Source organism: Pelophylax lessonae (assembly GCF_965119305.1).
Source record: "Pelophylax lessonae genome assembly, chromosome: 4".
Classification (NCBI taxonomy): Eukaryota; Metazoa; Chordata; class Amphibia; order Anura; family Ranidae; genus Pelophylax; species Pelophylax lessonae.
Window position 1 is genome coordinate 582,544,183 of NC_138771.1, and position 72,089 is coordinate 582,616,271.

Here is a 72,089-nt window from a genome sequence, read left to right on the forward strand (position 1 = left end):
AGGGATGCTGCTTAATTGGGCAAAGGTTTGGAATATTTGTGTTAGGGAAGACTGTGGGTTTGCCACAAGTAGAATAATGTTGTCCACAAAGAGATTAATCTTGTGGACCAAATTATTAAATTGGAAGCCTGTGATGCCTGGGTGGGAGCTGATCGCTTCTGCCAGGAGTTTGATCGTTAAATTGAAAAATGACGGGGATAAAGGGCATCCTTGTCTAGTCCCATTAGAAATTGGAAAGGGTTTGGAAAGAAGGCCAGATACGTTAACCTGTGCTGAAGGCGTGGAGTATAGTGCCATAATGGCGGACAGTATGTTGCTTTGGAAACTAAATTTTTTCCAGTGCTTTTGACATGTAGAGCCAGTGTACCTACTAATGGCATGGCTGTGATTGGCAAGTGCAGCATGTGACCCAGACTCTATATAAGCTGGAGTCACATAGCGTCGTGCGTCACTCTGCTCTAACTGCTGTAAGGATAGGTTCCTGATGCTGCTGAGGGAGAGATAAGAGATTATTGTAGGAGCGGGCTGGAGATTGCTTTCAGGGAAAGAATAGGAAGAATCTTCTTTAATCATACAGCGATCTACATTGATTTTATTGTGTGGGGGGTGCAGTGCACAGTCTTTTTGCCTTGAGGGAGAGATAGGAGATTATTGTAGGGGCAGGCTGGAGATTGCTTTCAGGGAAAGAATAGGAAGAATCTTCTTTAATCAGACAGCGATCTACATTGATTGTATTGTGTGGGGGTGCAATGCACGATCTTTATGCCCTGACCTGAGCCCAGTGAGGAGGAGGAGGGTGAAAAAAAAATTATTAGTCTCAGTCTGTTAGGTGGGCGGCGTGCGGTGTGTAGCGGCCATGTAAGGCAAGCTCAGTGCATATGTGTCTGCTTAATCTGCATTTAAAAAAGAAAAAAAAGTTCCTTCATATTTTACTTTGACATTGTCTAGACATTGCTTTTTCTAATCTGCTCTTCAAAAAGCACCAATGTAAGGGAAAAACAAATTATTTTTCAGTATTTAGGGAAAAAAATTATTTTTCAGTTTTTCATTCATACTTTACTGCGACACTGTCATACAGCGTTTAGACACTGCTGTTCAAATCTGCTCTTCAAAAATCACCAATTAAAGGGAAAAATAGAAATGTTTCATTCATACGTTTCAGTGAGATACACCCATTGGATACTCTTGTTGTATTCCGCTTATCAATAAAAACCCATTTAGGAGGAAAAAAATAAATTGTGGCCTAGTCTGCATATGTTACAGCACAACAAGGCACACAGGTCTTGCATGGAGGCCCAGTTATTGGTGGTGAAGTGGTGCTGTTCCGCAGAGCGACTCATGCGTGCGTGCTGCAGCTGAAACTCCACTATGGCCTGCTGCTGCTCGCACAGTCTGGCCGGCATGTGCAAGGTGGAGTTCCACCTTGTGGGCACGTCAAATATGAGGCAGTGAGCGGGAAGGCCGAAGTTACGCTGCAGCGCTGACAGGCGAGCAGCAGCAGGGTGAGAACACCGAAAGTGCGCACAGACGGCCCGCACTCTCTGCAGCAGCTCTGACATATCGGGGTAATTTCTAAGGAACCTCTGCACCACCAAATTCAGCACATGCGCCAGGCAAGGGATGTGTGTCAAACCGGCTAGGCCCAGAGCTGCTACGAGATTTCGCCCATTATCGCACACCACCAGGCTGGGCTTGAGGCTCACTGGCAGCAACCACTCATCGCTCTGCGGTTAAATGCCCCTCCACAACTCTTGCGCGGTGTGTGGTTTTTCCCCCAAACAGGCAAGTTTTAAAACTGCCTGCTGTTGTTTACTCCTGGTTGTGCTGAAGTTGGTGGTGAAGGTGTTATGCTGACTGGATGAGGAGGCAGTAGAGGATGAGGAAGTGGAGTAGGAGGAGTTAGGAACAGGAGGCAAACTGAAGCGCACTGCAATACTTGGTGGTTGAAGGACATGCGCCAAACTGCTATCCGCCTCAGGCCCAGCCGCCACTGCATTTACCCAGTGTGCTGTTAGGGAGATATAACGTCCCTGACTGTGCTTACTGGTCCACGTATCCATAGTTAGGTGGACCTTGCCACATATGGCGTTGCGCAGTGCACACCTGATTTTGTCACCCACTTGGTTGTGCAGGGAAGGGATGGCTTGCCTGAAAAAGTAGTGGCGGCTGGGCACAACGTACTGTGGGACAGCCACCGCCATAAGGCTTTTAAAACTCTGCGTCTCCACCAGACAGAATGACAGCATTTCAAAGGCCAGGGATTTTGAAATGCTGGCATTCAGGGCCAGGGATCGCGTTTGTGTAGGGGGGGTACTTCCTCTTCCACTCCAGTGTTTGGGAGATTGAAAGCTGAACGCTTCCACGGGACATTGTGGAGATGGTTGTTGTTGACCCAGGTGGTGGTGTTGCTGGCAGAACCTCTGTTTGCGGGGAGGCAGGTGCCGATCTCACTATAGAGGTGGATGAAGAGGCCGAGACTGCAGCAGAAGAGGAAGCAGGAGGAGCCAGAGACCTTTCTTGGTTTTTGAGGTGTCTACTCCACTGCAGCTCGTGCTTTGCACTTAGATGCCTGGTCATGCAGGTTGTGCTCAGGTTGAGAAGGTTTATGCCTTGCTTCAGGCTCTGATTGCAAAGCGTGCAAACCACTCGTGTCCTGTCATCAGCACATTGTCTGAAGAACTGCCACGCTAGGGAACTCCTTCGAGCTGGATTTGGTGTGCTCGGCCCCTTGCTGCGTTGGGCAGTAGCAGGCATAGTGTCTAGGGCACGGTCGCTCCGCTTTTGCATCCTGCTCCCTCTTCTGCTGTGCTGGTAGCTCTGAGCGACCACCGCCTCTTCCTCCAAACTACTCAGGTCACCTGCATGACGCTCATTCCATGTGGGGTCGAGGACCTCATCGTCCTCCACATCATCTTCCACCCAGTCTTCACCCCTGACCTCCTTGTCGGTCTCCACAATTCGGAATTCCGCAGCAGTTGGCACCTGTGTTTCGTCATCTTCCGAGACGTGCTGCGATGGTCCTCCCATGTACTCATCTTGAGACATAAGTGTTTGGGCATCGGTGCACTCGATCTCTTCCACTTCTGGGGCAGGGCTAGGTGGATGGCCCTGGGAAACCATGCTAACAGAGTCATCAAAAAAAAGAGACTGCTGCATGACTTGGGGCTCAGACTGCTTGGCTGATTTGCAAGGGGGTGAGGTGGAAGATTGATGGACATCGGCTGCAGGTGCCAACTCTGACCTTTCAGCAGAAGACTGGGTGGGAGACAATGTGAAGGAACTGGAAGCACTGTCAGCAACCCAATCTACTATCGTCTGTACTTGTTCTTGCCTCAATATTTGTAGAGGCGCTTTAGGCCCTGCCAAATAGGGATGATCGAACTTTTGAAAAGTTCGGTTCGGCCAGAACATCCGAACTTCCCGAAAGTTCGGCCCGGATTTCAGAACCCCATTGAAATCAATGGGACCCGAACTTCGGTAATCAAAAAACACAATTTTTAAGCCCTAAAACCCAATAAACGCCCCTAAAAAGTGCCCAGGGTTCTGGGTCATGCCCCATTAACTATTAATCACACAAAAAAAAGTTCTTAAAAATTGTAATTTTTGATAAAAAAAAAGCCAATTATTGAAAAAATTAAAAAAAAAAAAAAAGAGAGAATTTTTTATTTTGGTTTTAGTATCTGGGGGGTCTAAAAGGTGTGCATGTGAAGTTTCAGCTCTGTAGCATGTCCAGAACCATGAAAAAAATATATAATTTTTCAGTAGAACAGGGATGTGGGACCCTCCTTTTACACCTATATGATCTTTTTTTTCTGGTTCTGGACATGGAACAGAGCTGAAACTTCACAGGTACACCTTTTAGACCCCCCAGACACAAAATCACACAAAAAAAGTTCTTTAAAATTGTCATTTTTGATAAAAAAGCCAATTATTGAAAAAAATTAAAAAAAAAAAAGAGAGATTTTTTGATTACTGTGCACAAGTTCTGATGTTTTGCCTGCCTCCAAAAACCCCCAAAAAATGCCAGCAAAAACACACCTGGGCATTTTTTTTTTTTTTGACGCTAGCGTTTTTTTTGGCATTTTTTTGTGTTTTTTTGAGGCAGGCAAAACATCTGAACTTGTGTATAGTGGTGTATATACACACATACATATATTTATACACACACCTAGACATATATAGGTGTGATAGTAGCAGAAATATATGCTTGCGCTAATGAAATCATTTACACTAATATATTTCTGCTACTATCACACCTATATATGTCTAGGTGTGTATAAACATATAAGTATGCATGTATATATACCACTATAGACAAGTTCAGATGTTTTGCCTGCCTCAAAAGAACCCAAAAAAATGCCAAAAAAAACGCTAGCGTCAAAAAAAAAATGCCCAGGTGTGTTTTTGCTGGCATTTTTAGGGGGTTTTTGGAGGCAGGCAAAACATCTGAACTTGTGCACAGTACCACTATACACAAGTTCAGATGTTTTTCCTGACTGCAAAGAACCCAAAAAATGCCAAAACAAACACCAGCGTCAAAAAAAAAATGCCCAGGTGTGTTTTTGCTGCCATTTTTTGGGGGGTTTTGGAGGCAGGCAAAACATCTGAACTTGTGCACAGTACCACTATACACAAGTTCAGATGTTTTTCCTGACTGCAAAGAACCCCAAAAAATGCCTGCTATTAAACCGGCAAGGTGTTACAGCAGCGAAGCCAACCTCCTGTGCTGAAAGTGTTCTAATACAAACAATCTTTTTTTTATGGTTCTGGACATGCTACAGAGCTGAAACTTCACATGTACACTTTTTAGACCCCCCAGATACGAAATCCAAAGTAAAAATCAAAAAATCTTTTTATTTTTTTTATTTTTTCAATAATTGGCTTTTTTTATCAAAAATGACAATTTTTAAGAACTTTTTTTGTGTGATTTTGTGTCTGGGGGGTCTAAAAGGTGTACCTGTGAAGTTTCAGCTCTGTAGCATGTCCAGAACCATAAAAAAAAAGGATTGTTTGTATTAGAACACTTTCAGCACAGGAGGTTGGCTTCGCTGCTGTAACACCTTGCCGGTTTAATAGCAGGCATTTTTTGGGGTTCTTTGCAGTCAGGAAAAACATCTGAACTTGTGTATAGTGGTACTGTGCACAAGTTCAGATGTTTTGCCTGCCTCCAAAACCCCCCTAAAAATGCCAGCAAAAACACACCTGGGCATTTTTTTTTTGACGCTAGCGTTTTTTTGGCATTTTTTGGGGTTTTTTTGAGGCAGGCAAAACATCTGAACTTGTGTATAGTGGTATATATACACACATAATTATATGTATATAGACACCTAGCCATATATAGGTGTGATAGTAGCAGAAATATATTACTGTAAATGATTTCATTAGCGCAAGCATATATTTCTGCTACTATCACACCTATATATGTCTAGGTGTGTATATAAATATATGTATGTGTGTATATACACCACTCTACACAAGTTCAGATGTTTTGCCTGCCTCCAAAACCCCCCAAAAAATGCCAGCAAAAACACACCTGGGCATTTTTTTTTTTGACGCTAGCATTTTTTTGGGTTCTTTTGAGGCAGGCAAAACATCTGAACTTGTGTATAGTGGTATATATACACACATAATTATATGTATATAGACACCTAGCCATATATAGGTGTGATAGTAGCAGAAATATATCTGTGTAAATGATTTAATTAGCGCAAGCATATATTTCTGCTACTATCACACCTATATATGTCTAGGGGTATATATACAGACATATATGTGTATATATACCCCCTATACACATGTTCAGATGTCATGTCTGACATCAAACATGTCCTCAAAAAAGCACTGGCAGTGGCAGCCCCTGCAGCATAAAAAATGCTTGGCTGGTGAGAAGCCATATGCCTGTGCCGAAGCAATTCAGAGAAATGATAATTTCTCTATAGTGGTCACCCTGCTATGGAGGGGTTTTGTCACCCTTCCATAGCAGTCACTGTCAGTTAACCCTACACTACACTATGGTCCCCTGACACTTCATACTTTCCCTACAGAAACTAAATTTTTGAAGCTAACTTAAGTGTAAAGGAGCACTCTAACTACACTAGATATCCCTTTCCTCACACTAATAAATGCTAAATGACACTTTTAAAGTAAAATTAACAGAACTGCTTCCACTCTCTTCCATGTCCAGTATAACAATGCTAGGAATATGGCGGGGGCGATCTTATATACTGGGGGGCATATTCACTAATGATTGGTCTAGGGACTCCCTAGTCACTCCAATCACATTCCTAGCATTCTCCTGCCCCCTCAATTGGCTTTTGCTAATGGTTCTGGTCCAATCACGGGCTTTTAAAGCCCATTTCCTGAAGCATTGCATTTTGGGCGGTTCTGGTTGCCGAATTCCGAACTTTTTGGGCAAAAAGTTCTAAATTCGGCCGAACCTCGAACACCCAATGTTCGGGCCGAACCGATGGTCGACCCGAACCGTTCGATCATCCCTACTGCCAAATACTGCTGTAAGGTTCTGTCGCCTACTCGCAGCTGAGAAAGGTGTTTCACTTGTGCGTGTAGCTGGCACAGATCGAATACGTCCTCTCCTTGCAACAGGGACTCCACCAGCAGCACCACGACCCAGCACTAACATGGGGGGACAGTATGTGTGCACACGCCTAGACGTACTGAATGACGGGTCTGCCCCCTTCAACTTCTGGGTCTCCAAATTGGGCACATGGCCTGATCTTGCCCTTTACGCCTTTGGGGTGCTGGCCTGCCCTGCAGCCAGTGTATTATCTGAACGTGTATTTAGCACTGCTGGGGGCGTTATCACAGACAAGCGCAGCAGCCTGTCCAGAGTAAATGTGGACAAGCTCACGTTCATTAAAACGAACCAGGCATGGATCCCACAGGACTTTTCTGTACCTTGTGCAGAATAGACATGTATACTGGCCTTACCCAGCCATTGTTGTATTTGATCTTTCTAACTCTTTTGGGGTGTACCCTAATTTAAAAAGAAATAAAATTAAAAACAAAAACCAGTGTTGGCTACCTCGTCCTCCTCCACTGCCGCTTCCACCTACACCACCACATCCACCACCACTTCAACCTCCTACTCCATATGGGCCTCGTCCTCCTCCTCCACCGCCGCCGCCACTTCCACCTACACCGCCATATCCACCGCCACCTCAACCTCCTACTCCATATGGGCCTCGTCCTCCTCCTACATCATTCAAGAATATAATTTTTTATTTTTCTGTTTTTTACGTTATTTTAAGTTATTTACCTATCCACGTTTGTTTGCAGAGCATTTGCCATGCTCTTTAAGATGATTTTGCTTCCATTTGCTCTCTAGCCCTTTCCATGTTTGTTTTAGAGCCATTTTAGTGCTCAAAAGTTCGGGTCACCATTGACTTCAATGGGGTTCGGGATCGGGGTAAAGTTCGGGTTAAGTCCGGGTCACAAACCCAAACTTTTTTTTCAAGTTCGTCCGGACCCGCCGAACCCGGACATCCAGGTGTTCGATCAACTCTAGCCAAGAGTTTAGCATAGACCTATACGTCCCTATTCAGCAATGAGATTGGACAGAAGTTTGCGAGTGTCATGGGGTTTTTCCCTGGTTTGGGTATAGTGATTACTTGCGCTCTCAGCATCTCCGGGGGGAAGGAGTAAGTGTGCATGGCTTTGTTGAACACAGGGGTAAGGTTGAGGACTAAGATGTGGGCAAAAAACTTTTAGTATTCATTTGGAAGGCCAAGACTCGATGGCTCTAGAGATTTCAAGATTAGATATGGGGGCATTAGGGTTTCCAAGTTGATCTTCAGTAAGTAGAGGAAGATTAAGTTTGTCTAAGAATTTTTGGATGTCAGATAGTGAGGGTTGGGGAGTAGTGGGATCGTCTTTAAGGTTGTCCGCTATATGGGTTAACTATTTTAGATTTGGAGGTAGGGTGAGTCAGGTGGAAAATCCTGGTTTCTTGCCTGGGTCATTTTAAGTCTAATAGCTAAGTATTTTCCAGCTTTGTTGGCGATGGCGTAATGGTTGAGCTTGAGATATCTGAGGTGGCGGTCATAATTGTTTGCTAGGCGTGACCTAAGTTTACCTCTAATTTTGGAAAGGGCAGATGAGAATGCATGGGTAGGGGATGCTTTGTTCTGGGATTCCAGAGAGAGTATATCTAACAAGAGCTTAGAGTGCTTTGCATTAAATTGTTTTTCATCTCTAGCCCCTTGTAGGATACAGATACCTCGGATGCAAGCCTTATTTGAATTCCACAGAACATAGGGGTCAGCTATAGATTGGGCGTTGGTGGAAAAAAATCCCGGAGATGCTGAGAAAGCCCTTTGTTTGTACCATAATCTTGCAAAAGCTTAACATTACATTGCCAGATTTGGGTTCTGGCAAGGGTTACCTGGTCCTCTATCGAAATGGAGATGGTTGTGTGGTCTGACCACATAATGTCCTGGATAGAGGATGGGCAGACCCTTTGAAGAAGCCATTGATCAGTAATAAACATATCTATTCATGAATAAGAGTGTTTGCTGAAGGAAAAGAAATTGCGTTTGTTAGCATGCTGGCACCTCCAGACATCGTACGCACCCTCATTGTGAAAAAGAGAACGTAGACCTAGGGACCTTCCCTTGACGGGTGACCTAGAGTCTAGATATGGATCTACTGTCATGTTAAAGTCTCTGCACATCAGTAGCTGTCCATACTTGACAGAGGAGATTTGTTTGAATAATTTACGGAGGAATCTCAACTGGTGAGTATTGGGGGCATAAACCAAGATAATTGTGTACGGCCTAGAATTAAGCTCACCAGTGAAAATTATATAACGCCCTTCGTCATCCAGGAGAAAATCTTTGGGTAGGAAGGAGATGGATTTCCCAATCGCCAGGAGTACTCCCCTTTTCTTCTCTGGGGCGTTGGCAGTGTAGATAAGTGGATAGACCTTGTGCGAACATCCCCTTTCTTGAAGTGAGTCTCTTGGATGCAAATTATATCGGCTTTAGCCTTTGAAGCTCCTTTCCATAGGGAGAACCTCTTGGCAGGGTAGTTTAGGCCCTTGGCGTTGAGAGATAAACAGTTCAGTGGCATGATGGAAATGAATCAGGAGGACGGCAGTACGCTGATAAGACCTCGAGTGTTTGGGCAGGTGTTTGAGAATTTGGATCTGTACTGTGGAACCATGCAACCGTTGTGAACATAATGTGACAAGTAACGAATAAACATAAAATGTCTAAAAAGGGGCCCACAAAAGGGGCTGTGTGCAGATGAAACAAACTGCGTAACTGACAATGATCAGAGAAGCTAAAAGAGGGTAAAAGCGAGGACTGGTCTAGGGCCAGGGAATGTTTATCTGGTGTGAGTGACTAGGCTCAAGAGCCTCCGATGGAATCTTTTTTTGAGGATCTTTTGCGGGAGACCACTTGCCATTCTGGTTGTAGAATGCTGGGTGCCACATGATGAGGATTCAGTGGAGGCGGATCCATAAGGATACCCCATTGGCGGAGAGCCCTTACACCTTTCATTGTAGTGATTTGGGAGGTCACCCCATTGTGGGTGATAGAGAGGATCGCAGGATATTTCCATTTGTGAGGGATCTTGTGGTTGCGGAGAGCTTCGGTTCTTGTCGCTAGCTTCTTGTGGCGCTAAATAGTGTTTAGCGAACACGGACTGTATTATTCGTGTTCGTACTGAATAATTGGATTTTTGTTACCCAAACACGGACCCGAAAACTTTACTGTATGTTCGGGTTTAAAATCCGTGTTCGGTCATTTTATTTCCTGTTTTGTATGTAATGGCGCACTTTTAATGGCGGGCTTTCAACAGCCAATCAACAAGCGTTTAACTGGTGGGCCTTAAGCCATCCTAGCCATGCCTACTAATGTATTAGTAGCTGTGATTGGCCATCTGAAGCATGTGACCATGTCTTTATAAGTTCGAGAGCCCCCAGCGCGCCGCACCATTCTGCTGTAGTTTAGGGACAGAGCACACATCATATGCGCTGGCTGCTGATTAGGGACAGACAGTGATTCTGTGAAAAATTGTGTCCGAAAAGAATGCAGGGACAGGTCGGAGTGCAGGCAGGGAAAGTTATTAGAGCATTTTAGGGCCAGGTTAGAGATTAGGCAGGGTCAGTCTTCTACATCGATTTTGCTGTGTGGGGGGTGGTGCAGTGAACGATCTTATTTAGCATATTAGGGACAGGCTGGAGATTAGGCAGGGACAGTATACATCGATTTTGCTGTGTGGGGGGTAGTGCAGTGAACAATCTTTTTGCCCTCACTTGAGCCCACTGAGGAGGAGGAGGAGGAGGAGGAGGAGGGAGAAAAAAAATCTATTTTTATCAGTCAGTTGTGTGCAGCGTTCATCTTAGATCTTTTTTACTACAAGTTAAAAGGAATTGTTTTTCCCCCTTCATAGCCTTTTTGCAGAAGTGCTGACTGTGACATAAGACACTGCTGTGTTCACATGTGCTATTGAGTGATTTTCAATTTTATACACTTTTTTCTATTCCACTATTCAATATACACCCTTTGGGGTAAAAAGAATTAAATTGCGGCATAGTCTGTATCGGTACGTGTGAGATACACCTTTCTAATTTTTGGGGCTCATCTTCCACCGCCGAGGATTGCAGGGTGCTTCAGTTTGCCTACTGCCTGTTCCGAACTCCTCCTACTCCTCATCCTGCCTTTAGGGTACAAAAATAGTAATCGGGGCCTAGTCTGGGTCTGTACGTGTGAGATAGATACACCTTTTGATATCAAATTTTCTATTCCACTATTCAATCTACACCCTTGGGGTAAAAAGAATTAAATTGCGGCATAGTCTGTATCGGTACGTGTGAGATACACCTTTCCAATTTTTGGGGCGCATCTTCCACCGCCGAGGATTGCAGGGTGCTTCAGTTTGCCTCCTGCCTGTTCCGAACTCCTCCTACTCCTCATCCTCCCTTTAGGGTACAAAAAATTGTAATCGGGGCCTAGTCTGTGTTTGTACGTGTGAGATACACCGTTTTATAAAAAATTTTCCTATTCCGCTATTCAATATACACCCTTTTGGAGTGTAAAAAATTAAATTACGGCATAGTCTGTATCGGTACGTGTGAGATACACCTTTTAAATTTGTTTGGCGCATCTCCTTTAACCGCCGAGGATTGCAGGGCGCTTCAGTTTGCCTCCTGTTCCGAACTCCTCCTACTCCTCTTCCTCATCCTCCCTTTAGGGTACAAAAATTTGTAATCGGGGCCTAGTCTGTGTTTGTACGTGTGAGATACACCGTTTTATAAAAAAATTTATATTCCGCTATTCAATATACACCCTTTTGGGGTGAAAAAAATTTAATTACGGCATAGTCTGTATCGGTACGTGTGAGATACACCTTTTAAATTTGTTTGGCACATCTCCTTCCACCGCCAAGGATTGCAGGGTGCTTCAGTTTGCCTCCTGCCTGTTCCGAACTCCTCCTACTCCTCATCCTGCTTTTAGGGTACAAAAAATAGTAATCGGGGCCTAGTCTGGGTCTGTACGTGTGAGATAGATACACCTTTTGATATCATATTTTCTATTCCGCTATTCAATCTACACCCTTGGAGTAAAAAGAATTAAATTGCGGCATAGTCTGTATCGGTACGTGTGAGATACACCTTTCCAATTTTTGGGGCGCATCTTCCACCGCCGAGGATTGCAGGGTGCTTCAGTTTGCCTCCTGCCTGTTCCGAACTCCTCCTACTCCTCATCCTGCCTTTAGTAAATCGGGGCCTAGTCTGGGTCTGTACTAGGGATGATCGAACTTTTGAAAAGTTCGGTTCGAGCAGAACACCCGAACTTCACGAAAGTTCGGCCCGGATTTCAGAACCCCATTGAAATCAATGGGACCCGAACTTCTGTAATCAAAAAACACCATTTTTAAGCCCTAAAACCCAATAAATGCCCCTAAAAAGTGCCTAGGGTTCTGGGTCATGCCCCATTAACTATTAATCACACAAAAAAAAGTTCTTAAAAATTGTCATTTTTGATAAAAAAGCCAATTATTGAAAAATTAAAAAAAAAAAAAAAAAGAGATTTTTTTGATTTTTACTTTGGATTTAGTATCTGGGGGGTCTAAAAGGTGTGCATGTGAAGTTTCAGCTCTGTAGCATGTCCAGAACCATGAAAAAAAAAAGATAATTTTTCAGTAGAACAGGGATGTGGGTCGGGACCCTCCTTTAACTTTAACACCTATATGATCTTTTTTTCTGGTTCTGGACATGCTACAGAGCTGAAACTTCACAGGTACACCTTTTAGACCCCCCAGACACAAAATCACACAAAAAAAGTTCTTAAAAATTGTCATTTTTGATAAAAAAAGCCAATTATTGAAAAATTAAAAAAAAAAAAAAAAAAGAGATTTTTTGATTTTTACTTTGGATTTAGTATCTGGGGGGTCTAAAAAGTGTACATGTGAAGTTTCAGGTCTGTAGCATGTCCAGAACCAGAAAAAAAAAAGATCGTTTGTATTAGAAAACTTTAAGCACAGGAATATGGCTTCTCTGCTGTAACACCTTGCCGGTTTAATAGCAGGCATTTTTTTGGGTTCTTTGCAGTCAGGAAAAACATCTGAACTTGTGTATAGTGGTACTGTGCACAAGTTCTGATGTTTTGCCTGCCTCCAAAACCCTCCAAAAAATGCCAGCAAAAACACACCTGGGCATTTTTTTTTTTGACGCTAGCGTTTTTTTGGCATTTTTTGGGGTTCTTTTGAGGCAGGCAAAACATCTGAACATGTGTATAGGGGGGATATATAGACATATATGTCTGAATATATACCCCTAGACATATATAGGTGTGATAGTAGCAGAAATAAATGCTTGCGCTAATGAAATCATTTACAGTAATATATTTCTGCTACTATCACACCTATATATGTCTAGGGGTATATATTCAGACATATATGCCTATATATACACCCTATACACATGTTCAGATGTTTTGCCTGCCTCAAAAGAACCCCAAAAAATGCCAAAAAAAACGCTAGCGTCAAAAAAAAAAATGCCCAGGTGTGTTTTTGCTGGCATTTTTTGGGGAATTTTGGAGGCAGGCAAAACATCAGAACTTGTGCACAGTACTACTATACACAAGTTCAGATGTTTTTCCTGACTGCAAAGAACCCAAAAAAATGCCTGCTATTAAACCGGCAAGGTGTTACAGCAGAGAAGCCATATTCCTGTGCTTAAAGTTTTCTAATACAAACGATCTTTTTTTTATGGTTCTGGACATGCTACAGAGCTGAAACTTCACATGTACACTTTTTAGACCCCCCAGATACTAAATCCAAAGTAAAAATCAAAAAATCTTTTTTTTTTTTTTTTTTTTTTTTTTAATTTTTCAATAATTGGCTTTTTTATCAAAAATGACAATTTTTAAGAACTTTTTTTGTGTGATTTTGTGTCTGGGGGGTCTAAAAGGTGTACCTGTGAAGTTTCAGCTCTGTAGCATGTCCAGAACCCCAAAAAAAGATCATATAAGTGTAAAAGAGGGGTCCCACCATCCCTGCTCTACTGAAAAATTATCTTTTTTCTGGTTCTGGACATGCTACAGAGCTGAAACTTCACAGGTACACTTTTTAGACCTCCCAGACACTAAATCCAAAAAAAGTCATGCCTGCCTCCAAAAATGCCCGATAAATGCAAGAAAAAGCGCCGTAGAGAAGCCGTATTCCTGTTCTAATAAAAATTATAAGAAAATGCTAATTTTTGGGGGGTTCTGGACATGCTACAGAGCTGAAACTTCACATGTACACTTTTTAGACCCCCCAGATACTAAATCCAAAGTAAAAATCAAAAAATCTCTTTCTTTTTTTTTTTTTTTTTTTTTTTAATTTTTCAATAATTGGCTTTTTTATCAAAAATGACAATTTTTAAGAACTTTTTTTTTGTTTGATTTTGTGTCTGGGGGGTCTAAAAGGTGTACCTGTGAAGTTTCAGCTCTGTAGCATGTCCAGAACCATAAAAAAAAAGATCGTTTGTATTAGAAAACTTTAAGCACAGGAATATGGCTTCTCTGCTGTAACACCTTGCCGGTTTAATAGCAGGCATTTTTTTGGGTTCTTTGCAGTCAGGAAAAACATCTGAACTTGTGTATAGTGGTACTGTGCACAAGTTCTGATGTTTTGCCTGCCTCCAAAACCCCCCAAAAAATGCCAGCAAAAACACACCTGGGCATTTTTTTTTGACGCTAGCGTTTTTTTTGGCATTTTTTGGGGTTCTTTTGAGGCAGGCAAAACATCTGAACTTGTGTATAGTGGTACTGTGCACAAGTTCTGATGTTTTGCCTGCCTCCAAAACCCCCCAAAAAATGCCAGCAAAAACACACCTGGGCATTTTTTTTTTTTGACGCTAGCGTTTTTTTGGCATTTTTTGGGGTTCTTTTGAGGCAGGCAAAACATCTGAACATGTGTATAGGGGGTATATATAGGCATATATGTCTGAATATATACCCCTAGACATATATAGGTGTGATAGTAGCAGAAATATATTACTGTAAATTATTTCATTAGCGCAAGCATTTATTTCTGCTACTATCACACCTATATATGTCTAGGGGTATATATTCAGACATATATGTCTATATATTCCCCCTATACACATATTCAGATGTCATGTCTGACATCAAACATGTCCTCAAAAAAGCACTGGCAGTGGCAGCCCCTGCAGCATTAAAAAATGCTTGCTGGTGAGAAGCCACATGCCTGTCCCGAAGCAACACAGAGAAATGATCATTTCTCTATAGCGGTCACCCTGCTATGGAAGGGTTTTGTCACCCTGCCATAGCAGTCACTGTCAGTTAACCCTACACTACACTACGGTCCCCTGACACTTAACACTTTCCCTACAGAAACTAAATTTTTGAAGCTAACTTAAGTGTAAAGGAGCACTCTAACTACACTAGATATCCCTTTCCTCACACTAAAAATAGCTAAATGACACTTTTAAAGTAAAATTAACAGAACTGCTTCCACTCTCTTCCATGTCCAGTATAACAATGCTGGGAATATGGCGGGGGCGATCTTATATACTGGGGGGCGTATTCACTAATGATTGGTCTAGGGACCCCCTAGTCACTCCAATCACATTCCTAGCATTCTCCTGCCCCCTCAATTGGCTTTTGCTAATGGTTCTGGTCCAATCACGGGCTTTTAAAGCCCATTTCCTGAAGCATTGCATTTTGGGCGGTTCTGGTTGCCGAATTCCGAACTTTTTGGGCAAAAAGTTCTAAATTCGGCCGAACCTCGAACACCCAATGTTCGGGCCGAACCGATGGTGGACCCGAACCGTTCGATCATCCCTAGTCTGTACGTGTGAGATAGATACACCTTTTGATATCATATTTTCTATTCCGCTATTCAATCTACACCCTTTGGGGTAAAAAGAATTAAATTGCGGCATAGTCTGTACCGGTACGTGTGAGATACACCCCCCCAATTTTTGGGGCGCATCTTCCACCGCCGAGGATTGCAGGGTGCTTCAGTTTGCCTCCTGTTCCGAACTCCTCCTACTCCTCATCCTGCCTATAGGGTACAAAAAAATAGTAATCGGGGCCTAGTCTGGGTTTGTACGTGTGAGATACACCGTTTTATAAAAAATTTTCTATTCCGCTATTCAATATACACCCTTTTGGAGTGTAAAAAATTACGGCATAGTCTGTATCGGTACGTGTGAGATACACCTTTTTAAATTTGTTTGGCGCATCTCCTTCCACCGCCGAGGATTGCAGGGCGCTTTAGTTTGCCTCCTGTTCCGAACTCCTCCTACTCCTCTTCCTCATCCTCATCCTCCCTTTAGGGTACAAAAAATTGTAATCGGGGCCTAGTCTGTGTTTGTATGTGTGAGATACACCGTTTTATAAAAATTTTCCTATTCCGCTATTTAATATACACCCTTTTGGAGTGTAAAAAATTAAATTACGGCATAGTGTGTATCGGTACGTGTGAGATACACCTTTTAAATTTGTTTGGCGCATCTCCTTCCACCGCCGAGGATTGCAGGGCGCTTCAGTTTGCCTCCTGTTCCGAACTCCTCCTACTCCTCTTCCTCATCCTCATCCTCCCTTTAGGGTACAAAAAATTGTAATCGGGGCCTAGTCTGTGTTTGTACATGTGAGATACACCGTTTTATAAAAAAATTTCTATTCCGCTATTCAATATACACCCTTTTGGGGTGAAAAAAATTAAATTACGACATAGTCTGTATCGGTATGTGTGAGATACACCTTTTAAATTTGTTTGGCGCATCTCCTTCCACCACCAAGGATTGCAGGGCACTTCAGTTTGCCTCCTGTTCCGAACTCCTCCTACTCCTCTTCCTCATCCTCATCCTCCCTTTAGGGTACAAAAAATTGTAATCGGGGCCTAGTCTGTGTTTGTACGTGTGAGATAAACCGTTTTATATCCTTTTTTCTATTCCGCTATTCAATATACACCCTTTTGGGGTGAAAACAATTAAATTTGCGGCATACTTTGCATATTTGACTGTGAGATACACCCGTTGTATTTGTATACTGTTTTTCTATTCCGCTATTTAATAAACACCCTTTTGGGGTAAAAAAAATTAAATTGCGGCATAGTTTGCATATTTGACTGTGAGATACACCCGTGCGATACTGTTGTTGTTTTGTTCCGCTATTCAATAAACACCTTTCTAGGGCAAGATCATAAATTACAGAAATATGAGGAGACCGTCAAATAGGGGCCGTGGCCTGGGTCGTGGTGCTGCTGGTAGAGCTCCTGTTGCAAGGAGAGGACGTGGTCAATCTGTTCCAGCTACACACACAAGTGAAACACCTTCCTCAAGTGTGAGTAGGCGACAGAACCTGCAGCAGTATTTGGTAGGGTATCATGCGCCTCTACAAGTGATGAGGCCAGAACAAGTAGAGGCGATAGTAGATTGGTTTGCTGCTGACAGCGCCTCCAGTTCCTTCACATTGTCTCCCACCCAGTCTACTGCAGAAAGGTCAGAGTTGGCACCTGCAGCCAATGTCCAACCGTCTTTCACCTCACCCCCTTGCAAATCAGGCAAGCAGTCTGAGCCCCAAGTCATGCAGCAGTCTCTTCTTTTTGATGACTCTGTCAGCAGGGTTTCCCAGGGCCATCCACCTAGCCCTGCCCCAGAGGTGGAAGAGATTGAGTGCAGCGATGCCCAACCACTTATTTCTCAAGATGAGTACATGCAAGGACCATCGCAGCACGTCTCCGATGATGACGAAACGCAGGTGCCAACTGCTGCAGCACTCAGAATTGTGGAGACCGACAAGGAGGGCAGGGGTGAAGACTGGGTGGAAGATGATGTGGAGGACGATGAGGTCCTCGACCCCACATGGAATGAAGGTCATGCAGGTGACCTCAGTAGTTTGGAGGAAGAGGCGGTGGTCACACAGAGCCACCAGCACAGCAGAAGAGGGAGAAGGGTGCAGAAGCGGAGCGGCCGTGCCCTAGACACTACGCCTGCTACTGCCCAACGCAGCAAGGGACGGAGCGCACCAAAGCCAGCTCAAAGGAGTTCTCTAGCGTGGAAGCTCTTCAGAAAATGTGCTGATGACAGGACACGAGTGGTTTGCACCCTGTGCAGTCAGAGCCTGAAGCGAGGCATAAACCTTCTCAACCTGAGCACAACCTGCATGATCAGGCATCTAAGTGCAAAGCACGAGCTGCAGTGGAGTAGACACCTTCAAAACCAAGAAAGGTCTCTGGCTCCTCCTGCTTCCTCTTCTGCTGCAGTCTCGGCCTCTTCATCCACCTCTGTAGTGATACCGGCACCTGCCACCCCGCAAACAGACAATCTGTCAGCAACACCACCACCTGGGTCACCAACCATCTCCACAATGTCCCATGGAAGCGTTCAGCTTTCCATCTCCCAAACATTTCAGAAGAAGAGGAAGTACCCCCCTACCCACCCACGATCCCTGGCCCTGAATGCCAGCATTTCAAAATTCTTGGCCTTTGAAATGCTGTCATTCCGTCTGGTGGAGACGCACAGTTTTAAAAGCCTTATGTCGGTGGCTGTCCCACAGTACGTCGTGCCCAGCTGCCACTACTTTTCCAGGCAAGCCATCCCTTCCCTGCACAACCAAGTGGGGGAAAAAATCCGGTGTGCACTGCGCAATGCCATCTGTGCCAAGGTCCACCTAACTACCGATACGTGGACCAGTAAGCACGGTCAGGGGCGTTATATCTCTCTAACGGCACACTGGGTAAATGCAGTGGCGGATGGGCCTGAGGCGGATAGCAATTTGGCGCATGTCCTTCCACCACCGAGGATTGCAGGGCGCTTCAGTTTGCCTCTTGTTCCTAACTCCTCCTACTCCACTTCCTCATCCTCTACCGCCTCCTCATCCGGTCAGCGTAACACCTTCACCACCAACTTCAGCACAGCCAGGGGTAAACGACAGCAGGCAGTTTTAAAACTTGCCTGTTTGGGGGAAAAAACCACACACCGCACAGGAGTAGTGGAGGAGCATGGAACAGCAGACAAATGAGTGGTTGCTGCCAGCGAGCCTCAAGCCCGGCCTGGTGGTGTGCGATAACGGGCGAAATCTCATAACAGCTCTGGGCCTAGCCGGTTTGACGCACATCCCTTGCCTGGCGCATGTGCTGAATTTGGTGGTGCAAATGTTCCTTAAAAATTACCCCGATATGTCAGAGCTGCTGCAGAAAGTTCGGGCCGTCTGTGCGCACTTTCGGCGTTCTCACCCTGCTGCTGCTCGCCTGTCAGCACTGCAGCGTAACTTCGGCCTTCCCGCTCACCGCCTCATATGTGACGTGCCCACAAGGTGGAACTCCACCTTGCACATGCTGCAAAGACTGTGCGAGCAGCAGCAGGCCATAGTGGAGTTTCAGCTGTAGCACGCATGCGTGAGTCGCTCTGCAGAACAGCACCACTTCACCACCAATAACTGGGCCTCCATGCGAGACCTGTGTGCCTTGTTGCGCTGTTTTGAGTACTCCACCAACATGGCCAGTGCCGATGACGCCGTTGTCAGCTTAACTATCCCACTTCTATGCCTCCTTCAAAAAACGATTCGGGCGATGATGGAAGAGGATGTGGCACAGGATGAGGAGGAGGATGAAGAGGTAACATTTCCAAGGCTTTCAGGGCAGTCATTCGCAAGTGGCTCAGAGGGTGGGTTCCTGCACCCACAAACGCCAGGGACACAATTGTCCAGCAGGGGCACAGTTCTGGAGGATGAGGAGGAGGAGATGGAGGAGGAGATGGAACCATGTTCACAGCAGGGTGGCACCCAGGCCAGCTCATGGCCATCACTGGTGCGTGGCTGGGGGGATACAGAGGACACAGACGATACACCTCCCACAGAGGACAGCCTTTCGTTGCCTCTGGGCAGCCTGGCACACATGAGCGATTTCATGCTGCAGTGTCTCCACAACGACCGCCGAGTTGCCCACATTCTAACTTGTGCTGATTACTGGGTGGCCACGCTGCTGGATCCCTGTTGCAAGGACAACGTACCGTCCTTAATTCACTCACTGGAGCGCGATCGCAAGATGCGCGAGTACAAGCGCACGCTGGTAGACGCGATGCTGCTGGCATTCCCACCTGACAGCAGGGCCACAGTGGAAGCACAAGGCCAAGGCAGAGGAGGAGGAGGAAGAGGTCGCCAACGCAACCAGGGCACCGCCAGCACCTCAGAAGGCAGGGTTAGCATGGCCGAAATGTGGAAAAGCTTTGTCAGCACGCCACAACAAACAGCAGCACCAGCAGCTCATATGGAAGGTCTTAGCAGGAGGCAGCATTTCACCAACATGTTGGAGCAGTATGTGTGCACACGCCTACATGTAGTGAATGACGGGTCTGCCCCCTTCAACTTCTGGGTCTCCAAATTGGGCACATGACCTGAGCTTGCCCTTTACGCCTTGGAGGTGCTGGCGTGCACTGCAGCCAGTGTATTATCTGAACGTGTATTTAGCACGGCTGGGGGCGTTATCACAGACAAGCGCAGCCGCCTGTCCAGAGACAATGTGGACAAGCTCATGTTCATTAAAATGAACCAGGCATGGATCCCACAGGACTTTTCCGTATCTTGTGCAGAATAGAGATGGATACCGACCTTACCCAGCCATTGTTCTATTTTTGATCTTTCTCACTCTTTTGGGGTGTACCCTCATTTAAAAATGACTGAAAAAAAGCAGCGTTGGCTACCTCATCCTCCTCTACCACCGCTTCCACCTACACCGCCACATCCACCACCACCTCAACCTCCCTCCTACTCCATATGGGCCTCGTCCTTCACAGATGAAGAAAATTGTTTTATTTTTCTGTTTTTTTTTTTGTTGTTTTAAGTTATTTCCCTATCCACATTTGTTTACAGAGCACTTGCTCTTAACTACATTTTACTGCCATTTGCAGCACTCTAGCCCTTTCCATTGGTGTTTTAGAGCCATTTTAGTGCCTGAAAGTTCGGGTCCCCATTGACTTCAATGGGGTTCGGTGTCCGGGTAAAGTTCGGAAAAAGTCCGGGACACAGACCCGGACTTTTTTTTCAAGTTCGGCCGAACCCGCCGAACACGGACATCCAGGTGTCCGCTCAACTCTAGCGCTGAAGCATGTGTTGCGAAAGGTCTGAAAGCAGGTGTACTGTGGAATATGCATCAGGGAAAGAGTCTATTTGGCAGGATGCAGATAGAATCTGTTCCTTGACATGAAAAATTGGACCCCGAAGAGGACATCCCTTGGGACCTCCGATGGTAGAAAGGAGGGTTTTGGCAGCCTGTGGATCCTGTCAGTGATGAGATCTGTGGGTGCAACGGATGGACCTAGAGAGGGGAAGAGGCCTTGAACATATGGTAATAAATGGTCATATGTTACAGACTCAGGAACCCCTCTAATCTTAACAGTGTTCCTCGTTGACCTGTGTCCCAGATCTGCCACTTTATCTTTTAACCAGTTTATGTCATCAGAGTGGGCTGTGTGTGCATCCACCATGTTGTTGAATGAGACAGTGACCTCATTTATGGAGTGTTCCACCCGCTCCCCCATTTGTTGCACTTCCCCTTTAAAACTATTCAAGCATGCAAGCATGTCTACATGGAGGGATGAGTGCAGAGAGAGCAGCATATCCTTTAGAGACAGGTTGCCCCATGGTAAGAAAGGCAGTGAAAGGATCAGATATGGGGGCAGCAGCAGAAGCCTGAGCTGGGCTTACCTCCATGCTGAGACCTGTAGTGCCTCTGGCTGGAGAGTCCCTGCGGGGCTTAGTTTTCGCTGGACTGCGTGTGGAGGGAGAAGAGGCGCCTAAGAACCCCCCCCCCCCCACTGACTACTTCTGTGTGGGAGCTGGCTGCAGAGTCCATAAATGGTTCCGTGGCTGTTGACCAGTGCTGCCGCCATTTTTCTGGACCCTTGTAAAATGAGGAATCCAGCCAGTTTATTGAGCTGTGGTGGGTCTTTTTTGTGGCGGGTCATTGCTGGGTATATGGAGGAAGGCTGGGTATAGCTGGATGGCTGGTAGAGAGGCAGGTGGGCCCAAAGATTGTGGATTCCCCTGCGGCCTAGCGGAGCCTCAGAAAGATGTGGCCATACTAGTCAGTGGTTGCCACGCCCCTCCCCCACAAATAATCATTTTAACAGTACAAACCGGCACAAACGCAGCACAAAAATCTGATAAGAGATAGAACTAAGATGTAAATGGCACAAACGCGGCACTAACCAACCTGCCTGGTTTCGTGTCTTTTGGCTGATGTGGGGGCTGAGTGATATTTGGTGACCTTTAATAAATCATTAATAATACGAAAACGATAAAATATAGAACGGAGATTTAAATGGTACAAATCAGCACAAATGCGGCACTAAATAACCAGCCTGGTTTCATTTCTTTTGGCTGTTGTAAGGGTGGCTGGGTAAGGTCATCATCTAGAAAAAAAAATATTTCTCATATCTTAAAATACAGTTGTGCTCATAAGTTTACATACCCTGGCAGAATTTATGATTTCTTGGCCATTTTTCAGAGAATATGAATAACAACACAAAAACTTTTCTTTCACTCATGGTTAGTGTTTGGCTGAAGCCATTTATTATCAATCAACTGTGTTTACACTTTTTAAATCATATTGACAACAGAAACTAGAGATTCCTGTATTTCACTTGAAGTTATTTGTGGGTTTTTCTTTGCATCCCGAACATTTTTTCTGGCAGTTGTGGCTGAAATTTTAGTTGGTCTACCTGACCGTAGTTTGGTTTCAACAGAATCCCTTATTTTCTACTTCTTGATTAGAGTTTGAACATTACTGATTGGCATTCTCAATTCCTTGGATATCTTTTTATATCCCTTTCTTGTTTTATACAATTCAACTACCTTTTCCCACAGATCCTTTGACAATTCTTTTGCTTTCCCCATGACTCAGAATCCAGAAACGTCAGCGCAGCACTGGATGAAAGATGCAAGGGTCTGTCAGGAGTCCAGAAACTCATTGACCTTTTATACACACACACTAATTACAAGCAAACAGATCATAGGGGAGGATGGTTACCTTTAATAGCCATTCAAATCCCTTTGTGTCAACTTTTGTGCATGTTATCAGGCCAAAATCACCAGGGTAGGTAAACTTTTGATCAGGGTTATTTGGGTAGTTTATTTTGCCATTGTGATTTAAAAAGAGTACACACAGTTGATTGATAATAAATGGCTTCAGCCAAACACTAACCATGAGTGAAAGAACTGGATTATTGACTTACCATAAAATCCTTTTCTCTGAAGTTCATTAAAAGACACAGCTCCATATTCTTCTTAACCACTGGGTTATGTTGCCCCCTACAGGAGTAGGACACTAGGCAGGAAAAAACTTTACCATGCCTATGGGGCAGTCCCTGAAGGCATACACCTACTCACTCTGCTATAGGATTCAGTTTTGTTGTAAGCAGTGTCAGAAGTAAAAAACCCCAACCCACTCAGAATAGAGGGGTGGGTGCTGCGTCTGTCAATGAACTTCAGAGAAAAGGATTTTACTGTAAGCCATAAATCCAGTTTTCTCTATGGTTAATTGACAGACGGAGCTCCATATTCTTCTTAACCATTGGGACATCCCAAAGCAGTATTTGCATGAGGGGTGGGAAAACAATGCAGAGAAAGAAAGTAATTCCCCAAAGGCTAAACTTAGCCAACCAAGTAACATGGAGCTCAACTAGAAAGAACTGGAGCTCATCTAGAAACAACATACACCCTCAAAGAGAAAAAATGCTCTTTTAAACAGCAGCCTGCAAAACCTTGAAGCCAAAAGAAGCATCCAAGGATGCCAACACAACTACTTTGTAGAATTTTGTGAACATGTGCACAGATAACCAAGTTGCCGCCTTGCAAACTTGCATTACTGACGTCTGATGGCGAAAAGCCCAAGAAGCACTCAGCACCCTAGTAGAATGCACCTTCACAGGGAAAGGTGGAACCAGAACCCTTCAGTGAATAAGCCTGTACCACCGTCTGCCTGATCCATCTGGATATGGTCGCAGAAGACGCAGCCAATCCCTTCCGAGGTCCTTCTGTAAGGACAAAAAGAGAGTCTGATTTCCTGAAATCGCTGAAGAAGTCCTGCCCCCAGGGATGTAATGCATGCGGAGGGAAGGAGGAGTTTGTGATGTCACTCGCAGTCCAGTCGGAGGACAGAGCCGTGCTCGCTTCCAGCCGTGCTGCAATCACCTGCACTCATTATCCAGAATGATTACCAATTGTTTTATGCTCCTGGTCTGCTGACATCAAATGGTGGATCATATACTGCTGAGTATCGAGAGGATAAGGAATCCATCCATTGCTTAGTGGAGTCTTGGTGGCTGTACCTGGTCCGAGTGCATGTCTTCAGATGCCAGTGTGTGGTTACAACCTATGCTGTTTGTATTGCAGCTTTCAGGTGAGAGGCTAGCAATACCGGTTGAGGATCTTCACAGTGTGTGAGCACTCTTTGGATTAGGACATTGGACCGTGCACTTTCTCTGGGCTGTTTTTACATGAATGAACTTATCAACTCTTACATATTGGGACTTTCTGTGCATATTTTATCCCATTTCCATGGATTTTTTTAATAGTTCTATGGATTGTATTCAATTTTAATTTATTTATTGTTTATCCTTATTGCATATGTAGCGTTGCACCATATTCTCTATTGATTCTATGATTTCCTGAAAGACTCAGTAACTGCCAGGCAAACCCTAAATTACCCGAACCACAGACAAAGAATGCAAGGCAATTTCCTTGGGATGCTTGGGCTTAGAACAGAGTGAAGGCAGCACACTGACTTCATTCAATGGAAATCAGGAACCACCTTGGGAAGAAAATTACTGATTAGGTCCAAGTACCACTTAATCTCTGTGGACCACCAGAGAAGGAGAACAGCAGGACAGCGCTGCTAATTCAGACACTCTGCGGCAGAGGTAATAGCCACTAAAAAGGCTACCTTCATTGACAGTGTAAGCAGAGGAATCTCCCTAAGTTTTCAAAGGGAGGTTTTTGAAGAACAGACAGTAACAAGTTAAGATCCCACGGAGGCAACAGGGACCTTATCGGAGCAGCCACATGACAAACTCCCTAGCGTACCTAAAGAGCCTTAAAAGAACACCGCCAAAGCCGACACCTGGCCTTTAATGGTACCCAAGGCCAGCTGCTGCTTAACCCCTCTTTGGAGGAAAGCCAATATCCTAGCCACTGAAAAGGAGCTTAGATGCACCTTAATCGATTCACACCATCAGATGTACGATTTCCATGTACGATGATAAATATTTCTGGAGGTAAATCTCTTGGTCAGCTTAGTCAGCTTGGTCAGGCACTCGGTTGGCTTGGTCAGGCACTCGAGTAGACCGCAAAACCGCGGACTAAAATTTTCAGCCTGATCCAGCCACATGAGGCGCAGACCCACGGATGAAGAAACATCCGCTCCCCCCAAGCCTATAACTACTGCAGGGAGCCCAAAGGACATCCCTGCCCCAGTCGCTAACTCCCAGGGAGCCCGCAACTTGCTCAATTACCCCCGTGTGCGATCCAAACAGCCTGGTCAGCAACAACCGCATCCACCCCACCTTACTAGAGCAAGTGGCAAAGCCAGCTCCTACCTAACCCCAGAAGAGGGGGGGTAGGTTGGGGCCAAAAGACCACTGGAGGGGCTGGGGGAAATGTAAGGAAACACGGGGGTCCGACCATCCCAAGGAAGGGCCCACGTCCACCCCGAGACCGCCAGAGCTTTGGGGGGACACTACTCACCATACCAATGACAATCAGGTGGGTGCCACTCCGGGCATACTACCTCTCCACTCGGGTTGGGGCTGCTGACAGCCAAAGGGCATGCTGCGACTCAGGCCGAACCAGATCATGTGCGTCCTGGTGAGGTGTTTTACTCACGGGCTAGCCCCCGTACATTGGGGCTCTGTCGTGGCGAGGCCGAGCACGGGGCTACAACCCGCACAAGCTTGCTGGCCGTATTGGGAGATTTTAAGGATCTAGGATATCCAGTCCGAAACCCAGTCCAGCTGTTGATTGCAGTTCTCTCAGGAACATAACTAGCTAAAAAATTTAAATTTTAACAAAGGTTCCCTTTAAAATAAAAAAACAAGCTAAGATCGAAGTCCCAGCCGGGAACTAGGTCCTACTCCTAAACTATGCAGAAAAAAAATTAATCCTATAGCAGAGTGAGTGGGTGTATGCCTTCAGGGACTGCCCCATAAGCGTGGTAAAGTTTTTTCCTGCCTAGTGTCCTACTCCTGTAGGGGGCAACATAACCCAATGGTTAAGAAGAATATGGAGTTGCGTCTGTCAATCAACGATAGAGAAAAACGTTTTTGAGTTATCATTCATATACTCGGAAAAATGGCCAAGAAATCAATAATTCTGCCAGGGTATGTAAACTTATGAGCACAACTGTAAAAGCAACACAAATGTAAATTTGAGTTTTTTTTCGTGTTGGATTGTAGGGGGGGAAAAGTGGATGGGGTTTGATAAAAAATAAACAAGCTATTATAACTAAAAAACCATAACCATAAAAATTTTAGCAACACAAACAAGCACAAATCTAGCACTGAGCCCAGTTTTGTGTCTTTTGGCTGTTGTAGGGGGCTGAGTGACTCTTAATAAATCATTAATAACACAAAAATGATAAAAGTTAGAACGGAGATTTAAACGGCACAAATCAGCACAAACGTGGCACTAACCAACCAGCCCAGTTTGTGTCTTTTGGGTGTTGTAGGGGGGCTGGGTGATGTCATCGTCTGGAAAAAACAATTGCTAATATGGCCCCTTTCACACATACGGTCCGTTCAGTTCATCAGTTCAGTCACGTCAAAATGTATCCGTTTTTCATCTGTTTTTTCATCTGTTTTTCATCCGCTTTTTTTTTTACATCCACTACCAATGCAAAAACGGATGAAAAACAGACCGTTTGTTCCGTTTACATCAGTTTTTCGTCCCTTTTTTTGATGGATAAAAAATAGGGCATTCATCCGTTCCAAAATACAGACATTGACGGAAGTGGATGAAACCGGATGTTAACGGATGATCATCCATTTTTACATAGAGATGCATTGTTGTCCGTTTTTCATCCATCAACGGATGGATGAAAAACAGACAAATGGACCGTATGTGTGAAAGGGGCCTATCTTTAAAAATAAAATCAGCACAAATGTAAATTATTACGGCACAAAACAGCACAGATGTAGCGCTAAAGAAACAGACTTAAGTTTTTATTTGTGCTAATTGTAGGGGGGCAAAGTGGATGGGGTTTGAAAAAAATAAAACTGTTGTAACTAAAAAACCATAACAGCACAAAAAAAAAAAAAAAAAGGTTAGCAGCACAGACATAGCACAAACCAACGGGCCTGGTTTCATGTCTTTTGGCTGTTTTAGGGGGGCTGAGTGACCTTTGGTGACCTTCAATAAATCATTAATAATGCAAAAACCCTAAAAGATAGAATGGAAATTTAAACAGCACAAACGTAGCACAAACCAAAGAGCCCAGTTTCATGTCATTTGGCTGTGGTAGGGCAGTGTTAATTTTGGCAGCAAATTTCGATTTAGTTTTAGTTATAGTCTTTTGACTAAAACGCCATTTTAGTTTTAGTCGTATTTTAGTCATTTGACTAAAATGCTATTTTAGTTTTAGTTGTATTTTAGTCATATGAACTGTTTTAGTTTTAGTCATATTTTAGTCGACTAAAATCTACAGTTAATTTTAGTCGACTAAAATCTCATACATTTTCGTCAACTACAAATCGGGTTTAGGTAAATTGTAATGCATTGTTTAAACATTTCTGTAGCATTTCCAAACAAATTATATACTCCTGGAGTAAAAATCTAATAATATGTTATTATTTATGGTAATAACTACAGACACAGATTTAGAGCCACAGTACTCCGACTTGGTCGCCTGACAAGTATCTCCCAATGCTGTGCAATGGAACCGTTCTAATCGGAGCGACTCATGTGGGATAGAAGACCCGGGCAGAGCTGCGGAAGGTGGCTCGCTGAGGTAACGATGGAGCGGCTCCTGAGCCTCATTGGTCGTTACCGCCTGAAAACCGACCACTCTAAAAAAAATGGTACCAGGATGATGCCTCTAGCTGCAGGCATCACCCCGGTACATCAACTTATTGCAGCCAACGTAGGGCTACATCGATTTGCGGAAAGTGGTTAAACTTTAATGTGCTATTATTACAGGGTCTGGATGGAATTGTGTTGCCGATTTAGAAATGGCCAGCAGAGTAGTATTAATTTTCATGTCAATTTTTAATTTAGTTTTAGTTATAGTCTTATGACTAAAATGCCATTTTAGTTTTAGTTGTATTTTAGTCTTATGACTAAAATGCCATTTTAGATTTAGTCATCTGAATTGTTTTCGTTTTAGTCGTATTTTAGTCGGCTGAGTGACCTTTGGTGACCTTTAATAAATCATTATTAACGCAAAAACAATAATAGATAGAACAGAGATTTAAGCGGCACAAACCAGTACAAGCGCGGCACTAACCAACCAGCCCAGTTTCGTGTCTTTGGCTGTTGTAGGGGGCTTGGTGATGTCATAATCTGGAAATATCAATTGCTAATATCATAAAAATAAAAGTAGCACAAATGTAAATTTTTACGGCACAAAACAGCACAAGCGTAGCACTAAAGAAACACACTTGAGTTTTTGTTTGTGCTGATTGTAGGGGGGGCAGCTTTGCTGAGATGTGGTTTGGCCCATTTTTTTATCACTACTTTTCATTTCTTTTACCTTTTTAAATTAACAAATAGAATAATTTCCATTTTGGATAAAAAAAACTTAGTGGAGTAAGACACTTCTGATGTTTAAAGAATATATTTTTGTATAAAGATCCTTACATCAGGCCAAAAAGAGCAACAACTGGGAAAGAAAGTGGGGCAGATGAATTTGTTTCAAAGGAGAGGCAATTCCTCCAAATGGGGGCAGTTGGCAGGTATGCATTGCATTCTCCCAACATAAAGACCAAACTTTCAAAAACAGCTTCTGGCTTATGTTTATGATCAGGAGCCAGTAGGATGGGTTCCCGCTTATGTGTCTACTGCAACAGCCAATCATAATGGTTGCATAATCAGGAACTCTGCCTCCCATGGTTAAGATCCACTTAAAGGGCTGCCAGATGGCATCAGCAAGGGGTAATATGCATGGCACAGCAACACCTGTATAACCATGCCATGACACGTTTCATGGTGCCTTCATAACTGTTGCATATCTAATTTTTTGTTCTAAAAAGAACAAGATGCTTTTGCGTTTTCTGACATGTTAGCCAAATTACAGGTACACAATATAAAACGAGGAAGAGAATCTATTCAAGCTTGGGGCATAATGAAATAAAAACAAAGACAGTCTATTTTAAAGAGAAGGGAAGAGGCAGAGACATGCAGAAGGCCAAATCACCAAATGAAAGACAAACAAAAGATTTGCATAGAAAAACGAAAATAGCTGGGTCTATAGCAGAAAGAAAAAGGTGTTGGAAAATACATGTAGTTACCAAGAAGTGTAGCTATAATCTAAGTGAGCTGGAAGACCACACAAAAGCACAAATCTTCAAAGGTTATCGGGAGCCTAATTTAGTGCTATAAGAATGAGAAATCCAGGAAAGTGGATGATGTGCAACTTTATACTCATTACCGGTAAATTTCTGTGTATGTCCAAGCTTTAGCCTCTTTAATAATACTTTCAGAGCTATCTCAGTTTCTTAAATATCTGTGCACACACTTTAGTGATTTACTTTAATGATGTGTAAATTATGTAGAATAATTGTATAAATTATATTTCTTATATGATGATATACAGTATTTTCAACAATGTATATATCATCAACAATGATAAGTTGGTTAAGAGAATTTTAGATGGAAATCAGTAAGCTGTATACACTATAAGGCCAGAAGTATTTGAACACTCCTGCAAATTATTGTTCAGGTGTTTGTAGTGAGGGGTACTGTTAATACTGTAACATACAATGATATTTTAGGTAACTGTTGGCTGGCTTTCAACCTTGTGGTAACCGTTTTGGGAAGACTTGTTTCTGTTACAGCATGACTCTGCCCTTACAGCAAGTTTCATAAATAGATAGTTTAAGGTGTGGAGGAATTTTAGAGCACTAACCTCAACCCTACTGAACTCTTTTAGAATGAATTGCAATGCCGTTTTTGAGACAAGTCTACTTGTCCAACCTCACCTGACCTAACAAATGCTCTTTTGGCTGAAGGGCCTTTTTAGAAGACTGGAGGTTCTTAGAGCCATAAAGGGGGGGGGGTCCATATTAATGCCCATCTTTTTGGAATGGGGTGTGCAACAAGCTCATACACGCAAAATGGTTAAATGTTCACAAATGTTTAACCATATAGTGTAGCAATAGCAGAGTGAGCCCACATGATGGTACGATTTGAGTAAGAGCAAAGGAGTTATGAGGAGGATCCTCTCACACACTCTCTTTGGAAGTTTAACCACTTCTGGACAGGAAGATTTTCCTCCTTAACCAGTTGCCAACCGCTTACCGCATATTTACTGCAGCAGTGTGGCTCTTCCAGGCAAACCGACGTAGGTCTACCTTGGTCGCTTGGCGGAAACCAGGGGGTGAGCACACGCTGCTGGCGGGGCGCTCCCACCCCCGCTAGTCAGCAGGGAAGCCGATGCAGCGGGCAGGCGGCACCTATTGCCGCCTGACACCCGCGATCGTTCCCCGCTGAAAGAGAAGAACGGTCAGCTGTTGTAAACACAGCTGACCGTTCTTCTCCTTGGAATGATCACAGAGCCCCTGTGATCCTGCTATATAGGATCACATGTCTCTGTTGTCATTTCACAAGCCACGTCCCCCCACAGTTAGAATCCCTCCCTTAGGCTCACATTTGCCCCCTTGATCACCCACAGGGTTAACCCCTTTCCCTGCCAATGGCATTATTACAGTAACAGTGCATATTTTTAGCACTGATTACTGTAGCAATGTCACTGGTACCCCCAAAAGTGTCAAAAATGTCAGTTAGGGGTCCAAACTGTTCGCTGCAATGTCGCTGTCCTGCAAAAAATCGCAGATCGTCGCCATTACTAGTAAAAAAAAACAATAAAAATGACAAATCTTTCCCGTAGTTAGTAGACGCGATAACTTTTGCGCAAACCAATCAAAATACGCTTATTGCATTTTTTTTACCAAAATTTTTTAGCAAAAACAAATTGCCCTAAAATGTTAAAACATTTAGATTTTTAAATTTTTCTTTTTGTGAATGTTGTATAGCAGAATGTGAAAAATATTGTTTTTTTTTTTTTTTTTCAGAATTGTCGCTCTTTTGTTGTTTATAGCGCAAAAAATAAAAATCGCAGAGATGATCAAATACCACCAAAAGAAAGTTCTATTTGTGGGGGAAAAAAGGACATCAATTTTATTTGGGTACAACATCGCACGACCGAGCAAATTGTCCATTGTATTTAAACTAACACAGTGCCGAATCACAAAATATGGCCTGGTCATTAAGGGTTATGGGGGAAGGGAATTTGGGACTTTAATTGAGACTCCTGACCACCGGAGTCTCCATCCCTTTCTCCATCTCCTGACCACCGGAGTCTCCATCCATCTCCATTTAAAACATATATTAATCCCTGGCTCTTCTGGATCCCATCAATAGCCCCATTTGTATATTTACTATTATTACTTTACATATTATTCCTATATACCTACATTACCCCTATTTACCCTACAGATGTATACTTTATTATCAGTGGAGGCTATATGTGACCCTCTTTGGAGATCCTCACCTCACTCGTCACCTTATTGCTGTGCCTGTTTGGTGCACGCAGGCTCCGCCCCCTCAGTTCCCAGGCGGGACCTATTCCCTGGATACCACGCCACCTCAGTGTAAGCCATACCCCCCATAGGGCTGTGGGGTTTTATTTGCCTATTATATTTTATTTTACTTATTTATGTATATTTTCTCTAGACCTTGCAACATGCCTACTCCTGATGAAGTGATATTTTCACGAAACACGTTGAGTTCAACACAGGCTATGTCAGCTTTTATAAGTTGTTGTTATCATACTTTGTATTTATGACCTTATTTACGTTCTATGTACTTTTTTGTATGTACCAGGATAATAATGCATTACCATGTACTTTTGTCTTAGACCATGTATACTCACCTTTGTTTCATTCATGTGTAACCCAATACCATGGGCTACACGTTTTCATTGAACATTTGGTTTAACCAGTATCTGGTCTATAGACCGTCAATAAGTATACGATTTTACATTATCCTTTGGTCCCTTTCATTATATATATGTTAATCTGTGTCTGGTCACACCTCATGTCCCAACTTTGCTTTTATTTTTTTGCTTTCTAGTCATTAAGGGGGCAAATCCTTCCGGTCCAGAAGTGGTTAATGACCAGGCAATTTTTTGCGATTTTGACAATGCGTTACTTTAACGGACAATTGCGCGTTCGTGTGACCCTGTACCCAAATAAAATTGATGTCCTTTTTTTCCCACAAATAGAGCTTTCTTTAGGTGGTATTTGACCACCTGTATCATTTTAATTTTTTGCGCTATAAACAAAAAAGAGTGACAGTTCTGAAAAAAAAACAATATTTTTCACATTTTGCTATACTGTGTAACATTACCAAAACAAAAATTTAAAAATCTATTTTTTTTCATAATTTTAGGCCAATTTGTATTCTGCTACATATTTTTGGTAAAAAAATCCCAATAAGCGTATTTTGATTGGTTTGGGCTAAAGTTATTGCATCTACAAACTAGGGGAAAGATTTTTGTAATTTTTATTTATTTATTTATTTTTTACTAGTAATGGCAGGGATCAGTGATTTTTAGCGGGACTGTAACATTGCAGCGGACAGATTGGACCCCTAACTGACATTTTTGACACTTTCTGGGGGGACCAGTGACATTACTACAGTAATCAGTGCTAAAAATATGCACTGTTGCTGTAATAATAACACTGGTAGGGAAGGGGTTAATCCAGGAGCGATCAAAGGGTTAAATGTGAGCCTAGAGGGTGTTTTCTAACTGTGAGGGGGGTGGGCTTATGGAATCAATACAGAGACCTGTGTTCCTAAATAGGAGGAACACAGGAGCTCTGCATTGATTCCTGAGAGAACAACTGTGTTTACAACGGCAGAGCGCTCTTCTCTCTTCACGGGGAGCAATCGCAGGTGCCTGGTGGCAATCGCGGCCGCTGGCCGTGTGCATCAGCTTCTCCACTCGCACCCCCAGGGTCGCCCCCGCGAACCGCCGTACAGGTACGGCGATTAGCGGGAACCTGCTGATCTGCCACCATATATGGGCGGCGGCTGGTCGGGAAGTGGTTAATACTGAAGTTATTAAAGACACATACCCCCAAGAAACATGTTACATAATTATCACTTAAATAATGTGCATTGCTTCTTTGCATTTGAAAAACATTTAAAACATATATTAATCACAGTTCAACAGATTCTGGTTTACTTCAATGGTTTAGGGTAGATGACAGTTCTGAGGCTCTGTTCAACATGTTTTGTGCTTGCCTGGATGAAGCAGCTACTCTGCTCATGTATTTATATTGCGTTTGCATTTGAATACAAAAGGCTGGATTTGGCAACATCGCTCATCTACACGATTCCTTACACAATTAGGTTTAAAAAAAAAAAAAAACGTAATTTTTTCCATGTGTGCTATAAGGAATGGAAGGTCCAGAAAAAGATTGAAAAATTAGGAAAAAAACTGTTCTTTTTCCATTTTTACAAAGCTGTTTTTTGTTTTTTCTTGAGAAATTAGAAAAAAGAATTGTGCTGTGCAATATGTTCTTTTACAATGGTAAGTAATTAATCTCTGATACTGTATTCAAACTATAGAACATGAAGACCTTAATGAAAAGTTCTCGCAATTGAAGACAAGTAAATCCTGGAATACAGCTCAAGTAACACAGTGCTTCTCAATGAAGTTCTCAAACAAGAGAAATATACATTTCTTTTTTATTTTTTAAGAATCTTTTTATTGGGTTTTTGCAAAGAAGGTAATATCTAACAATAACAGAAAAGAAATACAAGTATAGGAAAACAGTGTGTCCCACAATGGGGATAAGAAGAAAATAAACCGTTTCATCACATCAGTACCGCATAGTACATACACCATCAAACAGTAGGTATCAATGCATCAAGAGTGACATTTACAACCTGATCTGTAAATTATCAACAAATCACTTTTAATGGAGGGCGATATCATTCCTCCAGGGACACCCCAACGGGATCTAACTGTGCCCCTAGAAGGGATCAAACACCCAACCTGCATTTATATTTAACAAGTATTATGCTCTTCAACATAGAAATTAGCATTAAAACACTCAGGTTCTCATATGCCGTTGTGTATACTCATTCCAGATTGCCCATCTGGCCTTAAATTGCTTAGAGCGGTTTTCAGGGCTGGCTAGTATTTTTTTATATTCATAAGATTCCCTCACCAAATGTATCACCTCACCACTAGAGGGAATGTCCCTACTCTTCCATTTCCAGGCTATAGTTAATCTTGCTGTATAAAGAATGTGTTGCACCACTGTCCAACACTGGGGTGGGTAACAATCTATATCTATACCCAATAGAGCTTATTCGACTCTTATTTTATTGAGAATTCCTGCAATAAGTTAGGTGATCGAGGCCCAGAAGCTGCACAATGACACAGGTCCACAAAAAAAAAAAAACACAGGTCCACAAAACATGTAGTAATGTGCCCACCTGACCACATTGTCTCCAACATACGTTGGAGGTGTTGCCCTAATATTTCGCCTCCCTAAAATTGGAGCATTTGCTAAGGGTGTGATTTAATTTAAAGGCTTTCGACCATTGTTCCTCCATAAAATCACTATGGATATCTCTCTCCCAGTTAATTTGGGGTTTAGTTTTCATGAAGGATCGTTTATCCCGAAGGGCAGTGTAAATTTTGCCTATTCCCTTCGCGAGGGTGCTACCTGTGAAACAAAATAAATATATGGGCTCTGGAATAGCCATATGTACTGAATCCACCTTGGAGAGTAAACTGGAAACCCTTACATAGGTTAGATGTTCCCTAGAGAAACCAGGATATTTAGAGCAAAGATCCGCAAAAGGGATCAATTGGGGCCCCTGTTTAATATCTGATATTGATATTGGACCAAAGGAGGACCAGTGGTTTACTCTTAAACTCGGGGATATGAAAGATAATGGCATCGTTACCTTTGTGAGCTTGGAAGTATTTCCAGGCTTGCACAGTAGCTGATATGGTGGGGTGATGCAAGGTATATGGTTGCTTAGTCAGTGGTATACTCAGTATAAGATTAGCTAAATCTCCTTGCAGACTCCCAGCTTGCTCTGCCGACTTCCACAAAGGAGCCCATTCAGGGCATAACCAGTATTTGGATTGAGTTAAGATAGCCGCCATATGGTAGTCTTTTATGTCTGGTATTCCCATACCTCCAGCGTGGGCGTGTTTAGCTAGAATTTTGTGGGAACATCTAGCTCTCCTGCCTCCCCACGGAAATTTAGACAATGATTTTTGCATAGTTCTATAAAAAGAAGATGGAATCTGAATGGAGAGTGCTCTAAAAAAGTATAACAGCTTAGGGAGGATTAGCATTTTGAATGCTGCATTTCTAGCAGACCATGATAAGGAAAATTTACTCAGTCTACGCATTTCCTGAGTCAGGGATGCAATAAGTAGCTCAAAGTTGGCCTTGTATACATTCGATAGTGTACTAGTAAGTTTGATTCCTAAATAATCAGTGGTCCCCTCACCCCAATGATATGGCACCGATTGTTGAATTTCATGTTTGGACGCGTCGTCTATGGCCACTCCAAGAATGTTAGACTTAGTGTCATTGACTTTATAGTAAGATATGGAATGGAACACTTGTAGCTCTTCCTGGACTGTCTTTAAAGAGGAGGGGGGATGGGTAAGGGACAGGATAACATCATCCGCAAACAATGATATGGTATGATGTGAAATGGTGGGGTTTTCTGCGCTAATCAAAGAATTGTGATAGCAATTATTATAGTGAGCTGCTGCACAAAGGAAACATAGAAGTACCAACAAAATATCTAATCAAAAAAATGTGCTGCGCTACAAAAGAATTCTCCCAAATAAATGGAAAAGTGCTGATCTATCAAATACTTAATATATAATACAATCTTAGAAAAAAGTGCACACAAGTTATAAATTATCAGTGTGAAGAGAAAGGGGTGTTTTAAGTCCCAAAAAAGTCCGTAGCTTTAGAACGTGAAAATGGTGTTCAAAGAAATCAACAAAGGTCCCAGAGGCTGAATCCAGATGACACTTTTTAGGAAGATAGGGGAGACACCGACGTGCAGATCACCAGATACAAAAAACAAGATGGCTGCTTACCAGAGCAAATTGGTCTCTCAACCTAATGAGCTGACCAAAACGAGCTTATGTGTAATGATATGGTATGGGTAGATGGCCCTACTTTTAGTCCCTCAATCCCTGGGTGATTTTTAATCCTTTCTGCCAGGGGTTCCATTAAAAGTGCAAAGACCAGAGGGATAGCGGGCCCCCCTGCCTTGTTCCGTTGGTGATATGGAACTTTCAGAGAATAACCCTTCAGTAAAGACATATGCAGATGGTAGGGTATAAAGGGCTGTGATTGCGTTGAGCACCATCCCCCTGAAGCTGAATCTTTGCAGGACCTGGTTTAGATACCCCCAGTGTATCCTGTCGAATGCCTTTTCGGCATCAATCGACAGGAACATTGTGGGCTGGTTCGTGGATTCAGCATGGTGGATGAGGTTTATCAGACGTCTTGTGGCATCAGTTGCCTGACGGCTGGTCACAAAACCCACCTGGTCTTGTTTGATTAAATCAGGGAGAAATTTAGAAATTCTATCAGCCAGTAGCTTTGCATAAACCTTTAGATCCACGTTTAGTAAGGATATGGGTCTAAAATTTTTCGCACAGTCCGGAGTTTTTCCTGGTTTTGGTAAGGTTGTAATAGTCGCTTCCAGCATCTCTGGAGAGAATGAGGACGAGGAGGCAGCTTTGTAGAACACTCTTTGAATATTTGGGGCTAATATATGTACACATTTTTTTAAATACTCTGAGGAGAATTCATCTGGGCCGGGGGCCTTGTTCAGGGGAAGGGCCAAGATCACTTTTGTGATTTCAGATACAGAGAATGAGCGATTTAATTCATCTAAATCTGTAGGTTTTCATTGTGGTAGTGAGATGGTATTAAGGAAAGTGTCTATCTCTACTGGAATCGGTTTTGGAATAGATTGATCTTCCTTTAAATTATATAGGGAACTATAATATTGACTGAAAGCACCGGCTATATCTTTCGGGTTGGACAATTTCACACCAGTGGAGTGGTAATTCAGATATGGGATCCGTTGTCCGAATGTTTTATCTTTAAGTTGGTTGGCAAGAAGCTTGCCTGCCTTGTTGCCATGGGTAAAGAAGTTGGCTTTAAGCCTGCGCATGTGGTTGGTGTGTTGGTCAATTAGCATTAGGCGTAATTCGTTTTGGGCATGGGACAATTGATTAGTAGTAATTACCGTGGGTGAGCGTTTGTTGATAGACTCTAAGTTTTGAATTTCAGTTAGGAGCTTCTCCACCCGCTGCCTCCTCTGCCTCTTCAATACTGCACTTTTAGACATCATTACACCCCCCATATATGCCTTATGGGCATTCCATAATGTGGATGGACATACATCCCCCCTGTCATTGAGCTTAAAAAGATTCTAAAGATGCTTGGATCTCAGAAGAAGCATCAGGAATGGAGAATAGCTTAGTGTAATTTTTCCAACGGTTCGCTCTCGTGGTGAAAGCTTGAGCCCCAATGGTAATAGAAATGGGCGCATGGTCCGACCATGTTATTGAACCTATGTCCGTGTTGGTAATTTTATGCAATGAAAAATTTGTCCGTCAGAAACAAATCAATCCTTGATTAGGATAAGTGTACCCTAGAAAAAAAGGTGAAGTCCCTTTCCGTGGAATAGTAACATCTCCAGACATCCTTAAGTTCTGTGGATCTGAGAAAGTTGGATAAATCAGACCTGCATACCTTTTTGGGGCATCACCTGGAGACATCCAATTGAGGATTAGCGACCATGTTCATATGTCCACACAGGATCACATGTCACTTAAGATCTGGTTTGAGGCATTTCCAGAGCTTGTTTAGTTAGGTAAGTAAGTTGTTTAGAGTTAGGTGCGTAAGCATTGATAATGGTATACGTAGCATTGTTATTGTCACATGTTAACATGAGAAAACGTCCCTCTGGATCTGAAATATGTGAGATATATTTGTATATCACCGTATCTTTGATAAGGATTGCCACACTGCATTTCTTCCTAGGGCCATTAGAATAGTAGATATGGGGGAATTGTTTAAAGGAAAGATGTGGGTGAGCTTTCATAGAGAAATTAGGCTCCTGAATGGCCAACGCATCACAAAATTGTGAGCGGAGCTCTTTCCAGAGCATGTGTCTCTTGAATGGGCTGTTCAGACCATTGACATTCAGGGAAGTCAGCTTGAAAGACATATTGAATCCGCAATATATAGACAGGTTTGAGGAAGCAAATGTAATACCCGGAGGGAAGTTTAGCTCACCTAAATAGTTGCAGGGAAAGCACCGCTTCAAATCTGCAGCCTCGTGGACTACAACACCGACTTTAGTGGAAATCTTGTTGAATGAGTTTGAGTCTGGTTGTTGCTGGTGGCCCCGATGTATCTGTGGTTGTGGTCTTGTTTGGAAGGTAGAAACTCGCTGGGTGAGGGAAAGTGCGGCACCGTTACCCGCCACTGAAAATGAAAAGAGATAACAGCAAGGGATAGGGGGAAGAAAAATGATGACAACAAAAAATACGAGTAGTTCCAAACAATAACGTAGCTTAAATAGCTATGTGTGAACATAAAAAGTTGATGAATTTCTTGCGTAAATCTGAGCAGCAATGATCACTGCAAACTTGGGGGATGAATAGACAACGATGAGTAGCCGAACAGAGCTACCGGAGCGGTCAGTATATAAAGCCGTTTTGTATGAAAGCACCTCCTAGCTGGCCAAAAAGAAAAAACACAAACTAGGCGTTAGTACTCATGCAGGTGGGGAGGCCGCATGCTTATTGGAGGGGTACAACTCCCTGTCCTCTTCTGGATCCAAAATGTCCCATTTTTTCAGCAAGTGGATGCCATCCTCCAGGGTGGTAACCCTGAAATCTTTATCACCCCTGGTTATGAGGAGAGTAGCAGGGTATTTCCAGCGATACTGGATTTTGTGGTTCCTGAGGGGTTTGGTTATGGTCGCAAGATTTCTCCTGCGGTTCATAGTGTGTGCTGATAGATCTGCATAGAAGGTTAGGCCTTGCATGTTAGCTGGTAATTTCATGGATTTCCTCACCACAGCCATTAACTTTTCTTTGACAGTAAAAAAGTGAATCCTTGCTATTGTGTCCCTTGGGTATATTTAGCTGGAATATGCTTGGGTTTGGGTAGCCTGTGGATTCTGTCAATAGTCAAGTCCCCCAAAGAAACATTGGGTAGCGCCTTCTGCATAATGGAGGTAAGGTATGCTGCGAGATCCTGAGGTTCAATAGTTTTGGGTATCCCTCTGATTTTAATGTTGTTCCTTCTGGAATGGTCCTCACATTCAGCAACCTTTGCCCTAAGCCAGGTGATTTCGTCATCATGATCATTGTGTGCATCCACCATATTGTTAAAGGTGTCAGCAAATTCCCCCATCTTGTGTTCGATAGTGGAGACCCTGTCACTAACTGCCGCAACTGCTGAATTGCATTGAGTCATGATGAGTTGTAACACATCTGTGTGGATTGCACTCCTTAAAGATATCAGCATGTCCTTCAACATAGAGTCCATCACTGGCTGATTATTAGTTAGGGATATAGGGAACGATGCTATAATATCGTTAAACTCCAGGGTATCATCAATAATATAGTTATGCAGGATGGCCTCTGTATCATGCGATGTTTTCTGCCTGGATTTCACTGGGCTATTAGAGCTAGGTGCTGGGGGTTAGTTATGTGGGTAACCACCTGTTTTCTCCGTGTTCCGGGAGTTATTACCGCCTCTGTGTGTGCTGCGCTGATGTATGCTGCAACTGGAGCATGTGGAGACCCGGAGGAGGGCCGGCAGCATCTTGGCCGCGAAACTGTTATTAGGTAAAAAGAAATCAATCATCTTACCGGGTTTGCAGTGCTCTTTCCTTTTAGCAGGCATGACCAGCGGGTGCCAGGGATCGTCCAGGTGGCAGCAGTGAACAAATGGAGTGACCCTCTCCGTTTTTATTATCTCCAGTCTGTCTGTTGAGTGAGGAGCTGTGTGCTCAAGCGTCCATCTGCCTCGCTGGCCTGCTCTGCCCACTAAATATACATTTCTGTCACTAGGGGTCACTGCAGGGTGAAGGCTCCAGTTTAGTTTGCTTATGGGCTCCATCTTGTGCCTCCTACAGCTGGATGATTGTTGGTACAGTAGATGATAGTTTCTAACAGTAGGTGATAGTTTCCAGGCCTTAAAGTGTTAATAAAATTAAACATTTTTATTAATTAAAATAACAAACATGTTATACTCATCTGTGCAATGGTATTGCTCAGAGCAGCCCAGATCCTCCTCTTCTTGGGTCCCACATCAGCGATTTTGGCTCCTTCTCTTCTTCATGTGTCCCTATAGCAATGGTATCTGCTCTGCTCACTCCAGAGCTGTGTGTTCATGGAGCCACACTCCATAGACACACAGCGGGACTTAACCCTGCCCCCACTTCCTCCTTACTGCATTTGATTGACAGCAGAAGGAGCCAGTGGCTCCTGTGTGTGTGAAGAGGAAGAGACGGGGGGGGGAAAAGATTCAGCCATGCACAGCACTGGATCTCTTCTCTCCTCTCTTCCCCATCACACAGGGAAGGGGGAGGACAGAGAGCAATAAAACATTTTTTATCTTAATGCAAGCAATGCAATAAAGTTAAAAAACGTTTTTAGCTTTAGTAACACTTTTTCTTTTTAACCTTTAAATGATTCCAAATAATGTCCTCCCCCATCACAACATTATGTTTCCCTATCGTCTGCTCAGTAAATTGGTCTTTTTTCTCCTCTTAGTCAAATAGTGAGAGTTTGGAAACATTTCCACAGTGCGATTTCTCATGAGAGCAATGCTCCAATTTGCAAATATTGTGAGAAGAAATATTCTTTTCTAAATGCTACAAGGATGACAAAACCCATCCAAAAAATTACTCTGTGGAAATAAATGATGCGGACCAGAATGAAAGTGTGAGAGGCTTTTCCCTCCAGAGTTCTCATTCCAGAAACACCCTTTTTGCTGCTTCTGGATCATCACAAAAGTGTTTCTTCTCCAGCAGCATCTTCAAGGAAGGATAAAATAACAGTAGTAGTAGTAGATAGTTAACATTTTCTTAACATACAGTCCTTGTTAACAGTATACAGTCCTTGTTAACAGTATACAGTCCTTGTTATTCCATTTGTAATAAAAAAATAACATTTTAAAAATAAAGTTTTGTTTATTTACGGAATAAGCTGTACTTTTATTTTAGCATCATACTTTTATATACACTGCATTTCACCTTCCCAGAGTAACAAAATTACTTTCAGTTTGTGAAACTACTCCACACTAAAAAATTTTTTTTAAGTTTTCCAAAATTTTAATTTTTTTCTCCAACAAAATGTGAAAAAAATTATTTTTCTCCATGGCTTCTAAATTTCTGGAAATGTTAAATCTCTAAGGTGCATTGTCTAGTCGTAATGAATTACCTTATACAGATAATATACCAAATTCCCTGACCCTTAGCAAAGTTCTTTTTTATGTTTTGAGCTGCCTCCTAATCACCCCATCTTGGCACTTACTGGCTGGTACTAGTAGAATTTTGTTTTTTAATCTGTAAAGTTGCACCTTAAATAACAAAATTATGAAATTTAAAAAAAAAAAAACAGTTCACTTAAAGTTGAACTATAGGCAAAACGTTTTTTTTTTTTTTTTCATTTTGGATAGAGCAAGGGAGGGTATAACCTCTGTCAGATTTATTTTTTTCACCATCTGTGTCCCATTATAGAGATTTTGCTTCACTTCCTGTTCCATAGCCAAACAGGAAGCGAGAACAAATCCCTAAAAATAAAAGCTATTGTATACCCTGAAAAAATAAACTGCAAGTCAATGGCATGATGTACTAGCATGCATTGCATTCTAACAAATTATGAAATACCTACCTTAGAACGAAGGCCCCGCAGATGCGCCCTTTCACTGCTGAGGGGGCTGACATGTTCCCCCAGTGTTTTTTCCGGGTTCGTGGACTCCGGTGCTGTGAGTGGCCAGAGCCGCAATGACGTCACTCCAGCGCATGCGTGCGGGAGCCCTCAGTTCTGTCAAGAAGCTCTGAAGTTCTGGCATGTTATGCCGGACCTTCAAAGCGCATGTGCCACTCATGTCAGAGGCTGCATGCAGGGTGAATATCTTTGAACACATTTAGGAGATATTAGTTTTACCTACAGGTAAGCCTTATTATAGAAAGTAAGTACACCCCTCACATTTTTGTAAATATTTATTATATCTTTTCATGTGACAACACTGAAGAAATTACACTTTGCTACAATGTAAAGTAGTGAGTGTACAGCTTGTATAACAGTGCAAATTTGCTGTCCCCTCAGAATAGCTCAACACACAGCCATTAATGTCTAAACCGCTGGCAACAAAAGTGAGTACACCCCTAAATGAAAATGTCCAAATTGGGCCAATTAGCCATTTTCCCTCCCCGTTTTCATGTGACTCGTTAGTGTTACAAGGTCTCAGGTGTGAATGGGGAGCAGCTGTGCTAAATTTGGTGTCATCGCTCTCGCTCTCTCATACTGGTCACTGGAAGTTTGAACATGGCACCTCATGGCAAAAAACTCTCTGAGGATCTGATCTGAAAAAAAGAATCGTTGCTCTACATAAAGATGGCCTAGGCTATAGGAAGATTGCCAAGACCCTGAAACTGAGCTGCAGCACGGTGGCCAAGACCATACAGCAGTTTAACAGGACAGATTCCACTCAGAACAGGCTTCATTATGGTCGACCAAAGGAGTTGAGTGCACATGCTCAATGTCATATCCAGAGGTTGTCTTAGGGAAATAGACGTATGAGTGCTGCCAGCATTTCCTGCAGAGGTTGAAGGGGTGGGGGGTCAGTCTGTCAGTGCTCAGAACAAACGCCGCACACTGCATCAAATTGGTCTGCATGGCTGTTTTTCTGGAAGGAAGCCTCTTCTAAAGATGATGCACAAGGAAGCCCGCAAACAGTTTTCTGAAGACAAGGAGACCAAGGACATGGATTATTGGAACCATGTCCTGTGGTCTGATGAGACCAAGATACATTTTTTGGGTTCAGATGGTGTCAAGCATGTGTGGCGGCAACCAGGTGAGAAGTACAAAGGCATGTGTGTCTTGCTTACAGTCAAGCATGGTGGTGGGAGTGTCATGGTATGGGACTGCATGAGTGCTGCCGGCACTGGGGAGCTACAGTTCATTGAGGGAACCATGAATGCCAACATTTACTGTGACATACTGAAGCAGAGCATAATCCCCTCCCTTCAGAGACTGGGCCTCCGGGCAGTATTCCAACATGATAACGACCACAAACACAACTCCAAGAGGACCACTGCCTTGATAAAGAAGCTGAGGGTAAAGGTGATAGACTGGCCAAGCATGTCTCCAGACCTAAACCCTATCCAAGGCCCGGGGAGCAGAAGAGGAGAGGTACAGATATCAGCGGCCATGGAAGAGGAATTCAGAAGGAGGTTGCGAGAGATGCGGATACAGCACAGGGGACCAGTGTCAGAGAAGGTCCTGCTAGGATGGCATGATTCAATCCACTTGGAACTCTGGGAGGAAGCGCTAGCCCGTGAGCAGCGACACCAGGGAAAAATCCTCCCCTCCTTCCAGGAAAGATACTGGTCGCAGTTTGAAGTGCGAATGGTGTTTCTGGGGAGACAACCGCAGAAGGAATGGAAAGCTGAGTTAAGCAGGCTGGTCCAGACGGAGCTGCGTTTGGACGAGAGCTATAGAGCCCTCCGCTGGTATGTAACCCAAGTGTGCCCATGGACAGCGAACGACAGCCCAACGGAAGGCTTTTGCTATGGCGGCCTGGGGCTGTTATTAGAGAGGCTGTCTGAGGACCCCGACTTTGGGAGCGATTTGAAGTTGCGTTTTGAGGAAATCTTGGAATACAGAGAACAGATGCTGAATGTCTTGGAAGTGCACTGGGTATTGGAAGATTTGGAATTTCTAGCCAATCAGGAATGGGAGCTGGAGATCGCCTACAGACGGCTGCTAGACTCTGCTCAGCGCCGGGCCTGGGCTCCCCTTGCCTGGGAATATCCAGAAGTACCAGTTGACAGTCCAGAAATCCAGAGTGAAGAATCGACAATGTGGCACAGCAATAGTGTGCTTTGCTCACCTGCACCCACCTTTTTGGTCTTATGGCGGATGCAGCAAGTGCTGACTCACCTTGACAAACCTGTTTCTGCACAGGATGAGCTTGGATGGAGGAATGCGTCTGTCCAGCCACTGGAAAAAGATATGGGAGAAGAGGAAGCCATCTTCATTCCCCAACCACAGATCACAGATTTAATTGACTTTCCATCGGAGGAGGATATGGATGATAAATCACCCGCCAAAATGTTGGCACTGGGCCCAAGTGCCACCAGCCCATGTCCTGGACTTTCAGCAATTCCAAAGGCTGGGGATTTAATAGGCTTTTCTGCTGAGGAGGAACATCCCAGTAAGCCTACAGCAGAAGAGCGGGAATCCAGGCATTGCGCTGCTGACCTCCGCCTGCAACAATTGGTGACCCAAGGAGATGTGTGCAAGGGCACTGACTTTACTGTTTACTTTCCAACAGATGGCATCAGGGCATAACATCACTGAACTCTGCCCAACACCAGCAGCAGCTTCAGCCTTCCTAAGAGAAGAGGTAGCTGACCTTTCTCCTACACCACTGACAGGGACATGGGATTTCCTGCCAGCAGCATCTGTGGAGTTACAAGAAACTTCTCCAGCTGAAGCGCTGACAACTGGACAGAGGGTCCAAGACCTCTGCCCCACACCTGTGGCAGTTCCAGAGGCCCAGGGTGAGAAGGTGGTCATCCTTCCTCCCAAGCGAGAGATCCACAGTCTGGGAGCGGAGGAAGCCAGTCTCCCTCCACAGCAGATTATGTGGATTCCCCAGCAAAAGTGCAGGCAACAGGGCAGAGTGCTACCAACCTCTGCCCAGCACCTGTAACAGCTACAGAGTTCCCAGAAGCTGGGGAAATCAGCCCTTCACCCCAGCGACAAGCTGATGAAGTGAAGCTTCTACACCCAGCTGAAGCACTGGCAGCCGGACAGAGAGTCAATGACCTCTGCCCCACATCTATGGCAATTCCGGAGGCCCAGGGTGAGAAGGGAGAGGAGGTTGTTGTCCTCCCTCCCTAACAGTCAGTCAGAGTGGAAGAAACTGTCTTCCCTCCCAAGCCAGGATATGTGCATCTGGGAGACAGTACCAGAGAAAGGTTATCCCAACCACCAGATGAGGGTAAGGAAAATGGAGCAGCTGACTCCCCTTCCCAGCAGCAGACGGTGCCCCAGAGTGATGACACCAACCCAGCAGAAGAGCTGGCAACAGAGCAGAGTGCAGCTGGCCTCTGCCCTCAATGTACAAAAGATGGAGTTCCTGTGGTAGTGGATGGGACTGCAGTCTTCACCTCTTTATCCCAGGGATGCTGGGCAGTCGGCCCAGGTCCCCAACAGCATGAGGGTGTGAGCCCAGCCACCCTGTCTTCTCTCCAGTGGCTGAAAGGACTCCAGGGAGAAGGGCCAGTCCACGCTTCTCCCCCTCAGCAGGTATGTCCTACGAAATAGGCAGAGGTTGCCCTGTTCGGGACAATTTGCTTGGGGTACTGTATGGGTACAGACATTGGGGGACTGGAACTACAGACTACCTTCAAAGTCAACTCGTTTGGGGCCCCCTCCTGTGTTAGTCTCCTTCCAAAAGGGGAGAGATGTGACAGGAGTCACTTTGGTTGGGGGGCCCGTGGAACACATCTTACCTTATAGAGGTTGGGAAATACCTCTCTCAGCCCTCTAGGCCCCTCTTATGTCTAAGTCGCCCTGTGTCTATTAGGGACACAGAGTGACCAAGAAGCCCAGTCTGGCCTGTCCAAACCAGACTTCCACAGACTGATCGGCTATGAGAGCTCCATGCGCCCTGCCGAGACAAAATATATGGAACTTTGTCAAGGAAGCTGCCATGATGGATTGACTCTTTGGGACTTGTTACCCGACTAACTCAGGCACAGACCAATTGGAGGTCTGCTACCTGGTTAGGCTACCTTTGGGGAGAACATATGTGACAATACCCATCGTCACTGGGAGTGAAAGACAGATACTTAATGGATGAGAAAATGGTTTGGATAACTTAAAATGGTAGAGTAATATTTATCAACAATATCTCTCAAGAATTATAAAGATTTAATCTCACTTTACACTGTGAGACCTATAGCCTGTTGCCATGAAGTCTGTGACTCCTAAATAATCAAAGCAATGCTTAAATGTGTATTCCATGTACTTCAATGTAGGAGACGGACAGGCTGTCACTGGCAGGCTCTCCCTATTGTCTGTCTATTGAGATGCGATGTGGATTGTGTCTGTCTGTTCCATTGTTAAATGTTAATGACCTCACATTGTTTCTGTCCAGATGGCTAGATAATTAGTTCAGGTTAATTCTATTTCTGTATACAATTTCATCTGCATATGATAATGTAATCAGGCAACCACTGACCTGTGTATGGTAATCTGATCAGGAGGGGGAGGTCCATGCTGTATATAAATTCTGTGTGACTGTTCAATAAACAGATTCCAGTACAAGCTAAATTGTCGGCTAGCTTTGTATGGGGCGGCTGGGAAAATCTGGTATCTATGTTCACGACTGATAGAAAGCCATATACTGACGGAAGTCCACAAGTACAGTGTGGGTTGCGGTTCCATTACAGAATCTGTGGTGTATCCTCAAACGGAAGGTGAAGGAGCGCAAGGTCTCTAACATCCACTAGCTCTGTGATATCATCATGGAGGAGTGGAAGAGAACTCTAGTGGCAACCTGTTAATCTCTAATGAACTTCTTGCCCAAGAGGGTTAAGGCAGTGCTGGAAAATAATGGTGGCCACACAAAATATTGACACTTTGGGCCCATTTTGGACATTTTCAATTAGGGGTGTACTCACTTTGTGCAGCCAGCAGTTTAGACATTAATGGCTGTGTGTTGAGTTATTTTGAGGGGACAGCAAATTTACACTGTTATACAAGCTGTACACTCCCTACTTTACATTGTAGCAAAGCGTAATTTCTTCAGTGTTGTCACATGAAAAGATATAAGAAAACATTTACAAAAATGTGAGAGGTGTACTCACTTTTGTGAGATACTGTATATACAGATGCACACATACATATATATACAAACACTCACACACACAGATATACAGACAGACACACTCACACCACTGCTTGCCTGCACGTCTCCTCTTTTGATGAATACTCATGGATATCTGCAGTCTCCTGTTATCTCCGCCCTCATCCAGCACCCTCCAGCTCTACAGCTCTCATTGTCTTTCCTATGACTCATCCCTCCTCCCTTTCTGGCAAACTCTCATGAGAGTGAGAGAGAGAGCTGTGCATGATGTCATTAACCTAGGCTAATTACCAGACAAGAAAGAAGAAGTGGGCTGTATAAGGTATTTACTGGCAGAACAAAAAGTTTTACTATCCAAGGGTAAAACAACAAGCGCAGAAGATTTAATAGATGAAAAGATGAAAAAATGACTGAAGAGCTGCTTTAATTACCAACACAAGCCTTTGTAAATCATATCAATTGCACGTACTGCAGTCATTTTAACATGTTTTTCAGCGCCTATTGCTTGGAATATTCTATACAAGCATGAAAGCATGAAAATCTTTGTTGGTGGAATTTCAGTATTTGGTAGATGATGAACAGTTAAGTCACTAATCAGATTTTTATTCTATGTCCAAGATATGCACATCTGCTGTGGCAATTATAGGGGGTCCCAATCTCTCAGTTACATTTTTATATACTATTATAGAGCAGGCAAAAGTGGGAACTCCTCATGGTGGGCAGTAACCACCAAAGGCGACCATCTAAACGAAGGACTGGACAAAACAACAACAACATTATGGCACTCTGCTAGTGTGGACAGAACTGCAATATATATGCTATGTATAATTGGACAACTGTTGAAGATAAAGTGGGTAGCGGAGGAATCCTGGCTTGTTTCCAAATCTCAACGATGGGAGAAGTCCAAGTGAACAAGGCTGCCGGCTGGAACAAGGAGAGGTTCTACATGGTAAGAAGAAACAAGAAAGCAGTGCCTACTGAGTGTAGCATGCAAAATGTAATAGGGGTTAAAATAAATTATGCACTCACAAAGGTAAATGGTATGCCAGCATGGTGAATGTAATTGGTCATCTGCAGAGTCTCTGGTAAGGGATGGATGCTGCTGAGACGAGTAGGCTGATGGCTGTCAGCGTCTATCAGTCGGCATAGCTGTTTCACGGCACCCGGGTCTGTGCAGAGGCAAGGGTGAAGTCACATCCAGCAGCTGAGAAGGCAGGAGAAGCGCATGTTCGGAGCATGCGTGCTCCTTCATCAGAGCCTGATGAAGGAGCACGCATGCTCCGAACGCGCGCTTCTCCTGCCTCCTCAGCTGCCGGATGTGACGTCACCCGCGCCTCTGCACAGGCCTGGGCGCAGTAAAACAGCTATGTCGACTGATAGACGCTGACAGCCATCAGCCTACTCGTCTCAGCAGCATCCATCCCTTACCAGAGACTCTGCATATGACCCATTACATTCACCATGCTGGCATACCATTTACCTTTATTTATTTAACCCCTATTAAACTTTGTATGCTACATTCAGTAGGCGCTGCTTTCTTGTTTCTTCTCAAAACTAGGGACTACAAGTCTGTGACAGTTATCATTTATCCCGGTCACGGTATAGCTAGAAGTAGTTAGTCACATTCTGCTGGACTTGTTCTTTAGTGTTAAAAGAGAAGTTGGGGATTTTTACTTTTTTTTTTTAAAGTCACACTTACATAGGTGGATGCAGCATCGGTCCAATGCTGCATCTGTCCTTCACCGGCTCTAAGACTGAGAACCAAGCTATCAAACACCACATTGCTCCACTCCGTGAGCAGAGAGTTGGTGACTGCCAGTTGCTGGCTCTCTGCTCTGCCCCCCCCCCCCCCATGCTCACTGGAGTGTTGGGCTGTGGAGGGAGCAGGAGTACCTGGTTCAGGCTCTCAATGGCTCGCTAATAGGCTGACCCAGGTGCCAGTCCAAGCTGCTAGGTGGATCCCGACCATATGGTTGCAATCTTTACCCAGCCTGGACCGACTCTGTGATGTCAATCAACAGCGGGCCTCAGCCCACTGTTTGCTGAAAACGGGTCAAAGGAGTGCAGAATAAACTGCACTCCTGTGATCCACAGGAGAGGTACAGCCAAATAAGCTGTGGCTGTACTTCTCCTCTAAAGACGTTCATCTGAGTGAATTCCTCAGTTTAGTTGAACTAAATAATAAAGATCATAATCATGTAACACCCCTTCCCCCACCCCAATTTTTTTTCATATTTTCTTGTTCAGCACAGTGCTTGAAACTATTTAATGGCACTAACATACCTGAATATTGTCTTTTCTCAGGTTGCGGCCTCTTAGAGAGCTATAACAAACGGGGGACCTGTACTCAGCATGCTGGAGAGGGTTAGTAACTTGGTTGTGTTTTATTCAAATTTTTGCATTGTTGTTTATTGTACAGTATTCAGTATACATATATACAGTGCATTGCGAAAGTATTCGGCCCCCTTGAACTTTTCGACCTTTTGCCACATTTCAGGCTTCAAACATAAAGATATAAAACTGTAATTTTTTGTGCAGAATCAACAACAAGTGGGACAAAATCATGAAGTGGAACGAAATTTATTGGATATTTCAAACTTTGTTAACAAATAAAAAACTGAAAAATTGGGCATGCAAAATTATTCAGCCCCTTTACTTTCAGTGCAGCAAACTGGAGAGGAGAGACCTAAAAATGGCTGTCCACCAACGTTTACCATCCAACCTGACAGAACTGGAGAGGATCTGCAAGGAGGAATGGCAGAGGATCCCCAAATCCAGGTGTGAAAGACTTGTTGCATCTTTCCCCAAAAGACTCCTGGCTGTATTAGATCAAAAGGGGGCTTCTACTAAATACTGAGCAAAGGGTCTGAATACTTAGGACCATGTGATATTTCAGTTTATCTTTTTTAATAAATCTGCAACAATGTCAACAATTCTGTGTTTTTCTGTCAGTATGGGGTGCTATGTGTACATTCATGATTAACCTAAATGATTTTAGCAAATGGCTGCAATATAACAAAGAGTGAAAAATGTAAGGGGGTCTGAATATTTTCCGTACCCACTGTATATATGCGTTTAAGTTTTGACTATTGTACCTATCTTGTTGTAGTGTCAATTTCTACTTTAATAAAAATTATCTGATTGAAAAGAAAAAAATGGTGGTCAACCAGCTCAGCCATAGGTAGTGTGACCTCAAAAAGAGTTTTTCATAACTAGCTATTATCAGCGCAGGCAGTGTGTCCTTATGTACCAAGATTATGCTGTATTAGACATCAGAACAGGCAGTGTGATAGCATTTGCTATAGTGCATGTGGGAACGCATCACCGTTCTGTGATATAGTTTGATTGCCAGTTATGGCATTTTGTTTTTCATATATTAAGGCATATAGTGAGAAGACAAGAAAATTGTATGGCCAGCCTGAAGCTGGATATACAGTATACAACTTTTGTTGTTAGATTTCCTTTAGGTTTACCTTCAACTATGTAGTGCAAGGGCCTGCCCGATTGCATACAAATTAAAGTGTTTAGGTTTGACCTCATATTATATGGTTTGGTAAATCTGAAGGAAAAACATCTAAAGACAATTGTATAGAGTGTATGGCCCATTAGTGAGAACAGTGATCACTGATTGATTGATTGATGGATTGATTGATTGCATTTCATTTAACCGCTTGCCGACCGCCGCAAGTACATATACTGCAGCGGTCAGCCCCGGCCAGGCAAAGTGACGTACCGATACGTCACTAGCCTGTGAGCCAATAGCGGGCAAGCGCGCGCCGCCGGAGGCACGATCCCACCCCGGCTTGTTCCCTAACAAGTCTGCGTGTGCGATCGTCCGCTGTGAAGGGAGAAAGGCAGGCGGCTAATGTAAACAAAGCCGCCTGTCATTCTTCCCTGTGTAACAGCAGAGATCTAACGGTCCTGCTATGTAGGACCATTGATCTCTGCTGTTACATGTAAAGCCACATCCCTGCACAGTTAGAAACATGCCCCTAGGGACACACTTAACCCCTCCTTCCCCAATAAAGTTAACCTCTTCCCTGCCAGTGTCATTTTTACAGTAACAGTGCATATGTATAGCACTGATTACTGTAGTAATGTCACTGGTACCCCCAAAAGTGTCAAAAATGTCAGTCAAGGGTCCGATCTGTCCGCCGCAATGTCGCAGTCCCGCAAAAAAAAAATCGCAGATCGCCGCCATTACTCGTTAAAAAAAAAAAAAACAACAAAAATGACAAAAATCTTTCCCTTAGTTAGTAAACGCAATAACTTTTGCGCAAACTAATCAAAATACGCTTATTGTGATTTTTTTTTACCAAACATATGTAGCAGAAAACAAATTGGCCATTTATTTTTTTGGGAGGGAATTTCATATAAAAAAATGTGAAAAATATTGTTATTTTTGCAAAATTGTCGCTCTTTTTTTGTTTGTAGCGCATGATCAAAAAATCGCACTGGTGATCAAATACCACCAAAAGAAAGCTCTATTTGTGGGAAAAAAAGGACGTCAAATTCGTTTAGGTACAGCATCGCACAACCGCGCAATTGTCTGTTAAATTCACGCAGTGCCGAATCGCAAAATAGGGCCTGGTCAGGAAGGGGGTAAAATCTTCCGGGGCTTAAGTGGTTAAAAAATGTGCACCTGGAAGTGGGTGGTAGGTAGGAGGGTAGATGATGCAAAGTGTGTACTAATGAGGTCAGCTGGTCAATTCCTTCCTGTGAGACCTATAGTCTGTCCAGGAAGTAAGGCAGAAGTAATGGAGATGTGTTTTTAAACAGCTTTGAGAACAATGAGGTAAAGGTGTAGAATACATGGAAAGCTTTTTTATTTCTGCAAAAGAAGTACTTTAATGCTATATTGGTACATAGGGGAGCTGGAATTTAGAAAAAAAGGTGAACTTAGCCTTTAAGCCCATATGAGATTTAAGTGGTTGGATTTAGATATACTTTAGTTGACCTCTGTTTAGCCAATAGCGGCCTGTCACATAAGGTGATATGAAATTTTAGCACAGAACCCTACATATCTGTATATGGGATCTCATATCAGTACAGTCAGTGTGGTACACTGTGGTCTGAAATCTAACAACTTCCCTGATATTATCACAGAACGCTTGCATTAGCTAAAACAGTCAGATCTTATCCAAATGTCTTCATAATTTTTACTATTTCTAGAGTTGTTTATCCTTTTAAAGAGAAAGTAAACCCTCCTACTGTTTTAAGCCAAGACAGCTGCCATCTTGGCCTATGTTTCATCTTGAACTGTTATGATGCTGCACATGTGATCAGTGATGACACCAGCCATTGGATGGTTTGACAGTTTGGTTGAGATCACAACCAATGCGACAGTAAGCATCCCCAGCATGCAGGGAATGTAACTGTTTTTTGAAACTCTTAAATTGATGGGTTTACTTCCGCTTTAAAAAAGTTTGGGCTTTAAGTTACACAGTAGATGGTCTGCTTGGTGATGTTCATGCAGGCCCGTAACTATGCAAAATGGGGCTCCATAGCAAAGTAGTTTCATTTCAATTTCAAAGACAAACCCTCCAGGGATACAGAATAACGGTCATTATAACCGTAAGTGTATAGAGGATCCCAAACGTTATATACTGTACATGAATTTCATCCAAATGTTATTACCAAGTTGTGGCAAACACAGCCACTGTATATTGTCCTTCGTGTATGCATTATGTTTATTGCATGTATATACCTTTAAGAACCAAGTGTTCGTAATGTAATGCTACAGCCCTTCTTCCCCCATCCCCCCCCCTTCCTGTTTCTGTGTCTAATTGTGTGGATTCATGACACATAGACAATGGTCTGGACTGGAGACATCTCTCCGCAGGGGGTGTGTATTGAGAGACTGCCTGTTTACCATAAGCTCATTAGGTTATCTGTAGCCTGTTTCAATGTACAAATATTCAGTCCCCCATGTGGTCCGCTGCTGTACAGCCCCTGGAATGTCTGTGGGGAAAACCCTTGCATGGGGAATCCCATAAATACTGAAAGCCTGTGAATAAAAGGATTGTTGACTCCCAGCCTATGTGTCGTCTAGTTCTTTGGAGGGAAAGATGGTATATCGCTACCTGGATTGTTGCATGCTGTACCTGCCTATTTGGATTAGTACCTGTTTCCTGTCTATCAGCGGAGACCTTGTAGATTAAACTACTTCTCCGCTACACAAGTACATTACTGTATGACCAGTAAACTCTAAGGGCCCTTTGCTTCTGAGTCCCCTAACATTTGCATCGTCTGCTTTCACTGCGGTTACGCAAAATTAAAAAAAAAAAAAAAACCTTTTTGTTGAAGTTTTACTTACAGGATCCTCTCACAATGTTGCAATAATGCCTGTCATGTGTGTCAGTGCAGTCCTGTACATTTACAATGACATCCCATAGCACATGTGATTAAAAGCATGGTAACCTATACCATGAGTCGTGGTGTGCTGCGTGGTGCATGTACTTTTTTTTGGATCTTTTAGTGTGTTGCCAGCATGGTCAACCTTAATGCAACACACATTAAGGCCCCTTTCACATATACGGACCGTCAGATCCACCTGTCAGTTTTCCAGGTGGATCTGAATGGATGCCCCATGCATCTCTATGGGGCTACGGAGACATGAACGCTGACATCTGATCCGATTCTGTCCGTCAAATCCGGATGGATGGAAACCCTATTTTCCATCCGTCTGGTGGATCGGATGAGAACAGACAGGCGGTCTGTTCTCATCCAATTCCCCCATAGAGGACAGCAGGGATCTGACACCTCCGTCTCCGCACACAGAGCGGAGACGGAGCTGTCATCCGCCTGCTCAGCGGGGATCAGCGGATCAATTCCCGCTGAGAAAAACGGAGTCCGCCGACGGAGCGGGCAGGAGTGAAAGGGCCCTAAGGCACGCCAGAAAAGGCGCATGAACGCATGATCGTAAATGTGACGCACTAGGACACTAAAGGGCCGTACACACTTTATCCTCCAATTTTTCTCTGTCTTCTCAGCGTTCATTACTGTTTTAGTTGACAGTGCATAAATGTTCACGAAATTTCTCGTCCGATTTTTCTTTTTTTTTGGCACATTTGTTCCTAGACTTCCGGGTTGTCAGCAACTTCAGGTCATACACGGTCTTTCGTATCAGATTTTTCACGGACGTACTGCATACACATTAAACGAAAATCGGTCGTCTGGGGACAGACAAAAAAAATTTTGGTGTTTGTCCCTCCGTTTTTTTTTTCATTGAAAATGTCGGCATCGGCTGCTGAAAGTTGTGTACACGCTAAGCGAAAATCGGACGATTTTACCTCGGATGGGAATTTTCTGCACATTTTCTACTAGTGTGTACCCCACTTAAGGTGTGAATGGGCCCACATTATTGAGTAATGTCTGTAGAATACTGCTGGATTGTTTACAAGAGATGTAAACAGGATAGAAAAGGTTAAAAAGTTGACTACAGAGATTGAGACAGTTGAAGTTAAAGAAAAGCTTAACTACACCTTTTCTTAAAAGTGTTCCCTCCTCCTCCAATGGATCTTGCCTAACCTGTTTAAAAGATATCGGTGTTCCTAACTATTCTTAATCCATATCTTCTCTATCACGTGTTCCTGCAGCTCTGGCTCCCCTGTGTCATTGAGCAGCTGCTGCAGGAGAGAGCAGGGATAGCTAACAGCAGCTGGGCCATGGGAGCCTATGGGTAATGTCACAGCTCCTGGAGTTAACAGATCTTTTTATACAGGTTAGGCAGGATAGTTTGGGGGGTTGGAAATAGTTAAAGTTAGCGTTTTCTACCACTTTAATGGTTAAAAAGAAAGTTACACATTACATACATATAAAAATAATTTTCTGCCTTTTCACCTTGTGATATTTTATAAGGTAAGATTTCACTGTGCTCACTGTGTATTTTGTATTGTTTTGTTAAATAATCGTGGTGGTTTTTGTGAAGCTATCAAATGTCGGGAAGTGACATATTCATCCTTATTCAATGTTTATTCTGAAATCTGAACTCCAGGTATGATTATTATTGCATATGTATGCTGTTCCTACTTGGACCAATATAAGCATGGATATCTCACAGCTGAGGGGCCACTGGGGAAGCTGACAATCACTGTAGTAGTCACTGTTAGTATAGTGATAGCCACGATCTTCCAGGTCCTGTCCCATCTGCACATGAGCACAAGGGGTCAATCGCTAGGCACTGCAATTGTAACATGTAAAGAATTTATATAGGGGGCTTCATATATAAAAAACAAAGACAATCAGAATTTCTGTGTTTTCAATAGCAAACATAGGCATTATTTTTATAGTGCGAAACCAAGAATCCTAGTAGTTGCCTGCCTTTAATTCTTAATACATCAGATCCTGAGTAAGAATGAGTGTAGTGTATTGTTTAGTCTATAGATGGTGCTATATGCATGTGTTCTCGATATACCCCATATCCTACAATTTACCATATTAGCTCTCACATCTACTATTTGAAACATATCAGATTTTACATTACAACATAACTCAAGATAATATTTTAATACATATATTTATTAAGGCGTGACAGGTTGAGACTCTATCACTGGGAAAGTGGTCATCTAACCACTTTAAAACCGGAAGGATTTGCACCCTTAATGACCAGGCCATTTTTTGCAATTTGGCACTGCGTTACCTTAACGGACAATTGCGCGGTTGTGCGACGCTGTACCCAAATAAAATTGATGTCCTTTTTTTCCCACAAATAGAGCTTCCTTTTGGTGGTATTTGATCACCTGTGCGATTTTTATTTTTTGTACTATAAACAAAAAATAGTGACAATTCTGAAAAAAAAAAAAAAAACAATAATTTTCACTTTCTGCTATATAACATTCCCCAAAAAAAAATATTTAAATACATTTTTTTTAACATTTTAGCCCATTTTGTTTTCTGCTACATATTTTTGGTAAAAAAATAAAATCGTAATAAGCATATTTTGATTGGTTTGCGCAAGTTATCGCGTCTACTAACTACGGGAAAGATTGATGCCATTTTTATTGTTTTTTGGTTTTCTTACTAGTAATGGTGGCGATCTGCGATTTTTTGCGGGAGTGCGACATTGCAGCGGACAGATCAGACCCCTAACTGACATTTTTGACACTTTTGGGGGTACCAGTGACATTGCTACAGTAATCAGTGCTAAAAATATGCACTGTTACTGTAATAATGACACTGGCAGGGAAGGGGTTAACACTGTGGGTGATCAAGAGGTTAAATGTGAGCCTAGGGGAATGATTCTAACTGTATGGGGCGGGGTTTGTGAAATGATCACAGAGACATGTGATCCTACGTAGAAGGATCACAGGCACTCTGTGATCATTCCAGAGAGAAGAAATGTCAGCTGTGTTTGCAATAGCTGACCGTTCTCTCTCAGCGTCCAGCTCTATTCACAGCCATTGATGGTATTTGGTGGTTCACAAAGACACGTTCGGCAGCTTTCCAAATGAAGTCAGAATGAATCACAGGTATGTCACTTTATTTCTTGAGCAGAATGTAGGTATTCCACAAGCATTGCCCAAGAAGATGTCTGAAGATCTTCTTGTAGTACTTCTTCTGCTGTTTCCTCATTGCTGGGTAGAATGTCATTGCTTGGTCAGCCCCGTTGACACCTCCCATGGTGTTGTTGTAGTTTATCACTACTTGTGGCTTCACAATTTCTTTCCCACCTTTCGTGCGTACCTTAACAGTGGAGGTGTTATGCACTGTACTCATTAGGCACACATATTTCTTGTCACGCCATCGCAGTGCCATCATTTTGCTTTTCTGCCAGGCAACCATTTCTCCAGTCTTCAGCTTCATATACAGCATAGTTGCTGTATTTTGGATTGAATTGTGTTCCTTTCCCAGTGTATATGACTGAAGTCCAAATGTAGCCAGTTGATGATTCGCATAGCATGTAGGATTTTATGCCAAATCGTGCCCTCTTTGATGCAATTTGTTGTACCCAGCTGAGCCTTCCCTTGTAGGCCATTAGACTTTCATCTATGCTGATGTCTCTTTCTGTCTGGCACATAGCTTTGTTGGAAAGTCTTTAAAATCATTTAAGAAACTTTACAAATTTTCTTTACTTTTGGTGCAGGATGAGAAGTTTCATCAAATTCTTTGTTGTTTTCGAAGTGTAAATATTTCATGATCAGGGAAAATCTGTATTCTGACCATGCCAAAGAATGGAGTGGCAAGTAATGTATTAGTTGTCCAATACCACTTCTGCAGGGGTTTCTCCACCACTCCCTGAAGTATTATTAGGCCCAGAAATTTCCAAATGCCCTCTTTGGTCACTGGTTCCCACTTTCTGCTTCTTGGAAACTTCCGATGCAGAGTAGTCAATTGTTGTTCTTTGTACCGGTTTGTCTCAGTAACTATTTTTTCAATAACCTCATCGATCAGAAATACAGTAATTGTAAGTATGCCAAGGGGTTGTCGTGTTCAATGTCTACTTTCATACCAGGTGCTCCAGTAAATGTTGATCTTGGGGGCCCTGCCTGATCCGTACCGCAGTCAATAGAGCACCAAGTTCGCAGATCACTGAGCTTAGTCGCAGAATCATCGCTGTCGTCGCTTTCAGTGTCTGATGAGGAATTTCCCCATGAATCACTATCGCTCAATTCTTCAAGTAATTCCAGTTCACTACCGCTGTTTTCTAGCTGGTCTAAAACCGCTGATCTAAAGGGATGCTTTTTGGATGCCATGGACATTCTCAAGTTTCCAGGCAGAAAGAACAGTAAGTGCAGGCAGAGCATTGGACAAATCACTATGGACAAAATTGAGGTGAAATGGTTTCACACAGTAATGTAATCATAACCGATTACAAAGTGTGTGTGTGTTTTTTTTTTGTTTTGTTTTTAATTCCCGCCAGATTCTGCCCCCCTTTGTCACGTAGCTCACAGGGAAGGGACAGAGCGGGAGGACATTGGGGGATTGCAGGGACAAGGTAAGTAATCCCGAGTGTGGCTCGGGGTAACCGCTTTTGGTACTGAAAATTAACCCTGAGCCACACTCAGGATTACCGCCAGGGAGGTTAATGACCAGGCCATTTTTTGAGATTCAGAACTGCGCTTCTTTAATGGAAGATTGCGTGATCGTGCGACACTGTACTAAAATAAAATTAAAGTCCTTTTTTCCCACAAATAGAGCATCTACAAACTAGAGGAAAGCATTATGTAATTTTTTTTTTTTTTTTACTAGTAATGGTGTCCATCTGTGATTTTTAGCGGAACTGCGATATTGTGGCCTACTGACACCTAACTGACGTTTTTGACACTTTTGGGCTAGCGATATTACTACAGTAATCATTGCTAAAAATATGCACTGTTATTGTAATAATGGCACTGACAGGGAAGGGGTTAACCTAGAGGTGATCAAAGGGTTAAGTGTGAGCCTAGGAGAGTGTTTTCTAACTGTATGGGGGATGAGCTTGTGAAATGACCACAGAGACCTGTGATCCTATATAGAAAGATCATGGGCGCTCTGTGATCATTTCAGAGAGAAGAACGGTCAGCTGTGTTTACAACAGTTGACTGTCCTTCTCTCTTAGCGGGAGCGATCGTGGGTGCCTGTCGGCAATCGCGGCCGCCGGCCCCGTGCATCGGTATCCCCACTGCCTCTATTGGGGGCGGGAGCGCGCTGGGGGTGGCACACTTGCCCCCCAGCACCACATGCACAGCCAACATAGGGCTGCCTTGTTTCCCGCAGCTGAGTAAGCCTGCCACAGTGAAATTGCGGCGGACGGGCGGTCGGCAAGTGGTTAACTGAAATTTGGGCAGTCGTGCGACACTGTACCCAATCAACATGTATGCCCTTTTTTGTAACAAATAGGGCTTTCTTTTGGTGGTATTTTATCAAGGGTTTTCACTTTTTGCGCTAAAAACGACTGTCAAACCCCAATTTTTTACTTTCTGCTCTAAAACTCATCCCATCTAAAAAAAATCAAATTTCTTCATCAATTTCAACCAATATGTATTCTGCTACATATTTTTGGTAAAACAAATCCTAATAAGCGTATAATAATTGGTTTGTGCAAAAGTTAGTGTCTACAAACTATAGGATATTTATTTATTTTTTTTATTATTTTTTCTACTAGTAATGGCGGCAATCAGCGACTTAAAGTGGGACTGCAAAATTACGGTAGACAAATCGGACACCTAACTGAAACTTTTGACACTTTTTTGGGGGCCAGTGACACTAGTACAGTGATCAGAGCTAAAACTATGCACTGTCGCTGTACTAATTACACTGGTAGGGAAGGGGTTAACATCAGGGGTAATCAAAGGGTTAAATGGGTGCCTAAGGAGTGCTTACTAACTGTGGGGGAGGTGCTTTTACTACTTGAAGACATGGATCGTTATTTCTGCTTCACAATCTTATGTTGTGGGCATATGGCCTGGCATAGTTTAGGAGGGCGAGGGACACATGCTCTCTACACCCTTTCCTGAGCAGCCAGGCTGCATGCACAGATAAGTGAAAGGGGTGTTTTTTTTTTGGGGGGGTTGCTCATTGTGCTGGCCAGGCATCTTCCAGTGCGTGTGCTACTGCATAGCATATTACAGGAGGCTGATATCAAGATAAATTGAGGTACTTAAACTAGCTGCATTCAAAAATAAACTTCACTGCCCTCTTCCTACGAGTAGGTCTTCTGGCGTTTTGCTGCGTTTTTTTCTCCTCATGAATAGAGCAGCCATTCCCTGCCCCTACATGTGACAACCTTCCCAAAGAAGCTCCCTAACTTTTTTGGACCGGAGCGTGGTAGTTTTTTACCATGATTTTTGGTCTGCTACCCACGCTTGCGGTAGCATTAACATTTACCAGCAGTGCAAGTGAGATGTGCGTTTGCAGTGTATTTGTAAAACACATGGCAAAGCACGCATTTTCTATGCGGTTTTCTGTGCGTTTGGAAACATCAATACACCAATTTTTCTTTCAGGTTCTCTTCACACCTAGCGTATTGGGAGTGCAAGTTTTTTCCCGCGACACACATAGCGCAGCCCATTGATTTTAATTGGGCTGTCCTACACGTGGCAAAGTAGCTCATAGGACATTTTTGGATGTACTGCGGTTAGCAAGTTTTTTACTGTGCGTTTTGCTGCATATGCTTGTTTTTTCATGTAGCAAAATCTGTTTGCTTCTGTGTTTGGGGGTGCCATTAACAATTCAATTTAGGTGTAAAAAGGTGGCAATACACTATTGTACAATCTCTGTACAATCTCCTTAGATTTACCAAAACTATATAATAGGAGGACACACCTATCTACCGTGTTTCCTGCGATATAAGCCCTACCCCGAAAATAAGCCCTAGTTTAAAGTATTTGTAAAATCCTAGAATCTACTTTATTATTGTTTTATATGATGTCCAGTGTGTGTTTCTGTAATAGAATAGTGTGAAATACCTTCGGTACAGTGCCGCTCGGCGCTCAGCTGATCTCCCGCTCTGCTGTCCTTCTCCTCTCATAGCTGTCAGAGTGGGATCTCAGCCCCTCCCCTGTGCAGTGTTCAGAACGGGTCACAGAAGCGCAGAGTATTAGATTAGAATTATGTGAATAACCTTTGTTACAGCGCCGCTCAGCGCTTAGCTGATTTCCCGCTGCTGTCCTTCTTCTAACAGCTGGGGGTCACTGAAGCACTGAGCTTCCAAAGGTATTTCACACAATTCTAATCTAATACTCTGCCCTTCTGTGACCCGCTCTGAACACTGCAGAGGGGAGGGGCTCAGATCCCCCTCTGACAGCTATTATTATTATGGATTTCTATAGCACCAGCAATTTACGCAGCGCTACATATACAATACAATAAAATACAAGAGGATTTAGAGGGCCCTGCTCAGAAGAGCTTACAATCTAATGGGGTGGGGCAGGTGTTACAAGAGGTAAGAGTAGGGAATGAGCTGATGGCAGATTAGTTGGCGGTGTGATAAGCTTCCCTGAAGAGATGAGTTTTCAGGAATTGCCTGAAAGCAGCTAGAATAGGAGATAGCCGTACAGGTTGAGGTAGAGTGTTCCAGAGGATGGGAGAGGCCCTGGAGAAATCCTGGAGACGAGCATGAGAGGAGGAGACAAGGGAGCTTGAGAGTAGGAGGTCTTGAGAGCAGCGGACAATTTGGGTGATATTTGGAGACAAGATTGGCGATGTAGCTCGGGGCAGAGTTTTGAATGGCTTTGTATGTTGTGGTTAGCATTTTGAATTTAATTTGCTGGGCAATCGGGAGCCAGTGTAGGGATTGGCAGAGAGGGGAGGCAGACGCTGAGCGGTTGGTAAGGTGGACAAGCCTGGCAGCAGCGTTCATGATAGACTGAAGAAGGGATATCCTATGGAGTGGTAGGCCTATGGGAAGGGAGTTGCAATAGTCGAGGCAAGAAATGACAAGGGAGTGAATGAGTAGCTTGGTGGTTTCAGTTGTTAAAAAGGGGCGAATTTTAGAGATGTCTACAGGCTTTTGACAATGATTGGATTTGGGGCTGAAAGGACAGGTCAGAGTCCAGGATTACACCTGGTACCCTGGCATGAGGGGAGGGATTGATGGTTGCATAACTAATTTTGATAGAAAAGTTATGAGAGGAGAAGGACAGCAGAGCGGGAGATCAGCTACCGAAGGTATTTCACACTATTCTATTACAGAAACACACACTGGACATTATATAAAACACTAATAAAGTGGATTCTAGGATTTTAGATACACTAAACTAGGTTCACACAGGGGATTCCTGACAGGCAGGGAGGGAGAGAAGACAGCACATTACACATAAAACCTACCCCAAAAAAAAGCCCTACTGTGTCTTTTGGTGCCAAAATTATTATAAGACCCGGTCTTGTTTCCGGGGAAACACGGTATCCAATCACTCTGTATCAAATCAGGCAGGCCCTTGCACTACATAGTTGATGGTAGATCTAAAGAAGATTGTAAAATCAGATTGTATAATATACAGTGAGCTTTACATACTTACAAGACGCACTGTTTTCAATACTACAGCTATATTCACATAGGCTGTTATATGATCGCTCAGCACCTGCACACTCCGCCAAATGAACAATCGATGCAGGGAGAAGGAGAGGTAGAAACAAGTAAGACCCTAGCTGTGCATTTAGTGAGAAAGGTGATCACTGATTGCATTGGAGACGCATGACCTGTAGAGGTGGGTGGGAGTGATATCCTGGAGTGGGGTGGGCAGGTGCACGGTGTGTGTTAATGAGGTCAGCTGATGAACTACTTCCTGTGTCTTAGACGTCAGCTGGTGAACTCCTTCCTGTGCCTTACTGGTTTTCACAACCTAAGGTTTGTCCAAGAAGTACAGTAGAAGTTTTCCATACAACAAATTGAATTCTGAGGTAAGGGCTGGTGTAGGAAAAACAGAAAGCTTTTTTTTTTTTATGCAACAGTCAATTAACAATTAATAATTAACGTTAATATGCTATATTAGTACATAGGAAAGCTGGACTTTAGAAAAAAAAAGGTGAACTTAGCTTCCAAAGTGGAGCTTCAACCTTCCCCTGTGATTCTTAATCCTCTTACCTGTTATTTTGGGTTGTTCTTAACTCATATACTTACCTGTCTAGTGAACCCAGTGTTGCCCTGCTGTGATCTGTCACATAAACCAGGCCTTGTGACACCATCTTGGTAGTCCCCAGTCATTGGAATCCAGTGGATTCTTCTAGGTTCTTGCAGAAGCCATGGTGGGGAAGTTGAGTGCAAAGAGGAAAGGTTATTTAGGAGTGAAGGTCCAATTTGACAGTTTAGGTTAATACTTAAAGCTGAATTACAGAAATTAGGCAAAATGTGCAGTGTTGTATATATCAGATACCTATCCTGGTACATCACACTGTTTACATGGTTGTGTTTTTTTGTTACAATTATCATGACATTTGACATTTCATTAGGTTCTATTTACCACTAGAGCTGGACGAACAGTTAGAGCCAAGCAAGCGAGGCATCATCTGTTCGCCCATTCGGCGAACACCCAAATTTGCAAGGCGCTCGGTGGGATGTTCGCCAAAGCTCAGGAAGCCGGCCACTGCGTCCTTAACAATGGATGAGTCATCAGCTGTCAATGGGCTTCCCTGCTGACAGCTGAACAGAAAAAAACATTGCCAGCAATACAAAAGAGTGAGAAAATATGGTGTGGAGGTCCCCCCCCCCATCCGTGCCAAAACTTAAAAAAAGGCATGGGGTCACCCCCAAAATCCATACCAGACCCTTATCCAAGCATGCAACCAGCAGGTCAGAAAATGGTGGAGGGCGAGCGAGTGCCCCCCTCCTGAACCATACCAGACCACAAGCCCTCAACATGGGGGGGGGGGCGCTTTGGGGCCCCTCAAGACAACCCTGGACAGGCAAGGGGCTTATCAGAATCTGGAAGCCCCATTTAACAAGGGGGGGCGGGGGGCGGGGGGCGGGGGGCGGTCCGCCCCGGGTGCCACACATTAGGGGGGTGTCAGGGAGCACCAGGGTGACACCCAGGGCCGGCCGCCAGACTGCCTCCACAGCTCGCTGCGTTGACACAGGAGCGCGGAGGAGGAGGAACTGTTTCAAGCAGAGAACAGGAGAGAGAGACTCACTGTCACTCACTAGCCCTGAATACACAGCGGGCCCTGCCGGATTTAACTGTGCTGGTTAATGAAAAGGCGATTGGTTGCTAGGACTGCCTATCAACCAATCACCTGCTCATTAACTAGCACAGTTTACTTCGGCAGTTCCCGCTGACCGCTGTGTATTCAGGGCTCGTGAGTGACGGTGAGTCTCTCTCCCATTCTCTGCTTTAAACAGTTCCTCCTCCTCTGCTCTAAGGTGGGAGGGGGAGGGGAGCATGCTTTGCAAGGGGGTTCTATGGGGGGGGGTCGTATTGTAAAGGGGTTCTATTGGGGGGTTTGCATTTTAAAGGAGTTCTATTGGCGGGGGCTTTGTATTGTAAAGGGGTTCTATTTTTTGTTTTGGGGGGGGGTCTACATTGTAAAGCGGTTCTTTTAGGGGGGTCTGCATTGTAAAGGGGTTCTATTGGGGGCGGCTTTGTATTGTAAAGGGGTTCTATTGGGGGGGGTGTATTGTAAAGTGGTTCTACGGGGAGGCTTTGTATTTTAAAGGGGTTCTATTGGAGGGAGGGTTTATTGTAAAGGGGTTCTATTGGCGGGGGTTTTGTATTGTAAAGGGATTCAATTGGCGGGGGCTTTGTATTATAAAGGGGTTCTATTGAGGGGGGGTCTGCATTGTAAAGGGGTTCTATTGGGGGGGTTTGTATTGTAACGAGGTTCTGTTGGGGGGGGTTTGTATTGTAAAGGGGTTCTATTGGCGGGGGCTTTGTATTGTAAAGGGGTTCTATTGGGGGGGGCTGTGTAATGTAAAGGGGTTCTATTGGGGGGGCTGTTTATATGTAAAGGGTTCTATTGGGGGGCTGTGTAATGTAAAGAGTTCCATTGGGGGGGGCGGGAACTGTGTAATGTAAAGGGTTCTATGGGGGGGCAGGGGCTGTATAATGTAAAGGGTTCTATGGGGGGCTGTGTAATGTAAAGGGGTTCTATTGGGGGGCAGGGGCTGCATAATGTAAAGGGTTCCATTGGGGGATGGGGGCTGCATAATGTAAAGGGGTCTAGGGATACGGGGGCTGTGTAATGTAAAGGGGTCTAGGGGTATGGGGGCTGTGTAATGTGAAGGGGTCCAGGGGTACGGGGATGTGTAATGTAAAGGGGGTCTTCCTACATTTTACTCGCAGTTATTACTGCAGTCCTATAGATTTTTTAGGTTGTGCGTTTTTTTTTTCTGCATTTTCTGAAAGTGCACCAAAAGTCCTGCATGCTGCATCTTTGGCGCGCTTTCAGAAAACAGGAAAATATTTTTTTTGGGGGGGGGGGGGGGGAGTGACACCATGGTTTACTGCACCAGGTGACCCCATCCCTAGTAACACCGCTGGCAGTAGCACACAGTAAGTGTCTGGCACCTCAGGTCAGTCGGTGCCATTTTTGCAGAGGAGGGGGGGCCTGGTCGCCGGGGGAAGCAGAGGGAGGAGGATTCTTTTTGGGTTTCCGGGCTGTAGTGCAAGGAGGCGCTACACGTGACACGTCAATGAGCGGTTAGTCGCCTGCACGCCTGGGGGGGAGGGGGTGCCAGATATAGGATCCGCCCCGGGGGCCAAATGCATCTGTAATGTCTTCTCTTCCATGAGTCAAAACTGAACCATGAAGTCTGAGGCATTGCACAGGACCTCTGCTACAATGATACTCTATGGACGCTTTGTTGTCAGATATCATGGTGGAGGTGGTGGTGAAAGGGGGGCAGACAGACACAACTTTTTTCAGGGTGTAAGAAACTTGACAGGAGTGGCAAAGAGAACAGGTTAGTGGCAGCTGGAAATACATAGTGTTTTCAACAGTACATTGCCAGTGGTTGCAAAACCTTTCGGACCTCATGGACCACTAAACTCACAAATTTGAATCCTGTGGACCACTAACATGAATTATACATGCCTTATACACAAATTGCTCCAGCTCTCTGCCCCCCCCCCCCCACACACACACACACAGTCTTAATCGCACTGCTGCCTTACACAGTCTCATCATTGGATCTCACATCCTTATCCAGCTATGTGCTCAAGCTCTGTGCTTCCTCCCACAGTCTGTGCTCAAAGCTGCCATTGGAAGTCCCCTCCTTCACCTCCTACTCTCTGCACTACTCCTGGCGCCTCCTTCTAAGAACAGGAGCCAGAATTACAGAGAAGACATAGTGCATCAATGCGCACTGACAATATTGAACATCAATCAACATCATCAACAATAGAGAACATCCACCACAATGTTGATTTGAGGCAGAACCCTGGGTACCACCAAGTCTACCTTTGGTCTAAACCAATGTCACTGCCATTAGGCTGCGTTATCAATTTTTCCTACTTCTGCTTGGGGAATGCTCAGCAACATGATAGAAACATTATTGCCACATGCGCCACAAAAAAAATCTCTTACTGGAATTCACTAGCTAAAAGATTTAAATAAAAATGCAAATTCCTATAAATAGACATTTTCAAGTAATATTTTGGGGAAGTATCCTTTAGGTCGTAGCTCCCTAACAAAGCGAGCGATACTTCCCTGAAGGCCGTATGTATTTTTATCCTTTTGCATTAGGCGTGTTACTTTGTTACTCATTACATAGACAGGCTCCGCTTCATGCTTTGCCATTTTTCTCCTATTTTCTATTTTCTGAAAGTGCGCCAAAGATGTAGCATGGGGGATTTTTGGTGCGCTTTTTTTATAAAATGCAAAAAAAAAATGCGCAACCTAATGGAAATCTATAGGACTGCAGCTATAACTGGGGGTAAAATGTAAGCAGACCCCCTTTACATTACACAGCCCCTGCACCTCTGGACCCCTTTACATTACACAGCCCCTTTCCATTTTACAGCCCCCCATTGATCCCTTTACATTATATAGACCCCCAATGGAATCCTTTACATTACACAGCCCCTGCTCCCCCAATGGAACCCTTTATATTACACAGCCCCTGCCCCCCCAAATGGAACCCTTTAAATTACACAGCTCCAGTCCCCCCATGGAGCCTTTTACATTATACAGCCCCCGTCCCCTATAGAACCCTTTACATTACACAGCCCCCACCCCCCATAGAACCCTTTAATTTATACAGCCCCCCATTGGAACCCTTTACAATACACAAACCCCGCCCCCCTTAGAACCATTTACATTACACAGTCCCAGCCCCCCCATAGAACCCTTTACATTACATGGCCCCCACCCCCTCCCCCTAATGAAACCCTTTACATTATACAGCCCCCCCATTGGAACCCTTTACATTACACAGCCTCCCCCCCCCCCCCCATGGAACCCTTTACCTTACACAGCACCTGGGCAATTTATCGTCCTATTTCACTCCTTAATCTTGACATAAAACTTTTAGCCATAATACTAGCCACTCATTTAAATCAGGTGGTAGGTAAACGTATTGATCATGATCAAGTTGGGTTTATCCCCCTATGCCAAACAGGTCACAATGTCCGCAGAACTAGGTTACTTGCTCATGCAGCCAAATCTAAACGTTTACCAGCATATTTTCTTTCTCCCAATATTAGAAAAAGCTTTTGTCACAGTCTTATGGCCCTATCTTTAGTACACTCTTTAAAAATGGGTGTTTGGAGCCCATTTCTTAAAGTGGACTTCATCCCTATATGATATACCAAAAGCATATACCAAATATTCCGGTTTTAAATCTGACCTATTCCCTATTGGAAGTGGCATCCTATTGGAAGTGGCTCTCATCATCGAGCTGCATGCCCAATTGATTAGATCGGGCCCAAACACTAAAATTAGGCGGATATCATCATAAAGTCTGCCTTTTTGCTTTTCATATCTTACTCTTAATGACCTCTCCCCATATCACAGCACCTAATCTCCTCTCTATCTTAAACCAGTTTTCACACATTACAGGTCTGACAGTTAACTACCAAAAATCCACTGCGCTCAACAACTCCCTATCTCCTGCTGAACTTCAACTTGCTAAAAACTCGCTCCACCTTTTCATGGACCCAACATCATCTCTCATACTTAGGAATACGACTTACTGCTAAAATAACCGATTTATATTCAGCTAACTTTCCTCTGTTACTGAAACAGGTTACCGAATTGTTAACACAATGGTCCTCCATCTCCTTATCCTTAATAGGCAAAATAATGTAATCAAGGTGGCTATTTTACCCAAATTCTTATACCTTTTTAGAGTCCTGCCCATTTCAGTACTATCCCATGTCCTAGGACTCAGCGTAGAATTATCTCCTTTATCTGTGGCACAGCTAAACCCTGTACCTCTAAATCCACATTTTGTCTTCCACAACAACATGGAGGCTTAGGTCTCCCCAATATTTCTGCCTATTATTATCTAACTCACCTTGCACATTTACCTAAATACCATGCAGTAAAGGAAGTTTCGCTATGGGTAGCGATTGAGTCTGTCGACTGTGACCCTATCTCAGTAGTTAATATGTTATATTTACGTCCAGTTGATCGTACCTCTATCCGCATTCCTATCACAAAACACTCTTTATCCATCAGGCAGTGATTCAAAACCACTTTCGGCCTTCAATCGCCCCATATACCATTCTTTCTTTTATTAAAAACCCTGCCTTTTACCCTGCCTGGATTTCTCCTACCTCCTTTAATGCATGGAGTGCAGCTGATCTATTTAGATTATTTAGATTTGTATCCACATCTTCTTTACACTCCTTTCCTACTCTTTGTGAAACTAATGGACTTTTGGACTTCCCAATCAGAGTTCTTCCGCTTTTTGCAGATTAAACATTTTTTATAACCATACCTACAATCAGGTACTCTGTTTTCTCAAATGTCGCATTTTGAGCATACAGTATTTGTAATTATGTCCCACATATCAGAGGACTTGTTTTGATTCTTTTTAAACAAATTCTAGCTAGTTTTGATACTAGCCACCCTCCCTATGTTTCTAAATGGGAACAAGATCTAAACCACTCATTCGATGATACTGAATGGTCCAGTATATGGTTAGCCACTAAATCTGCCTCCCCTAATGTTGTTGCTGTGGAATAAGGTGCTTTCTCGTTGGTAGGATAGCGGTATACGCTCCCCATTACCCTGCAGCTTGTTTTCACGGATATTCAAATTCTTGTACCCAACTCCATATATGGTGAGATTGTCCAAAAGCCTCAATTTTGAAAAGCAGTTTTTGATTTAGCTTCTAAAATGTTTGCAACTTCCATACAATCTAATCCTACTATATCTCTTTTGAATCTAAAGCCCGACGAAATTACACAGAATCAATTTCGCCATTTTCTTACAGCTAACGGCTGCAAAACAAACCATTGCTAAGACATGTAAAACTGATAATCTGATTGTAGCCGAAACCATTCACAGAACTTTGTCCATGCTAAAATGGAAGGAATTTAGAGTGATCGGATCTGCAAATTTGAAAAAATGTGATTACCTTGGGTTAAACATTGTTTCCTCCAGACTTTGATAACATTTTACTATTACCATGGTATTAATACATCATTTACACTTTCATCCCCCTTCATTCGGTTGAAGCCGCACTACCGCTATCAAATTTACCCTTTACTCCCACTGTATTTTTTCCCTTTTCTTTTACTTCTTCTATTCTCGTACTCCATTTTCATGACCCTTTCCCTTTTTAGTTCTTATGTGGTACTCACAGGGTTGTTCTCCAGACTCATTGAAATGTACTTTTGCTTTACTGATTTATTAATCACTTTGTTTTTAAACTAGACCGACAGTCAACAATCTACCTTTCTCTTTCTTTGCAATTATTTAACTTTTTTGACATTTGACTTTGACGGTCTATTTGATGCTTATATAGTGCGATATTGCATTTGAATTTTTATTTGTCTCTTTCCAGTTGAAAAAAATCAGTTTGTTACCCTTTAAATATGTACCACAATCCATGTATAATTCAGATTGTTCTCCTTTGTTTCATTCAAAACAATAAAGGAATTTGACAAAGCAAGCATTAAAATGTGAATGTCATATCAAGCATTTCATGGTAAGCACTGCAATAATACATCACAATATGCTGTCACTGACGTACACTATACAATACACTATAGTAAGGGGTGGGGGATATTGCACTTCTAGGAGGTGTTAAAACGGTGTATAGATAAATATTCAAAAAAATATAAAAACAGTGATTAAATCCACTCAATAAATTATTATAAAATTAGTGCATTCGTGTAAAAAATACTCAATAGTGTTAATAAAGTCTTCAAGTATAAGGTGCAATAGTGTAATACAAAATCCAATAACTATACTTTATACAATGAATCTCTTAGTAAATAACTTAACAGGTCAATTTAGGTGATGGGTAAAAAGTGCTCAGTGCATAAATAAAATGTGCAAACAATCACTTAGTCCATATGTCAAAGCCCCTGAAGAAGCCACGTGACCGGAAGTGGCGTAACGCGTAGGGACGCTATACCGGAAGTGACGTATGCACACGGATGTGAAGACCGTGATTCCTTCCTTTTAAACCCAAGGCGCTAATTTTAAATACTAAAATTGTTGTACAATACAGTATTGCACTATTGTAAGCCTTTTTCTCGAGATACGCTGGCCCCCTGGAGGCCCAAAAGGCTAATTGACCCTAGACCGGTCCTGGACATCAGAGTAAGAGTGGAGAAGTGGAGTGATAGTGGAGATAAACCATTTCTTGTATAACAAGGCGTGCTTTCTGAGTGATGGAGGTGAGTATATGGTGTTAGGTGGAGGGATAACACCGTTTTGGTAATCTACCTACCCGGATACAGTTGTTGAAGAAGTTGATTGAATTTTTTTACCTATGAACTTTCTTGGCTGTCCGGGGCTTTGACATATGGACTAAGTGATTGTTTGCACATTTTATTTATGCACTGAGCACTTTTTACCCGTCACCTAAATTGACCTGTTAAGTTATTTACTAAGAGATTCATTGTATAAAGTATAGTTATTGGATTTTGTATTACACTATTGCACCTTATACTTGAAGACTTTATTAACATTATTGAGTATTTTTTACACGAATGCACTAAGTTTATAATAATTTATTGAGAGGATTTAATCACTGTTTTTATATTTTTTTGAATATTTATCTATACACCGTTTTAACACCTCCTAGAAGCGCAATATCCCCCACCCCTTACTACTAATTTTAAACTGCATGGTTTCAGTATTGATATATGCAGCATCTAGGAAGGTATTAATACCATCACATACCTCCTCAGACAGCGCGGGACTCTTCTATTTATCATACAATACACTATAGTCCATTCAAATTGAGTGTTTAAGCTTTATATTTATCATGACGGGCCAGGTCACCCAGTGGATGCTTATATTTCTTGGGGACACTAGCTCCAAAATTAGCACAAGGAACATTACTTACCATTAATCCTACAATCCCCTGGATATACAGAAGAGTGGACTATGGTGTCCCTTTTCTGTCCCTCCTCATCAGGGACCTTTCCCTAAGGCTAAGCATGCTATCCATGTCCAGCATGGATCATGTTCCTATTCTATCCACCAGTGCCGGATTAAGAGCATCATGGGCTTGGTGCTGAGGATTTTGAAGGGCCTTAAGGGCCGTGCCTTAGCATGTACCCAGAGGAGGAAGGGTGCAGCCATGCATGCCTAATTCAACATGGGATGCTGTGCCCATAAACACATCCATGCATCGGCAACTGTCCCTCCTTGTCCGGTCTTCGTGCTGTGTGGGGAGGTTCTGAGGGAGCTGCCTGGGGAAGCGAGCATAGAAGCCAGACTTCTGTGTTTACAAGTGACAGAAGAGCGGTAACAGTGAATATGGCCAACCCGGGGCCTATATTAAGGTAGGGGCCTGGAGCTGCAGCTCCAATAGCCCCTACGTTAATCTGGCCCTGCTGTCCACTATGCAAATGTGTGCTAAACACAGCAGGGCCAAACCAACGCATTGTACAAACCAAAGATGACAGATTTTCATTTAGTTGTCCAATCCAATCACTGCTCCCCCGATGGCACTTACAGAGGCTGCAGAAGAACAATGCGCATCTTCTCTCTCTCTTTACAGTGTAAATAAGTGCAGCGCTTCCTCTACAGCGACACAAACTACATTCAATCCGCAAATACTCATGTAGCACTGCCCCCTAGAGGGCTGCTGAAGATTACACTTTAGGGATTCCCCTAGGTTACCCGTAGCAACTGCAAGCAGAAACCTTAGTACTTTAAGTTCTTGGCTCAGTCACAGGTCAGTCTAGGGGATGTTGTTTTTGTGGTTTTATTGTAATTGGGATGGGAGAAGGGATGAGTGGGATACTCAGAATGTTAACTATTTACAATGCTGAGGACTCTAAACTTGAGAATGCGGCAAGGCCGTTGCTTCATCCTGCCACCTAAATGAAGATTAGGTAAGTGTTTCCATTACTCTTTGGGGCACTCCCCTAGTACCCCCTTTCTCTCTGGGCTAGCCGACACCCGTCCACTGGCTCTACACTCTTTAGTGGTCCCCTTCCTGGACATAACCCTTGACAAGCTCCTCTGTACTCATGGACACAGTTTTTTCAGATTCTGCTGTACACCAACTCCAGTAGTCAGCTCCTCCTGGACCTCTGGGTTCAGTCTCATGCCTCTGGTACACCAGGCCAACTGCCTGTGACCACCACCAACTTGCTGCAGAAGAGGAGGCAGCCACCACCCTCCTTCTGGGACCTGGGTTCCCGCCCAAAGA